The following is a 72089-nucleotide window of genomic DNA, read 5'->3' as shown; positions in this document are numbered from 1 at the left end:
GAGGAGGATGAGGACGCAGTGTCTCAGGCACGTAATCTCTTAGGACCAGAGGATAAGGGGAATGGCTGTGAAGACCGCGTTATCCATTGGATTATAACAGTCGTTTATGGAATGATGTTTCCCGGACCATTAGGAGGGAAACACATGGCATTATCCGATGCTGTGTTTCTCCTCTTAGGGAAAAGGTTTTTCTGCTGAGGTTGTTGCTAAGGTAAATATAGCAGGGGATTGGTGGTTTGGTCCGGCAATTCAGAGGTCTGTTGTAGGGCAGGTAGATTTTTCTGTCTTGGTGACGGCCCCCTGATTGGAGTGGACACTAGTTGAGGGGGTTGATAAAAGTGGGTGCAGATAGGGTCTGTCCTCCGGCGTTGTAATGCCTGGATGCTGCGGATCATCAGTGATGGAGAGCCTTCTGGAAGAAAAGTGGTCCAAGATGGGAGAAGAGGGAGCAGTGGCATAAATATGGCGATGTCTGGAGTCTGCTGGCCGAGATTCTGCACAGCTGGGAGATGGAGCACAAGTGAGCCAGGAGTTGGAAGCAGAGAGTGACATCACCGGCAGTGCGATGGCTGGAGCCGCGGGTGTGCGCACCGGAGCGCGCTTGAAGAAGAAGAGGACCATTTTCTCCCCATCACAGGGCCTGGGGGTGAAGCTGCAGAGCAGGAGGAGGAAGCAGAGGGCGACTGACAGAGCCACAGCGATCCTGCATGCCTGCCAGGGCTCGGTTGACTTCCGGCAGCATAACGCCGTTAATTGTCCCAGGTCAGGAGGTGTGCTGAAGGTGTTAGCGGGCAGGACTGCAGGACTGGTGACAGAGCTTTGGGTGGTAAGTACAATATCTCTCATCCCCAACTCCCGACTGCCTTGTCCCAGCTAGTGAATATATTGGGGTCATTAAAGGGTATGTTCTCCTGTCAGTAAGACATGTCAGCCTCAGTGAGTCAAGCTTCCTAGCAGCATGATGCTGCGGAAGTTTGGAGGCATCTGGATGAGGGTATTGATGGGCTGATAGGGGGACATGACTCGGTGGTGTCCCCCATAGCGTCAGGGGCTAAAGGAGTGGGGGAGGCATGTTATAAAGAAGTATTAACCTGTTAGGTATAGCCATTAGGGTATCCCTTGCCGATGGCAATTAAGGAAGAGATATGGCGTGGCGAATTTATATATTTACTGTCACTATTGCCAGCGTCTAAAGATGTCTTAGCAAAGTTAGAGAAGAAGGATGAGGAAGATAGAAGGAGACCTATACCTAGGTCATTTAATAATTGGTTACAGGCATTTTGTATATATGCTAGTATAATGGGGGAAAAGTTCCCTAGTAAATGCTCAGGATTGTTCCAACATGTAGACATTGTACTGGAAGCTTATAAGAATTTTAGTGGATTAAGTTGGTATTTTTTATGATGAGAATTTCAGGCACAAATTGGCAATTTACCCTTCATTAAAATGGGCTCAATTTAATGATACCTACTAGTAGAGTGTCTAGTTTTCAAAAGTTGCAAGCAACCCAAGGGACGTTTAGAAAAGGAAATGCTTTGCTTACAATGAAAATCAATGTAAATGGCCTAACTAATGCGGTATAGGCATGAGTGCTCCTTTTGTGGAGGGGCGCACCCCTTGGCATGATGTTTTTGATGTTTTAAAAAAGCCAATTTACCAGGGTAGCCCTCCACAAGGGAGTACCTTAACAAGAGCAGTGACGCCGATAAAGGTGGAGAATATGCGGGTTTGGTTAAATCAGTATCCAAACCGCAAGATGGCCAGGCTGCTAATTGATGGGTTTTTCAGATGATTTTATTATACCGTCTTTTAGCGGGTCTGGCTGTGTTTGGGTAGATAATCTAAAATCTGTAGAGTTACATCCTCAAGTGGTGGAAATAAAAATTTATAAAGAGATTGCAGCAGGCAGAGTGGTAGGACCATTTCAGGTGCCTCCATTTGCTGATTTTCATCTGTCACCACTTGCGGTTGTACCCAAGAAGGAGCCTAATACATTTAGGCTCATACATCATTTATCTTATCCTTACGACACCTCACTGAATGATAGTATTGATGAGAAATTGAAATCAGTATGTTATACGCCATTTGACGAGGCTACAGAAATAGTTAAGAGGTTTGGGCTAGGGGCATTGCTAGCCAAGGCAGATGTGGAGGCGGCGTTCAGGTTGCTGCCCATTCACCGTGAAGGGTTTAATTCATTAGGTTTTCAGTTCAATGGGTTTGTTTTATGTAGATAAATGTCTACCTATGGGTTGTGCATTGTCATGTTCTTATTTTGAAGCATTTTCTAGTTTTTTGGAATGGGTTGTTGCCATGCAATGCAGGAGAGGTGGTGTAGCTCATTATCTTGATTATTTATCTTGATTTTTATTTGTAGGTCCTAGTGATAGTGAGGTTTGTAGTGAGTTATTAAATACATTTATGAATATCTGTCATGATTTTGGGGTTCCGTTAGCATTTGAAAAAACTGTGTTGCCTACTTGTATTGAGTATCTGGGTATTGTCATCGATACTAGAAAGGGTGAGTTTAGGTTGCCAGTGGATAAAGTGGAGAAATGTAAGGCAGAGGTTTTGGAGTTATGGAGAAAAAAAGAAGACGAAGGTGAAGGAGGTAGAATCAGTTCTTGGAATGTTAGCGTTTGCTGCTGGGGTTATTCCTATGGGAAGGACATTCTGTAGAAGGTTGTCATTGCATATCATTGGTTATAGAAACCAGTCGTTGCATGTTCGTATTACAAAGGAAATTAAAGAGGATCTGGACATATGGTTAGAGTTTTTAAATTAATTTAATGGTAGGGTGGTTTGGCAAGAGCCTTTTATTTCTAGTGAGGAGATGAACTTTTGTACAGATGCTGCGGGATCTGTTGGATTTGGAGCGTATTGGGATTGGAACTGGTGTGCAGATAGCTGGCAGCAGTCATAGCTAACGGTGTGACAAAGAATATTGTGTTTTTGGAACTTTTTCCGGTAGTAGTTGCCCTGGTATTATTGGGGGCGTTGTTTTGCCAATAGATGTATTTTATTGCAGACTGATAACAAAGGGGTTGTATTTGCTAAAAGAAAATTATCTTCTAAGTGTGTGATGGTAGTGAAGTTGCTGCGGCATTTAGTGCTGTTATGTCTTAAATATAATATTTGGTTATAGGCGGTTCATGTGGAAGGGAAGTCTAATGTAATTGCAGATTCACTTTCTCGATTACAGTTCTGCAAGTTCTGCAAGTTCTTCAATCTTGTGCCGGAGGCCAACGCAACAGGAGTGAAGTGTCCGGATGATTTAGGGGGCTTAATTTGGTCCTAGTTATGCAACTGTTGAAATGTTCTGTTGCTGCGTCTACATGGAAAGGGTATTCTGCTGCATGGGATTTATGGGTTTCGTTTTGTAATGATAGGAGATGAGATATTTTTAACAGTTCGGAGAAGATGGCTTTATCTTTTTGCATGTCACTTTTTGAAAAGTGGTTAGATTATAGCACTGCGATTAGAAATTTAGCGGGAGTTTCATTTTTTCTTAGAATTGCTGGGAGGCGGCCGCTAAACAGTTATTTTATAGTTAAACAAGTATTGAAAGGATACAGAAAAGACCACTGTTTGAGAGATGGTAGGTGTCCTATTACTCCAGATATTTTATATAATTTGTGTATTGTAGCTAAGTCTTGTTGTTATAATGCTTTTGTAGTTTTACTTTTTTCTACAGCAGCCATTTTATTATTCTTTGGAGCCCTTAGAGTGGGAGAGTTGCTGTCTAGAGGGAAACAGGGAGTTGAGGTGTTGACGATAGGGCATATATCAGTGGGACCGGGTTATTTGTTAATTAATATAGTTAGATCTAAAACTGATCAGTTAGGGAAAGGTAGTTGCATTAAGCTGATGTGTTTCCCGAAGGAAGACATTTGTCCAATATGTTTAACCAGGAAATATCTGAATATGCGCCCGGCTAAGGGTGAGCTATTGTTGTTACATCAGTCTGGCATGCCTGTGACGCAGTTTCAGTTTAGGAGTGTTTTGAATAAATAATTAGCTGAGTTGGGTTTGAGTTATAAATATTTCTCGACACATTCATTTCGTATTGGGGCTGCGACAGAGGCTGCTAGACTGGGTTTATGTGTCCGTCATTAAAAAATTGGGAAGATGGAGTTCGAGCTGTTATAAATCATATATTAGGAAGTGTTTAATGTGAAATTTTGTAGTTTTTACAGGTTTTACAGTGTGGGTCCTGGGGCACTCGTTCATACATTGGGCAGAATATAGAGCACAGGAGCGCTGTTATGGACCCAATTTGTCTTTACCTATGCGGGTAAGAGTGTGCTGGATGGGTGTTTGAGGCCAAAACTGGGAGGGGTTATATGATCAGGTATTATTGTGAAGGTTTCACCAATTTAAAATACACTAGGTAACTGCTCTCCTCCAAATGAAAGATGTCCGAGTGCATGTGTGGCACCCAAGGGGTCCGGTTGCCACAGTGGCATTGCCTCCCTCACAAGAGGTGATACCATGCCTGGAAGCAAGCAGGGGTCCCCTAATTAAGTTTTGCTAAGCATGCAACACTGTCCTGGCTCCAGACCAGCAAGGGGAGCTCCTCCCCTTGGCAACTGGGATCTGGGGGCGGGGTTAGTTAGACTTAGTGTGAGGAGTTGAAGTCAGGACGTCGACGAGAGAGGAGCTGGGGAGTGGAGCTGCGCGGCAGTTCACCCCAGAAGGAACCAACACAGAGGAACCGGACACGGGAGTCCGAGGCTGTGGGGCACTGAAGGCCCAGCAGCAGAAACCGGAGGGTAGGAGACTGCAGGTCTCCTGGTCCCAGCAGACGCCCGGAGGCTCAGCAGCACCACAGGGCCCAGCACCGCCACGTGGGAGCGATGCATCAGCAAGGTCCGAGCTGCCTGCCATACGGATGAGCACAAGGATGTTGCACTCAGGGACGAGGGCCACCGCACAGTTACAAGCAGCAGGGCCAAAGAGATTAGTGGAAAGGGAAGGCCTCCAACTTCACCTGGTGAGGTGGATTCCTTACTTGCTTCCAGGCTGCCCGGACTTCCACTTCTAGCCAGTACCCTAGTCCCGGTTTGCCTAATCACCACCAGTAAAGATAAGAGGAAACCGCCATTAAGTTGTGGACTGATTATTGCTGCGTCATCAAACCCTGCACTACAACGCCCAGCATCACCTATAACATCTACACTGCCCTGGAGCTAAGCTCTACCTGTGGAGAGCCACACCAGCTTTGCTGCACTAACATCAGCTCCAGAGGACCTGCTCCGCAGCGGCGGCTCCCTTTAGCCGCATACCACAGGTATGTACATAAAAACTATAAAATCCCCTTTTTTCTGACCGCCCTGGGTCACGGACTGGGTTACCGCCACTGTGACATCTCCCCTATCAACGACCGGCCCGGCACCTAGTACCCCACGGCCCAGGGGGCGCGTCACATGCAGAGAAGCTAATTAACCAAATCTGCTAATCTGGTTGAAAAACTTCACTCAGAGACTGAACCACGCAAATGGCATACTTTATTACGTAGACATGGGGTTAAATAGCATTCTCCTTCTAGGTGGGATTAGTAAAATTGATTGCTCTTTTCTGATAACTGGGCACGCTGTAATTTGTTCGTCCATGTATCTTTTGACCTCAGTAACGCCTTAGGAATTCTGATGGGAGGGGTGAGTTTGTCTCTCGGCGCCATCTTTGCCAACTCAACATGAATCTCTCTGTTATCAGCTGTGCACATGCATACGTCATTCCCAGGAAATCATTTAGTTGTTCGTATCTACAATAAGAATAGAAGCTATTAGTTATATATTCATTAACTATTAACATAATCCATGTGCATATATACATTTCCATACATACATACACATAGATTATTCCATCGTCTCTATATTGATTCACACTGATTAGGTAATCTATTAAAAGAAACGAATTGATTTTCTATAATATATATCTTTTACCTTGACAGACCCCCCTAAAATCAATTATTTGCTTTTAATATCCATATGCTAAAAATCAGAGGGGGGCAAGAATTGACCCCATGTTAAGGCTATTCTGGAACCCTACGATGTGAGGGGCGCCCCGTCCCTTTTAGACGGACCCACCGACGTTCCTAAATCTAACTCATACGAAGACCTACAGGAAAGGGATGGAGACCCTAAAAGATCTAGTGACTGGGTAATAGAGGGCCACCCCTAACACAGAAATATGGATATTAACTTTACAAACTCATTTACTTCCGGTAATCTCTTTGGTACTACACTTTTGTTCTAAGGAGAACTGTTTGTTCATAGATTTTGAGAACCTTAGTAACTTTCCCTGTGGGGCCGGTATTTTCTGGGATATACGTACAACAATGCTCACCTACCATTTTGCATACCCCTCCTTCTCTGCAAGTAACATATCCAGAGCTATTCTGTTTTGAAAGGCCATGGTAGATGTGGGTGCTAGTTGGTCAGCTATCCCTTGTAAGGCATCTTTGGTGTAATTGACAAATCTTTGTTGGTTATAATATATGTAATTTATCCAATCTACGTTCTTGTTAACGGTTATTATGGGTATTATGGACTCAAATCCCGCCTTCACTTGGTCTCAGGCCTTGAATTCGTCTGACACCCCCCTAAGCACTCCGAGGACATCAATATATATATGTGGGTCAAAACTGCCTTTGGGGTTAACTTCTCTCTTGGCCCTGTATGTGCCTGAAAACGCAGCCTTTATTTCCTTTTTGGATTCCTGGGACTCAGATATAAGGTAAACAGACATTATTGCTTTAGTTAAGGCACATCCCCCAGTCCATTTGCCGTCCAATGTAATCCTAATCTTTATGTCACCACATTCAAGGAAGTGTTGTACCAGAAAACTGGAATATCATTCTCTTTAGTAATAATTGCTTGGAATGCACGTGTTACCGTAACAAAGGCTTCCCCCCCAGCTACTGTCATCAGACAAAGGAACATCAAGGTTGTGGGTCTGAGACCACCTTCTTGCAACGGGATGTGTGGACCCATGATGTTCGGCCTTCGACCTTCACAGCCGTAGGTGATGTAAGCAACACTTGGTAGGGGCCTTCAAATCTGGCATCCAGTGTGCCTTGCACGTGATTCTCCAGACAAAATCTCCAGGCTGGATGCTGTGAGTACCTGGTTCAAGATCTGAGTCTGGAATAGAAGAGTACACTGAAGCATGTGTTAGTTTTAACTCTTTAGCAAGTCCGACAACAAAATTCACAAGTTTATCATTCCCTGAACTAAGCTGCTCTGGGTAATATCGACCCATTCTAGGTGGCCCCCCAAACAAGATCTCATATGGTGTGAGCCCTGTGGGTTGTCTCAAGGTATTTCGGACTGGGTATAGGGAAATAGGCAGCACCTCCAGCCATGGAAGTGACAATTCTTTACTGGCTTTAAGAATTTTTTTTTTTAAAGTGCCAGTCATCCTTTCAACTTTGCCGTCACTTTGAGGATGATAAGGAGTATGCAGGCCCACATCCGCCCCAATAATCTCCCAGATTGATTTGGTAACTTCTGCAGTGAAGGCGGGTCCTTGATCACTTTCAATTACTTCTGGAATCCCGAATCTGAAGATAAGTTCTGCCAGAAGCCTTTTCACTGTAGTTCTAGCTGTCATGTTGGCTACTAGGTATGCTTCTGTCCAGCCGGATGACATATCCACCACCACCAGAACATATTCATATCTTCCACTCTTGGGTAATTGCATATGATCAATTTGGATTCTCTGGAAAGGATACTGTGACTTTGCCAGTTTCTTCTTTGGCACATGTTCTGTTCTTCCGGGACTACAAGTGTTACAAATCTCACAGCTCCTAGTATAGTTTGTAGCAAGAACTGAGATCTTGGGTGCAATATAGAGTTTATTGATAGCTGAAATCATCTGATTCTTCCCTCTAAGTACCTTTTCATGAGCCCACTGAACGACTGCAGGATACAGTGCTCTTGGCAGACATATTCTTCTTCCCACTCTCCAGATTCCGTCATTACAAAACGTTCCTCCCCATCCGATCCATCCTTGTTTTCCTCCTGTTACCGCATTCTGCCGGTCCACTTAAGTCCTGAGTCAGATTCTCTTCCAGTCTTTGCTCCTCTTCATCTTCCTCCTCTTCTTCTTCCAACCCCAAATTTCTCATTCCCGTTTCTTCCTCATCCCCTCGTTGTCTCTGACTTCTGGTAAGCACAAACACCTCCGTACCCCCCGACCCCTCTGCTTCCTCTGGAAATATTGATTCCATAGCTGCTGCTTTTGCTGTAATGTCAGCCAGATGATTCCCCTTGGCTTCCTCTGAATTCAGTTTCCCATGAGCCTTAATTTTGATCACAGCCCGTTGCCTAGGTAACTTCAGAGCTTCTAGCAGACTTCTCACTGCCGCTGCATTCTGGATTGGAGCTCCACTGGCTGTCTTGTAGCCCCTCAGGGCCCATATCAGGCCAAAGTCGTGGGCAATCCCGAATCCGTACCTCGAGTCCATGTAGATATTGGCCACTCGACTCTCTGCGCACTTGCAGGCTTCGGTCAGAGCATACAGTTCGGCCTCTTGAGCTGACATATAAGATGGCAGTGGTCCAGCAAAAACAACCGTTGGTGGGGACACCACCACATATCCAGTATGGTAAGTTCTATATTCATCTGCGTATCTGGACCTGTCAATATACAGTATCAGATCCGCTTCAGGCAGTTGCTGCTCAGAGACAGTAGGTAGGTGAGAGGTTTCTGCCTTCATGACCTCAAGGCAATCATGGTCACTCGAATCAGGGTATTCATGGTCTTCTGAGGACCCCTAAGTCTTCAGTGCAGTCCCCACTTGACAGAGGATGCAGAGTGGAGGGGTTCAAGACAGTACATAACCGAAGAGCTATATTTTCTGGTAAAAGGAGCTCACATTGGATTCTGACACGACGTTGCATGGATAGATGGTTGTGCTGGGTTTGTGCAAGGATAGCTTTCAAATCATGAGGGGCTAATATAGTTGTAGGATGACCAAGTACAACTTCTGCTGTTCTGTGGAGGAGTTATGTAGCTGCCAGCACTGCTTTGAGATATATTGGAGCTGTTTTCGCCACTGGATCCAATTTACTGGAATAATATCCGACGGGTCTCATGTGGCCACCATGTTTTTGTGCCAGAGCTCCTGAGGCATGGCCACACGCTTCAGAGACAAATATAAAGAATGGAAATTCATAGTTGGGAATCCCCAGTTCAGGGGCTGAAATGATGAGTTCTTTCAACTGGTCCATTGCATCTTCAGCTTCTTGGTCAAAATGCAGGTCAAGCTCAGAAGTGTGGACCCAATCATATAGAGGTTGCATGAGAGCTGACGCATTAGGGATCTGTGGCACCCCAGGGGTCTGGTTTTCCACAGTAATGTAATGTTATGTCTGAGAGCAGGTGGGAGGTCCTTTGGTCAGGGATCCTGTGCATGCCACACCTCCTGCCCAGTCTTGGGAGGGGAAGAACTTCCCCTGTATAAACCCGGGGCTGAGGCAGGGTGAGTCAGACAAGGAGAGTGGAGACAAGAAGCAGCATAGGAAACAGCAGAGTTACAAGGAGTCAGGGGCTGGCAGCTGCAGAGCTCGCCCTGACTAAGAAGATTCTTTACCGGACCCGGAGTCCGAGGCTGTGGGGACTAACTCCTACCCAGCAGCAGAATCCGTCAGGCAGGGGATTTCAGGTCCTCTGGCCCAGAAGCCCGAAGGCACGGTCACACGCGTGGGACCAGCACCGCCATCGTGGAGCGGAAGCCATTAGAAGGCCCCGAGTCACCGGCCATACGGGTGAGCACCACACGGTACACTCAGGGACGTGGGCTACTTACATCAGCTTCTAGCAAGGTAGCCAGAAGAGTACAGTCAGTTTGGGAGGCCTACAACTACGCCTGGCCAGGGGAGATCCCATCTGCTCAAAGACTGACCAGGCCCCGTTTGCTAGCAAGTACTCCGGGAGGGTCTGTCGTTGTTACCAGTAAAGACCCTGAACTACACCGTACCGTCTCTGAGTGGTTCCTGCTACCCCCATCATCCACGTCGGCTGCCCTGAGGCCATACCCCTCCCGTTGGGGGTTATACTATCACGCTGCACAATCCTACCACCGGCCTCAGCGGTCTGCCCTGCAGCAGCAGCTTCCTGGCTGCACTCAACGGGTGGCGTAGTCATCAACTATTTACTACTAATAGACTGCCGTCTAGTTTGACTCCCTGGGCACGGACCGGGTCACCGCCACGAGACTACAACCCTCCACTGATCCGGCTCCGGGTAGGCTCCCGCGTGCGCAACGCAGCGCGACACAGGCCCAGGGGCGCGTCAGATCCACTGCCTGCAGTATGTGACCATTCCCAGGAAAGCTTGGAGTTGTTTGACAGTTCTCGGGTGCCGGATGTCACGGATGGCAGTCTTCCGCTCTTTGGTGAGATGCTTGGTACCTTGGGATATGCAATGACCCAAAAACACAACTTTGGTACAACACCATTGTAGCTTTCGCAGAGTAACTTTGCATCCGATGGTGGCCAGAAATTGGAGCAAAGAATAGCTGAACCTGTGGCAAGTTTGGTCGTCTGGACAACAGAGGAGTAGATCATCGACATATTGTATCAATGTGACTTCAGGGTTCTCACTCTTCCAGGGTTGGAGACAGGTAGTTAAGGCCAGTGTGAAGTGATGAGGGGAGTTCTGGGCTCCTTGAGGCATAACGGTCCAGGTGTACTGTACTGTGTGTAAAAGCAAAAAGATACTGACATTCTGGATGCAGAGGCACACTGAAGAAGGCGTTTGCCAAGTCGATTACTGTAAAATACGTTGCCTCAGGGGGAATTTCACTGAGTAATGTATGTGGATTTGGCACCACTGGGGTCTCCAGGATTGTAACTGCATTCACAGCTCTTAGATCTTGCACCATCCTGAATTTATCCGGTTCTCCTCTTGCAGTTTTCTTCTTCACTGGAAACAATGGAGTATGAGCAGGAGAAACACAGGGAATTAATGCTCCTTTCTTGAGTAATTCTTGGATCTGGGCATCTAATGACGCTTCTTGGGCTGCTTTCAGTGGGTACTGTGGGAGTCTGGGAATCCGTGCACCTTCTTTCAGGAAAACTTGGACTGGCGGGACAGGCAGCCGGCCTATATCATCAGGACCTTGAGACCAGAGTTCAGGTGGTATGCCGTCAAGATAATGCTGTGGTATGGCGGCAAATTGGATGACACACAATGGGAGGGCATGTACCTTTGCTTGTTCCTCTAATGATAATGGAGTAGAGACATCTAGATGCATTCCATTCTCATCATATGATATCAGAGCATTTAACTTCTGGAGTAGATCTGCTCCCAACAAATTAAGCGGGCAGGTGTCTGAAACAAGCAACCTGACCAGCAGCATCTGTTCTTTCCCAATAGGCAATGGAAATGTTGGTCGGAATGAGTGTGGTTTTCCATCCGCTCCCACACATGAAAGGAAATCATCAGATATAAGTGATTCATAGGGAAAATCTCTTGACTGTATTACTGATCTGGCTGCACCCGTGTCTACTAGGAAAGGTAAAGTTCTATCCTTTAAATAAATTTTGACAGTAGAAATCAGTCCAGATTTAGTGGGGGAGTTTTCAACTAAGGTCAAGGTGAGCACGGGTTTGCCACTGTCCTATGCGAGGTAATTCTGGTCTTCCCCCGCAAACTGGCGTGGTACATTTTGGTACATCTGTTGCGGTGGCCGGTCTCTGTAACTCTGCACAGGTTCTCTCATACTCTCTCTGTGGTGGCTGCCGTGATGGCTGTCTATACTCTTGGCAGGAGTACAGTGGATTTCCTTGGTAGCGTGGAGAATCTCTTCTTTCAAATTGCAGGTTGTAGGAGAGTCGCATTGAGCAATAGAAAGGATCCCCTCTATTCTCCGGACATCCTCTTCTGAAATGCCCTGGTTGATTACAACGGTAACAGATTGGTTCCCTTAGTCTTAAACTCGGTCCTGTACATTTGTTGAGGACCCATCCATCGTGGGGTTGAGGGGTATAGTTGTTGTGGGTATCCTGGGGGATATGGCAACTATTCTTGTTGATTATCTGCAGGTTGATAGAATGCTAGAGCAGCTGGAGCAGGAGCAGGAACAGGAGTCGGTGTAGGTGCTGGAGTAGGCTCTGGAGCAGGCCTTGGTACAGCATTCAATTGTTTCTCTATAGCTTTAGCAATGAGGAGTGCCTTTCGCGGGGACATGTCCACGTATTCTGGCCTGGAGTCCATAAGTTTCGCTGAGATTTCCTCTCTGAGCCCCCTAACAAATGAAGTGACAAGTAGAGATGAGCGGTGTTCGACTAGAACTGTTCGCCAATCTCAAATTCGAGCTGTTTTGGGCGGTGTTCGAGTTGTTCGACGAACCCGAACGATTTGCAAAAAATTCGGCTGTTCGAGGTTATGTTCGATAACTGTTCGTGCACCAAAAGCGTGTCCTGCATGTCTGGCGCTATTTAGAGCACCAATCATGCAGGGATTGTCTGCCACTCACTGTAATGCCACAGCCATGGTGGTTGTGGCATTACAGTGATTGCCCAAATCGATGGGAACAGTGCTCACAGTGAAACATGAAAAGCCGGCAATTCAGCAGCGGCATACACCGGTACCCGACAATTTAGAACAGAAAGAATAGAGAATCACACATAGATTAGATAGATAGAAACATGTCAGTCACATATATAATAAGTACAGTGACAGTTTTGCTTACTGTACTTGTCATTTAGTGTAAAGGATTTATCAAAAAAAATAATAGTGTTTTCATGCACCGTCTCTTTAAAAAAGCCGGCCGGCAATTCAGCATCTGTACCCGACAATTTAGAATAGAAGGAATAGAGAATCACACATAGATTAGATAGATAGAAACATGTCAGCCACATATATACGAAGTACAGTGACAGTGTTGCTTACTGTACTTGTCATTTAGTGTAAAGGATTTATTAAAAAATATAATAGTGTTTTCGTGCACCGTCTCTTTAAAAAAGCCGGCCGGCAATTCAGCAGCGGTACCCGACAATTTATAACAGACAGAATAGAGCTTCACACATAGATTAGATAGATAGAAACATGTCAGTCACATATATATGAAGTACTGTGACAGTGTTGCTTACTGTACTTGTCATTTACTGCAAAGGATTTATTAAAAAAAATAATAGTGTTTTCATGCACCGTCTCTTTAAAAAAGCCGGCCGGCAATTCAGCATCTGTACCCGACAATTTAGAACAGAAGGAATAGAGAATCTCTATTATCAGGATTCTGCTGACTGCAATTTGTACAGGTCCACCACCACCACCCCCCCCCCCGTCGGCCATTATCGGGCGGTGGCTGGAGAGCAGTATCTTTGTAATACACATAACATAGCGTCTTTCCCTTATTGTCTGTATTTTCTTCCTCCACCCACCCTTCTTTTGACAAATTCTCTGCTGTTCTATACTAAGCCAAGGCTGTTTGTAACAATCCGTTATCTTCTAGCTTGCCCTTTTTCTTTTTCATAATTTGTTGCCATTCTAGCAGCTGTAACCGGCCCTTATCTGGTAGCTCGCATATTTTAGTTAACTGTTTAAGTTTCTGCACGTACTTTTTCCCTTCTTTCGATAAACTCTGCGCAGCCTTTTTCCACATGTATTCACTTTGCAACGACCCATTATCCAGTTTTCCCCTGTTTTCACAAATTGCTGCATTCAACATCTCGTACTGTAATCTACCCCCCATATACAACCCACACAATGACATTACTTTTTCAGTTTTCTCTACATATTTCCTTCCTTCTCTTCTAGCAACTATATCTTTGGGGTCCTGTCGCTCCTGATCGAGCGACCCCTGCAACGCAAACAATGTCTTTAGTTTTTCCATGATTTTGGCTCCAGGTGTTCCGTCCCCTTAGACCTATGATCAGACCAGGCAGCTGATACACAAGTAGAATTGTAACAAGTCCCTACACTCCCTAACAAGCAGTGAATTGATTATTTTACGACTTAATGAAGCACTGAACACCCCGCGCACCCGCGTCCTAGTGACGTCTTAATATGTGACTTAACGATGCAGTTGGCTCCCCACGTATTCCACGTCTTAATAGAAGATTGGTTAACCCCGCGTGCTCCGCATCCTAATGACGTCTTAATACACGACTTATCAGTAACTTCACTCCCCGCGTGTCCCATGACTTAATACACGACTTAATAGAGGATTGGTCTGCCCCGCGTGCCCGCGTCCTAATGACGACTTAATACACGACTTATCAGCAACAACGTCACTCCCCGCGTGACCGCGTTATAAACAAAGAAATTTTCCTAAATTCTCAAGTGTATACGTGTACGCCCCTGCGTACAAAGATCGTTCTAATGGGACGGGACCCCTGATATACCACAGAGCAGCAGTTAGCCAGGAGCGACTACAAACCAGAGTTCTTGGAATCACACAGCGGGGACCCGCCCAGTCACACGGGGCTGTCCCTAAGGGCCAATCTAGACACCACAAACTCACCAGAGACCGCTCAAAATATGAGTAAGTACTACGGATTCATTAAATCTGCAGACTTACCATATTCAGTGATGAGAGTTGATCAGGCTCTCGCTTTGAGCAGTCCCGGCTCGTCCGTAGGTGGTCCGGTGATGGGCACCCCGAGACCTAGAGTTCCCCTCGAGTGTGATCCGAGTCACGGCACCATTTGTGAAGGTTTCACCAATTTAAGATACACTAGGTAACTGCTCTCCTCCAAATTAAAGATGTTCGAGCGCATGCAGAGAAGCTAATTAACCAAATCTGCTAATCTGGTTGAAAAACTACACTCAGAGACTGAACCACGCAAATGGCATACTTTATTACGTAGACATGGGGTTAAATAGCATTCTCCTTCTAGGTGGGATTAATAAAATTTATTGCTCTTTTCTGATAACTGGGCACGCTGTAATTTGTTCGTCCATGTATCTTTTGACCTCAGTAACGGCTTAGGAATTCTGATGGGAGGGGTGAGTTTGTCTCTCGGCGCCATCTTTGCCAACTCGACATGAATCTCTCTGTTATCAGCCGTGCACATGCATACGTCATTCCCAGGAAATCATTTAGTTGTTCGTATCTACAATAAGAATAGAAGCTATTAGTTATATATTCATTAACTATTAACATAATCCATGTGCATATACACATTTGAATACATGCATACACATAGATTATTCCATCATCTCTATATTGATTCACACTGATTAGGTAATCTATTAAAAGAAACTAATTGATTTTCTATAATATATATATTTTACCTTGACATTATTAGTGTGTGAATCTTGTCCGGCCCCAGATGTTATAATAGTGCATCTGGGGGGGAATGATATTTGGAAACTGTGTACGGTGGACCTCCTGTTTCTTATGAAAAGAACCCTACAGAAGATCAGCGCTTTATTTCCTGAAGTCAAGATTATTTTTTCAGAAATCATACCAAGGATTTTGTGGTTGGAGTCTAATGATTTACGTTTTTGTAACAAAATTAGAAAAAGACTGGACAGATCTATGTGTAAGTTTTTGCCGTCCCTTGGTGGTTTTTCGTTCCGGCACATTGACTTGGAGGGAGGAGTCCACAGTCTGTTTAGAAAAGATTTGGTTCATTTGTTGGACATTGGAAATTACATCTTCAAATTAAATCTACAGGCGATGGTGGAAATAGCTCTTGGTGGAGTGGGGCCATGCTTGCCTGGTTAGACAAGATGGCCTGGTGCTGTTAGTCGTCCAAGGATCTGGATGGCCTGGTGGGGTTAGTCTGGATGGACAGGTATGTTTTTTGGTTAACGGGCTTGAGCAGGACAGAATTATATGAAAAATATATTCTTGTATGAAAAAGTATTAGCCCCCATAATGTCCCCTATTATTGCATATCTCTGGTCCATATTGATATTGGATAACATTGCATTGTATGTATAATATTTCTTTATCTAATATTGGATTTTGTTAAAGTGAAAATTGATCTTCTGAAATGGAGAAAATTATTATTTTTCTACTTAGCATTTTGCAGTTGAGGACATAGATAATTCTGTGACAGAACAAATAACATGTGTTCATTCATAAAGCACAGACAGCTTTTATGGTAACATAAAATCCTCCTTCACCTGAAATGGAGATCTGAGGTGCAGCAGTTTATTATGATAGTTATGTTTTATGTGTTACTATGGCACACGAGCAGATTGAGCGCCTTCTAAAGTGCCTTTGATAATAATCCTCTTTTCATTTCCCCCCTCTGTGAAGAGGCCATGTGTGTTGACATGTAAATGGACTGTACATCTCACTTGAACTTGGAGATTGCATCTTCAATTTACTGAATACTCTAAAAGCGACAAATCCTCTTCAGATCTTTGACTCAAATGCCTCATGAGCTGCAGTACCGGCCTGTTTGATGCCCAGCCAATAGATATAGTAAGGATCTATGGATCTGAGGAAGCCAAAAGAGTGTCCATCCACATTTTCATCATGAAGGTAGAAAGAGCTTCAATGTTCTGTTGAAATGTATGGACCAACTATTACCTTTAGCCAAAAATAAAAACTTAGCTATACCCTTGATTTCTTATGTGGAGCAAGAATGTGTAATCTTTCCACAATAAAATGTTAAGACAGATGTGTAATTTAAAGCTAAGGGACCTGAGTGGAAAAATTCTAATAACCTCCATTCTCCCATGGTCCATGTTTTTTTCTGGCCCAGGAAACCCGCAAACCTTGCCCTAGAGTAACCCTCCCTGAATTCTGAATTTACCAGTTTGGTTCTGAAAAGTCGGAGCTGTCAAAGAAAATTCAGAACTGTTGAGATCTATAGTAACACCACCATACCCTAAAAGCCCTTGGTAAAGAGAGCTTTTTTGGGGACATTGTGTACTCGTGTATCATACTTTTGTGGAGAGAGCACAAGTTACAACTAACTATTAAAATAAGGTAAACAGTCAACACCCATCTGAGCCTCTACTTTCCAGGAGGGAGCCATGGCAAGTGTATGGTCTTCCTCTATGGTACATAGACCGTTAAGTCTTTCTCAGGTAAATGGATCTGTTTGTGATCTAGTCTTCTCTTACATTTCTGGCACAGGAAGTAGCTGACAGGTTATTATAGTCAGCCATATTATTTGTCACAAAGCTGCTTTTTCTGTAACATGGCCATCTAATCGTCCTCCCATTCCCTTTTTCAGCATTATCTGGCAGTCCTACACAGTGAGAAACATTTCTTCTCCCTCCCATGCCTCTTACTGGGAAAGAATTTGCCTCACTGATTCTAAGAATTAAAGATGTTCAACATAACTAAATTTTTTTTATCCCTTTGTGACATGTCCCACAGATCAAAGCCGTCATCCTAATTTATAACCTATAAGCATGTACAATTTGGTTGAAAAGGAACAGATTTTGGAGTTCATTGGTAACATTTGTGAGGGAGGAAGTAGCTAACTCCTCTTCTTACTTGTTTTTCATGATGAATTATCTATCTGATATCTGGGAAACCCTTCATTCTGAGATCCATGCTTTGTCATCAAAGCCATGGCATGGTAGGCCGTAAATGTTGACTGAACCCACTATACATGGGCCACTTGTTCCTGCAGATGTCAGAGAAAAAAAGATCAGGCATGTTCCTGCAGATGTCAGAGAAGAAAAGATCAGGCATGAGGAAATACAACCTGCTCATTCCATAGCCCCTGTAAGAGATAAGCTCCTCTCAGAGGGGTCCGTTAGCCAGTTGTCTCTATTTATTGATTGAAAGCAATAATTGTGTTACAAAAATACTTCAATAACTGGTCTTCTAAGAAACAGACTTCTCAAAGAAAATGGCCAGTAGCATGGAAGTGAAAACCTGTGACATGAGTTCTGGCCTGGATAAGGATGTGGTCTTTAATTATAGAGGTTTGACTGCAGTTTACATAGATGGTTTCCATAAGAATATGTTGTATCCTATAGTTTGTGTCCAATAGTTTGATGGAACCTCACAGATAACCTGCACCACAATAAAGTCCATATACAATAGAAAGCCAACTTTGCATGGTCATTGGGAGGAATAATTGTTGGCTGAATGAATGTTCTGGCCACTTTCACAATTCAGTAATCACGATTCCATCCAATTGGAAAAACAGTGTTTCTTCTGCTTGGACAGAAATGTGAAGAATGCAGTCATTGATTGGCTGTATTGGTAACATCACATTGTTTATTTCAGGAGACCGGATGGGGGCACAGGGCTTATAGCAGTGGAGAAGCACCAGTCCAAAACGTAAATACAGATTTTTTTTTAATTTAGGCAGCATCCCAAGGCTATTAAAGAAGTTGTCCACTACTTTATATGAACCCCCCAATGTATCCCCCCGGGGCCCAGAAGTGTTTTTGTAAATACATTGCGGTGCCTTTTTTGCCTCTGATCGGCGCTATCGCTGGCCACTCAGAGGCATCACGTGACCCGCCACTGATGTCACGTCAAGTGAGGTGTGACATCAGTGGCACGCTCCCTGCGGTGGATGCTGGGCTGTGGGTGGGGTTACTCCGTGCGTCACACCCAGCATCCACCGCACGTTTTCCCAGAGAATGAAGAGAGGGAGAGCACGAGGTGGATGCCGGGTGTGACGTGCTGGGTAACCCCACCCACAGCGCAGCGTCCACCGTGGAACGCAGAAGTGAGTACCCACAGCTGCAGCTGGAACTTGACGTGACATCAGCAGATGTCAGAGCCGGCTGCAGCCGGGGGTCACATGATGCCGCTGAGCTGCCAGTAATAGCACCGTTCACAGGCAGAAAAGGCACCACAAGGTATTTAGAGAAACACTTATGGGCCCTGGGGGATTACATTGGGGGATCATATAAAGTAGTGGACAACCCTTTTAATAAGGGGTTGTCCAGTTGGTAAACCCTTAAAATGTCAGTAAACTTTCCTTCATAGTAAATGTTTCAAGTCATTACAAATACTAAATAAAAATTATATAATGTAGCAATGTCCCAAGAACACCGCAAGGCAGATTCAAGTACGGAACAGCAGACGATAAGACTGAAACAAAACTCCGGCTTTATTATGTACAAAGGAATTATATGCCGGGAGATGAAAATAACAATATTTACAATAACGATATTATCAACATGAACATAAGAAGATATAGTTGGAGCGAGTCACAAACTATGCTCCAGCTATGGCAAAGAAAGCTCAGAACAGACAGTACATAACAAGTTTCACAAACTACTCTGAGCTAATCCCCTATCTGGCTTTCCGCTATTAGGGCCACGCTGCTACAGCGTCCTAACTACAGCAAACTACGCCAAACCCTAACACAGTTCACGCTGATGAGTCACTCACGGTTGCGCAGATCAGGCGCAGATGGCGGCCACTGCTTGTTCCTAGTGTGAAAGAGCCGGATGAATTCACTTGAGTCCTTTCCTTGTATACGGGATCTCTTTCTTGCAGACAGCAGGCAAGCCTTGTTTCTGTTATGATCTGCTACAAGCACTAAGGAAAGACAGGAGATCTGTCCCTACAATAGAACTAAGCTAGATTCCTACGATGTAACGGGGAACCTGATCCTGCGATCAGACCCGCTAAAGTCCTCAGCTGGTCTGAACGAAGACCTATAGATGTGAGGGAGGGATCCCTACAAGAACTAGGGACTGGGAGAAAGATGGACACCTCCTAGCAGAAATTGTAGCAGTAAAAAGACAAACAAACAACATAGAACATAGAGGTCAAAAGACCTAGCTAAACTGACTGAGAAAGGTAACAAAGCACCTGGCTAGCTTAAGAGTAGAAATTACAATGAAGTCCAGCAAGGCCAGAAGGGCGGAGCAGGATTAAATAGGCAAAAACGGTCATGTGACCAGCACACTAGAAAAAACCTAACAGGAGAGTTCTAACAGTTTCACTCTCACAGAAATGGCTGACACGCCATGTTGTGTGTTATTATTTCAAGTCCTCAATCTCCAGGGAAAAACGTTCTGGAAAAGGATAAATTTCACTTCTACTTGACACAGTCCCCAACAACAAAACTTGCTATAGTCTGTAATCTTTTCTTTCCATAGAGTAACAGTGCCTTCTTTATAGTATCTGTGATCAGAATCCTGCAGGAGTCTCTTCCTGTTACCCTCAAGGTAAACGCTAGAATGTATGGGCTCCTTCCAGGTATGACGTCATTTCCGGGGGCGTGTCCTGACTGTGCAATATGGGCGTGTTCTAGTTTAGCACCAGACACCATAGTCTCATGCAGCGAGTGACACAGCTGCAGGTGAAGCTGCAGGAGGAGGTCAGTGCTGTGGGCTCTGGGGGGATGCTGCGAGCTCTGTGGGGGCTCTGGGGGGATGCTGCGGGCTTGTGGGGGCTCTGAGTGCTCTGTGGGGGATGCAGCGAGGTTTGTGGGGGCACGGGGGGCATGCTGCGGGTTTGTAAGGGCTCTGGGGGCATGCTGCGGGTTTGTGGGGGCTCTGGGGGGGATGCACGCTTGGGGCTCTGTGGGGGCATGCTACTGGCTCTGGCTGCGGGCTTATGGTCGCTCTGGGAGCATTCTGCGGGCTTGTGGAGGCTCTGGGGGCATGCTGCAGGCTTGTGGAGGCTCTGGGGGCATGCTGCGGGCTTGTGGAGTCTGTGGAGACATGCTGCGGGCTTGTGTTGGCTCTGGGGGCATGCTGCGGGCTGGTTGTGGCTCTGGAGGGATGCTGTGGGCTTGTGGAGGCTCTGGGTGCATGCTGTGGGCTGGTTGTGGCTGTGGAGGGATGCTGTGGGCTTGTGGGGGCTCTGGGGGGATGCTGGGGGCATGCTCTGGGGGATGCTGGGGGCATGCTGTGGTCTCTGGGGGGACGCTGTGGGCTTTGGAGGGATGCTGCGGGCTTGTGGTGGCTCTTGGAGGATGCTGGGGGCTCTGTGGGGGCATGCTGTGGGCCGGTGGGGGCTCTGGGGGGATACTGCGGGTTTGTGGGGGCCCTGGGGGGGCAGACGATGGACGCTTGGGGGGCGGATGATGCACGCTTGTGGGGGCGTGGATGATGCACGCTTGTGGGAGGGGCGGAAGATGCACCCTTGTGGGGGCGGCGGATGATGCACGCTTGTGGGGGAGTGGATGATGCACGCTTGTGGGGGGGTGGACGATGCACTCTTGTGGGAGGGGCGGATGATGCACGCTTGCAGGGGGGCGGACGATGCACACTTGTGGGGGGGGGCGGATGATGCACGCTTGTGGGGGGGTGGAAAATGCACGCTTGTGGGGGGGCGGACGATGCACGCTTGTGGGGGGGCGGACGATGCACACTTGTGGTTGGGCTGGATGATGCACGCTTGTGGGGGGGGGGCGGATGATGCACGCTTGTGGAGGGGGCGGATGATGCACGCTTGTGGGGGGGCGGATGATGCATGCTTTTGGGGGGGCATCCCAGCAGACGGCCCCCTACAAACATTATCCCCCCCCCTTCCCAGAGGCCCCATAAGGAGAGTGTGCCCCCCGCAGCTGCCTATTCAACCCTGGCAGCCGGCAACATCACCATCCACATGGCCTCATAGCTGAAATCATGGAACGTGGATTCAGCTTCCAAAAAGTCCACCAGCCTCACCTTCCAGGGCTCACGCCTTTTCGAAGAGCTAGATAAGATGATCTCTAATGCCATGGGGGGTAAGAGTATTTTGCTTCTGCAACAGAGGGCCAAATGCCCTCCTCCCAAGAGACGCACAGTCCAGTTTTGGTCCTTTCGGAAATGTTCAGTGTAGAACAGCAACCAAAAGGACAACTCTCCGACCTGCCAGGAAAAGAAGAGACCTTCCTTCAGGCTAGCCCCCTCCTGGCATCAACGAACCCACCAGCGCTGGTCTGCCAGGCCCGGATCTAGCAGATTCTTTTCAGTATGACGTGGTGTTCCCTCCTGGGATGTTTCTCAGGGTGGGTGGCTGTCTCCTTTGGTTCCGGGATGAGTGGCTGTCAGTAGTCAACAACGCTTGGGTCTGAGACGTTGTCGACTACAGCCACAAAATAGATTTTTCCCTTATTCCCGGGTTTTTTAAGGCTATTGATTTGCTATCCAAAGCAGGCTTCATGATCTCAGTTCCAGGACGCTGAAACATCAGACACCGGAGTCAGGCTGAGAGGTCAGGGCAAAGCCAAAGACTTTACCCACAATCCTCCCATAAATGCACTTTTATAAAATTAGAATTATTTCTATACATAATGTTAAAATGTTATTTATATAATATTTCTACAATTAAACGTTTGAGATTTCTGTGGTAATGGTTATTTGTTTCTTTTAAACCTGTTCTGAATGTAAATAAAACATTTCTCTGATTAAGTTTCCACATTGTATTTTAGCCTTTCAATAGGGCAGGAAAAGCCCATGATGCATCTGTGTAAACCATGTAAAAGGTACTATAATAACATGGCTTAGACAGGTAAACCACTTTTGAAACAATGAAGTTCACTTGTACAAGCTGCATAGATGAAAACCTGCTTTAAGGGAACCTGTCACCTGGTTTTCCCCATATAAAGTACGACCACCACCTGTATGCCCTAGAATGCTGTATAGAAGTCCCCAAGTCGATCTGGATAACGTAAAAAAATACACCTTACATTAGACTCACCTACAGGTCGGTCCCGTCCAATGGGTTTCTCTTGTGTTAATCCGGCACCTCCTCTTCCTGAGATTGCTGTCCTTTCTTCAAGTGGATGACGTGTCCTACATCTTCCAGATAGTGTCTTCTATCGCGCTCTTGCGCAGGCGCACTTCTCTCTGCCCTTTCCCCGCACAGAGCAGAGAAGTGTGCCTGCGCAGGAGCGTGATGGCAGAGGCTGTGTGGCTGACGTTGGACTTGTAATCCACATGAAGCAGAGAAGTGTCGGATGAAGACCAGCGACATCCATAGGACTGGACGTTACTAGATAGTGCCTCCCGTGCCCCAGACCACACGGGAGGACGGTACTAGATAGTGCCTGCCATGCCCCAGACCACACGGGAGGACGGTGCTAGATTGTGCCTGCCGCTCCTCAGACCACACGGGAGGACGGTACTAGATTGTGCCTGCCGCTCCTCAGACCACATGGGAGGACGGTGCTAGATAGTGCCTCAGACCACACGGGAGGATGGTACTAGATTGTGCCTGCCGTGCCCCAGACCCCACGGGAGGACAGTACTAGATTGTGCCTGCCGCTCCTCAGACCACACAGGAGGACGGGACTAAATTGTGCCTGCCGTGCCCCAGACCACACGGGAGGACGGTACTAGGACGGTACTAGATAGTGCCTGCTGTGCCCCAGACCACACGGGAGGACGGTGCTAGATTGTTCCTGCCGCTCCTCAGACCACACGGGAGGACTGTACTAGATAGTGCCTGCCGTGCCCCAGACCACACGGGAGGATGGTACTAGATTGTGCCTGCCGCTCCTCAGACCACATGCTGCAGATAAAAAAAAAAAAATCAAAATATGACTGAAAGAGCACCACAGAAACAAAATATAGTACATTGATAAACAGTGTTATAATTATATATATATACAGTTATATGAAAATGTTTGGGCACCCCTATTAATCATAAGCTTAATGTTTTATAAAAATTGGTGTTTTTGCAACAGCTATTTCAGTTTGATATATGTAATAACTGTTGGACACAGTAATGTTTCTGCCTTGAAATGAGGTTTATTGTACTAACAGTGCAATCTGCATTCAAACAAAATTTGACAGGTGCATAAGTATGGGCACCCTTATCATTTTCTTGTTTTAAATACTCCTACCTACTTTTTTCTCACTTACTAAAGCACTTTTTTTGGTTTTGTAACCTCATTGAGCTTTGAACTTCATAGCCAGGTGTATGCAATCATGAGAAAAGCTACTTAAAGTGGCCACTTGCAAGTTGTTCTCCTGTTTGAATCTCCTCTGAAGAGTGGCATCACGGGCTTCTCAAAACAACTGTCAAATGATCTGAAAACAAAGATTATTCAACATAGTTGTTCAGGGGAAGGATACAAAAAGCTGTCTCAGAGATTTAACCTGTCAGTTTCCACTGTGAGGAGCATAGTAAGGAAATGGAAGAAAACAGGGACAGTTCTTGTTAAGGCCAGAAGTGGCAGGCCAAGAAAAACATCAGAAAGGCAGAGAAGAAGAATGGTGAGATCAGTCAAGGACAATCCTCAGACCACCTCCAGAGAGCTGCAGCATCAACTTGCTGCAGATGGTGTCACTGTGCATCGGTCAACAATACAACGCACTTTGCACAAGGAGAAGCTGTATGGGAGAGCGATGCGAAAGAAGCCGTTTCTGCAAGCACGCCACAAACAGAGTCGGCTGAGGTATGCAAAAGCACATTTGGAGAAGCCAATTTCTTTTTGGAAGAAGGTCCTGTGGACTGATGAAACCAAGATTGAGTTGTTTGGTCATACAAAAAGGCGTTATGTATGGCGGCAAAAAAACACAGCATTCCAAGAAAAACACTTGCTACCCACAGTAAAATTTGGTGGAGGTTCCATCATGCTTTGGGGCTGTGTGGCCAATGCCGGCACCGGGAATCTTGCTAAAGTTGAGGGACGCATGGATTCCACTCAGTATCAGCAGATTCTTGACAATAATGTTCAAGAATCAGTGATAAAGTCGAAGCTACGCAGAGGATGGAGCTTTTAGCAAGACAATGATCCAAAACACCGCTCCAAATCTACTCAGGCATTCATGCAGAGGAACAATTACAATGTTCTGGAATGGCCATCCCAGTCCCCAGACCTGAATATCATTGAACATCTGTGGGATCATTTGAAGAGGGCTGTCCATGCTCGGCGACCATCAAACTTAACTGAACTGGAATTGTTTTGTAAAGAGGAATGGTCAAAAATACCTTCATCCAGGATCCAGGAACTCATTAAAAGCTACAGGAAGCGACTAGAGGCTGTTATTTTTGCAAAAGGAGGATCTACTAAATATTAATGTCACTTTTCTGGTGAGGTGCCCATACTTATGCACCTGTCAAATTTTGTTTGAATGCAGATTGCACATTTTCTGTTAGTACAATAAACCTCATTTCAAGGCAGAAACATTACTGTGTCCAACAGTTATTACATATATCAAACTGAAATAGCTGTTGCAAAAACACAAATTTTAAGAAAACATTAAGCTTAAGATTAATAGGGGTGCCCAAACTTTTTCATATAACTCTATATATATATATATATATATATATATACATATATATATATATATATATATGTTGCTGCTCAAAAGAGAGGACTGATAATACACTAGTCGTCATGCATATTATATGGGGGGGAGTGGCCTAAGCCAAAATTGACGACAAAAATGGTGATGTTGTCACTTTAAAAATGCTTTATTAAACATGCATCATATAAACAGGACATGATACAAAAATAGGATACATACTATAAAAACAATCTCAACAGCCATCAAGAGTGGTGGCACATCTACTATATAATTGTCTTATCCCGTCTGTCTGTCTGTCTTTCTGTCTGTCTGTCTGTCTGTCCTGGAAATCCCGGGTCGCTGATTGGTCCGGCCGTGGCCAGTCAGCGATGCGGCATTTCTGACAAACATGGCGGCCGTTAGCGGCTCATGTGCGGCACGGAGGTCAGCGGCGAATCAGCCGGGAAATGCAGCCGGCTACTCGCAGCATAAGTCCCCCGACCGCAGGCGCCGCTGACCTACATGCGGCTATCGTTGGGAGATCAGCGACTACGGCCGCTTATCTCCCGAGGACAAGTGTGACGCCCCTCCCCTCCCCTCCTCTCCCCTCCTCTCCTCTCCTCTCCCCTCCCCTCCCCTCTCCTCCCGTCCCTCCCCCCCACTCGATCAGGACCCCCGCACCCGGCGTCATACTTACCCCTCCCCTCCTCTACCCTCCTCTCCTCTCCCCTCCCCTCTCCTCCCGTCCCTCCCCCGGCTCAATCAGGAGCCTGGCACCCAGCGTCATACTTACCCCTCCCCTCCCCTCCTCTCCCCTTCCCTCTCCTCTCCTCCCGTCCCTCCCCCCGCTCAATCAGGACCCCGGCTCCGGCATCATACTTACCCCTCCCCGTGCCTCCGCAGCAGCTCCTGTGTCTTCCGCTGATGCTTTGTGACGTCTCAGGTCAGAGGGCGCGGTGACGTCTTTACACCGCGCTCTCTCCTGACCGGTCACAGCGCACAGCGTCAACATGCCGGCTACGCTGGAGTCCAGAGAAGCAGCTGAAAAGGGAGGTGAGTATTGGATTTTTTTTTTTCTATTGGGCCATAGGGGACCTGCATGGGGCACTATGGGGGATGGATATACAGGGGATATGACTTTCTGCATGGGGCATTATATGGGGGGGAAAGGTGACATCCTACATGGGGCATTATATGGGGGGAGAGATGACATCCTACATGGGGCATTATATGGGGGAGAGGTGACATCCTGCATGGGGCATTATATGGGGGGAGAAGTGACATCCTGCATGGGGCATTATATGGGGGGGAGAGGTGACATCCTACATGGGGCATTATATGGGGGGGAGAGGTGACATCCTACATGGGGCATTATATGGGGGAGAGGTGACATCCTGCATGGGGCATTATATGGGGGGAGAGGTCACATCCTGCATGGGGCATTATATGGGGGGAGAGGTCACATCCTACATGGGGCATTATATGGGGGAGAGGTGACATCCTGCATGGGGCATTATATACGGGGGATGTGACTTCCTGCATGGGGTATTATATACGGGGGATGTGACTTCCTGCATGGGGGATTATATGTGGGGGATGTGACATCCTGCATGGGGTATTATATACGGGGGATGTGACTTCCTGTATGGGGCATTATAAAGGAGGGTCGGGAGACATATGCTAGAATACCCGATGCGTTAGAATCAGACCACCATGTAGTCTATATATATAATTGTCTTATCCCGTCTGTCTGTCTGTCTGTCTGTCCAGGAAATCCCGCGTCGCTCATTGGTCCGGCCGTGGCCATTCAGCGACGCGGGATTTGAGAAAAAGATGGCGGCCGTTAGCGGCTCATCTGCAGGACGGAGGTCATCTCCCGGCCGCTAGCTGAACGGAGGACCGGGGAGCGGCTCCGCCGGTTGGGATGCTTCTGCTGCGAGCAGCCGCGCATCTCCCGGCTTCTCGCAGCGGAAGTAGCCGCACAAGCAGCGCCGCTCCCCGGTCCTCACTAATACGACGTTGATTGGTCGCGGTCGACGCCCGCGACCAATCAGCAATATGGAGGGAAAATTTAAACGCCTCTCTGCTGATTGGTCGTGGTGACCGGCCGCGACCAATCAGCGATATGGGCGGCAAATTTAAACACCGCTCTGCTGATTGGTTGCGGTCGCCGGCCGCGACCAATCAGCATTATTGGCGCCAAATTTAAACCCCGCTCTACTGATTGGTCGTGGTGGCCAGCCGCGACCAATCAGCGATTTTGGCGCCAAATTTAAACGCCGCTCTGCTGATTCGCCGCGGTCGCCGGCCGCGACCAATCAGCATTATTGGCGCCACATTTAAACCCCGCTCTGCTGATTGGTCGCGGCCGGCCACCGCGAACAATCAGCGAGATTGGCGCCAAATTTAAACACCGCTCTGCTGATTGGTCGCAGCCGCCAGCTGCGAACAATCAGCGAGATTGGTGCCAAATTTAAACACCGCTCTGCTGATTGGTCGCGGCCGCCAACCGCGGCCAATCAGCGAGATTGGCGCCAAATTTAAACACCACTCTGCTGATTGGTCGCGGCCGCCAGCTGTGACCAATCAGCGAGATTGGCGTCAAATTTCAACAACGCTCTGCTGATTGGTCGAGGCCGCCGGCCACGACCAATCATCGATTTTTGCGCAAAATTTAAACACCGCTCTGCTGATTGGTCGCGGTCGCCGGCCGCAACCAATCAGCGATTTTGGCGCCAAATGTAAACGCCGCTCTGCTGATTGGCCACGGTCGCCGGCCGCGACCAATCAGCATTATTGGCGCCACATTTAAACCCCGCTCTACTGATTGGTCGCGGTGGCCGGCCGCGACCAATCAGCGATATGGGCGGCAAATTTACACGCCGCTCTGCTGATTGGTCGCGGTCGCCGGCCGCAACCAATCAGCATTATTGGCACCAAATTTAAACCCTGCTCTGCTGATTGGTCACGGCCGCCAGCCGCGAACAATCAGCGAGATTTGCGCCAAATTTAAACACCGCTCTGCTGATTGGTCGCGGCCGCCAGCCACGACCAATCAGCGAGATTGGCGACAAATTTCAACAACGCTCTGCTGATTGGTCGAGGCCGCCGGCCGCGACCAATTAGCGATTTTGGCGCAAAATTTAAACACCGCTCTGCTGATTGGTCGCGGCCGCCAACCGCCAACAATCAGCGAGATTGGCGCCAAATTTAAACCCCGCTCTGCTGATTGGTCGCGGCCGCTGGCCGACCGCGACCAATCAGCGAGATTGGCGCCAAATTTAAACACCGCTCTGCAGATTGGTCGCGGCCGCCAGCCATGACCAATCAGCGAGATTGGCGTCAAATTTCAACAACGCTCTGCTGATAGGTTGAGGCCGCCGGCCACGACCAATCAGCGATTTTTGCGCAAAATTTAAACACCGCTCTGCTGATTGGTCGCGGTCGCCGGCCGCAACCAATCAGCGATTTTGGCGCCAAATGTAAATGCCGCTCTGCTGATTGGCCACGGTCGCCGGCCGCGACCAATCAGCATTATTGGCGCCACATTTAAACCCCGCTCTACTGATTGGTCGCGGTGGCCGGCCGCGACCAATCAGCGATATGGGCGGCAAATTTAAACGCCGCTCTGCTGATTGGACGCGGTCGCCGGCCGCAACCAATCAGCATTTTTGGCACCAAATTTAAACCCTGCTCTGCTGATTGGTCACGGCCGCCAGCCGCGAACAATCAGCGAGATTTGCGCCAAATTTAAACACCGCTCTGCTGATTGGTCGCGGCCGCCAGCCACGACCAATCAGCGAGATTGGCGACAAATTTCAACAACGCTCTGCTGATTGGTCGAGGCCGCCGGCCGCGACCAATTAGCGATTTTGGCGCAAAATTTAAACACCGCTCTGCTGATTGGTCGCGGCCGCCAACAATCAGCGAGATTGGCGCCAAATTTAAACCCCGCTCTGCTGATTGGTCGCGGCCGCTGGCCGACCGCGACCAATCAGCGAGATTGGCGCCAAATTTAAACACCGCTCTGCAGATTGGTCGCGGCCGCCAGCCATGACCAATCAGCGAGATTGGCGTCAAATTTCAACAACGCTCTGCTGATAGGTCGAGGCCGCCGGCCACGACCAATCAGCGATTTTTGCGCAAAATTTAAACACCGCTCTGCTGATTGGTCGCGGTCGCCGGCCGCAACCAATCAGCATTATTGGCGCCAAATTTAAACCCTGCTCTGCTGATTGGTCACGGCCGCCAGCCGCGAACAATCAGTGAGATTGGCGACAAATTTCAGCAACGATCTGCTGATTGGTCAAGGCCGCCGGCCGCGACCAATTAGTGATTTTGGCGCAAAATTTAAACACCGCTCTGCTGATTTGTCGCGGCCGCCAACTGCGAACAATCAGCGAGATTGGCGCCAAATTTAAACCCCGCTCTGCTGATTGGTCGCGGCAGCCGGCCGACCGCGACCAATCAGCGAGATTGGCGCCAAATTTAAACACCGCTCTGCTGATTGGTCGCGGCCGCCAGCTGTGACCAATCAGCGAGATTGGCGCCAAATTTCAACAACGCTCTGCTGATTGGTCGAGGCCGCCGGCCGCGACCAATCAGCGATTTTGGCGCAAAATTTAAACACCGCTCGGCTGATTGGTCGCGGCCGCCAACCGCGAACAATCAGCGAGATTGGCGCCAAATTTAAACACCGCTCTGCTGATTGGTCGCGGCCGCTGGCCGACCGCGACCAATCAGCGAGATTGGCGCCAAATTTAAACACCGCTCTGCAGATTGGTCGCGGCCGCCAGCCATGACCAATCAGCGAGATTGGCGTCAAATTTCAACAACGCTCTGCTGATAGGTCGAGGCCGCCGGCCACGACCAATCAGCGATTTTTGCGCAAAATTTAAACACCGCTCTGCTGATTGGTCGCGGTCGCCGGCCGCAACCAATCAGCATTATTGGCGCCAAATTTAAACCCTGCTCTGCTGATTGGTCACGGCCGCCAGCCGCGAACAATCAGTGAGATTGGCGACAAATTTCAGCAACGATCTGCTGATTGGTCAAGGCCGCCGGCCGCGACCAATTAGTGATTTTGGCGCAAAATTTAAACACCGCTCTGCTGATTTGTCGCGGCCGCCAACTGCGAACAATCAGCGAGATTGGCGCCAAATTTAAACCCCGCTCTGCTGATTGGTCGCGGCAGCCGGCCGACCGCGACCAATCAGCGAGATTGGCGCCAAATTTAAACACCGCTCTGCTGATTGGTCGCGGCCGCCAGCTGTGACCAATCAGCGAGATTGGCGCCAAATTTCAACAACGCTCTGCTGATTGGTCGAGGCCGCCGGCCGCGACCAATCAGCGATTTTGGCGCAAAATTTAAACACCGCTCGGCTGATTGGTCGCGGCCGCCAACCGCGAACAATCAGCGAGATTGGCGCCAAATTTAAACACCGCTCTGCTGATTGGTCGCGGCCGTCAGCCGCGACCAATCAGCGAGATTGGCGCCAAATTTAAACACCGCTCTGCTGATTGGTCGCTGCCGCCAGCTGTGACCAATCAGCGAGATTGGCGTCAAATTTCAACAACGCTCTGCTGATTGGTCGAGGCCGCCGGCCGCGACCAGTTAGCGATTTTTGCGCCAAATTTAAACACCGCTCTGCTGATTGGTCGCGGCCGCCAGCCGCGACCAATTAGTGAGATTGGCGCCAAATTTATACACCGCTCTGCTGATTGGTCGCGGCCGCCGGCCCGCCGCGACCAATCTGCGAGATTGGTGCCAAATTTAAACACCGCTCTGCTGATTGGTCGCGGCCGTCAGCCGCGACCAATCAGCGAGATTAGCGCCAGATTTAAACAACGCTCTTCTGATTGGTCACGGTCGCCGGCCGCGACCAATCAGCATTATGGCGCCAAATTTAAACCCCGCTCTGCTGATTGGTCGCGATCGCCGGCCGCGATCGATCAGCGATTTTGGCGCCAAATTTAAACACCCCTCTGCTGATTGGTCGCTTTTGCAGGCCGCGTCCAATCAGCATTATTGGCGCCAAATTTAAACACCGCTTTGCTGATTGGTCGCGGTTGCCGGCCGCAACCAATCAGCGATTTTGGCGCCAAATTTAAACACCGCTCTGCTAATTGCGCCCGGTCGGCCGCATACATATTCTAGAATACCCCATGCGTTAGAATCGGGCCACCATCTAGTAGTATTATAGTTATTATGCTTTACATAAATATTGGGAATAGGTACCAAAGATTGAGTCTAAGTAAAACTCCCAACGGGACGGCCTCAGCACAGTGGTCTGGTATATAACGCTCTGGGAGGTATGTAATGGGTTCATTAGATGTATGGTGATATACTGTATGTTGGTATATGAGTTTTACTTAGACTCAATCTTTGGTACCTATTCCCAATATTTATGTAAAGCATTATAACTATAATACTATGTGCCACCGCCCTTGATGGCTTTTGGGATTGTTTTTATAGTATGTATCCTATTTTTGTATCATGTCCTGTTTATATGATGCATGTTTAATAAAGCATTTTTAAAGAGACATCACCATTTTTGTCATCCATCTTGGCTTCGGCCACTCCCCCCCATATCACATGCTGCAGATAGAAAAGCAGAAAGGAAGTTATCTATAATATAACCGGCCAAGCGTCCCTCTGTCTGAAGCCTTTATAGACTACGCATGCACGACGCGCAGTCTGGCTCCGGACAGAAGAACGCATGGAGCCGTTACAGGAAGAGGAGTGTATGGCGCCGGAGATCACGGTATGCGCAGATACTGAACGCATACCGCGATCTCCGGCGCCATACTTACATACTTACCTGACCGGGAGGAGCATTGCCGCAGCGCCTCTCTTCTGGCTGGAGACCGGGGCGGAGTGAAGGCATCAGAATCGTGGCATAGCGCTATCCGGCGCCATTTTACTGAAGACACATTTGCAGTGCGTCTTCAGCAAAATGGTGCCAGACAGCGCGGTGCTCCGGTGCCACACTCCTCCCCCGATCTCCGGCAGAACAGGACACAGCAGCGCTGGAGCACAGGGAAGAAAGGTGAGTATAAGTGTTTATTTTTTTTGTATGTGTGCAGAGGAGTACCATGCATACCAGGATTGGGGGGTAAGGGGGACCATGCATACTAGGATTGGGGGATGAGGGGCACCATGCATACCAGGATTAGGGGATGAGGGGTACCATGCATACCAGGATTGGGGGATGAGGGGTACCATGCATACCAGGATAGGGATCTGGGGGGCCATGCATACCAGGATTCAGATGAGGGGCCATGCATATGTGACATCCCTGCGGGGGATTACCACAGGATCCATAGGTGCAGGGAGAGATGTACACTTGGGCACACACAACACCTTCCACCCCAGGTCTGAGGGGAGGAGTCAGTTTCCAGGGAGACAGCAAAGCGGCAGTTAGTCTTGAGACGGGTGAAGGAGGAGAGACAGGGAGAGCTGTTGACTGAGGACCAGTTAAGCCCTGAACTAGAGTAGCAAAGGCGAGCGAGCTTGTAAGGGAACTCCTACATGATGTTTCACAGATGGAGAGAGGCTGCCATCTGCTGGCCAGACACAGTCAAGCGGAACCAAGATATGCAAGGGAAGTTGAAGGGAGAGCAGATTTAGACGCTGGACCCGATCAGGTGACTTCCAGGAAGGAGTTCCGGGAGATGAGAGGCCAGCGCGCCAAACCTGAGGGGTCTTTGGCACCAAGCAGCAGAAAGGAGCAGACGTGTTCCCTGCGTGCTGGGAAGCCCCGCGTGACAGGCCTAAGCCAGAGGCCTGTGAGGTGCCACAGCCGGGCACCGGTAGAAGAGCTCCGGATCTCTCACAGATGTGACCCGAGTGCTATGACTGCTGAGGAGACTCGGAACCTGCCTGCGGTGCTGAGTGAGCTTGCGGAACCCGACGTCGCCCGCCGACAGACGAGGTCTGGACCCACCTACCCAAGGCTCGAGAGATTGCCTCCAACGGCCAAGCAGAGAGGACTTGAGAGACGGCTGCCCCAGGAAAGCCACGCCAGCGAAAGCAGAGGAGCTGCATACGTGAACAGGGCCGTCACTAGTGTTGAGCCACCCCCGTAGTGTTCGAGTTCGGTTCGGTTCGTCGAACACCCGTGTGTTCGCCGAACTGTTCGTCGAACTGTTCGTCGAACACCTTCGAACACCGTTAAAACCAATGGCAGGCAAACAAAAACACATAGAAACACATAGAAAACACCTTCAAAGGTGTCCAAAAGCTGACAAACTGCTCAGAAGACACAACTAACACATGGAAAAGTGACAAGTACATATAGTCATGCGAAAAGAAAAGAGGTGGAGGAGTAAAAGGAGGGGGAGACACAGATATAGGCATGTCATGCCCTTCTAAAATCCAAAAAGTGAGAAGCAGACACGGCCAGTCCGTTCCTGCCTGTGCCACCTCTGTGTCGCCGGGTTTGTGCCAGAGCCGCGGTGGACCCTGACGGCCAGCCCCCCTATCCCAATACTGGTGCCTGTCCGCCGGTGGGTCGAGGCCTCCCACGGTGGGGGGGGGAGTAACATCTGCAGAAGAAAGACCATCTTCCAGCCAAACTAAGATGTCGACTTCTTTTCGTGGACAATGTGATACGATCCCATTCTTACGGACACGCCCATCGCTACAAATTCTAGATGAGGCACAAAAACAGCAGGTGCTTCAACGGATATCAAGTGCTCCTTCAAGTGGGCTCTCCATCACCTCAATTTCAACATCACAAATACTCCAGTCCTCAGAGGTGTCACCCCAATCGCACTTGCTTCCTCAGAGCTCCCAAGTCTCCAGCTGCCCGTATGAGTATGGGGTAACACAGATGGCTGAGTCTGCCCAGCTGTTTACTCATACTATAGCCTGGGAAACGGAGGTCTGCTCCAGAGCTTCTGTTAATCCAGATGAGGAAATGATCTGATCCGATGCCCAGAATCTTTATAAGTTGGATCCAGGACCAGATGAAGAAGGTTCTGAGCATAATGTAGACCCTTGTTCCCAAACTGTAACTCCTGTTGGTGGAGACAATGATGAAGACGATGATGAGACTCAAATACCTGATTGGAGCGACAACTTGACTTTTCGGTCAGGGCAGGAAGAGGTTGGCTCTGAGGGCGACGGGTGTGATAACACACAGGGTGATGATGACGAGGTTGGAGATCCCACTTACTGTCAACCCACAGTCAGACAGTCGATGAGGTCAGCAGAGGAGTTGGAGGAGGATGTGACTAGCCCTGGGGATGGGGATGACTCGGTACCCGGGCATTTGCCTGGCCTTGGGGATGTCGCGGTGGTCGGCTCCCTGGCCCGTACCCTGGGGTCTCTCTTTAAAAGGGTGGATAATTGTTAATTTTATAAGAGTTCATGACGCCACCTGTGGTATCTGGTGACAAGCACCAGCGCTGCAGCAGTCCACTGAGGCCGGTGATAAGGCAGCTCGATGGTATAGCTCCCCACAGGTGGAGCTAGGTCTCAGGGCAGCGTATGCAGGGGGAATGCAGGACAGGCGAGACCCAGCTGGGTCAGAGCAAGAACGGGAACGGACACGGTAGTCACTTCAGTACCTTTAACTGGTGGAAATTCAGGCACATCCCGGAGCACTGTAGGGTGAAGGGTGCATATCAGGATCCTCCCCAATGAGCGGGTGTAGGGCCTCCTGTTTCTTGCCTCTGCTTAGTAAGTTTCTGACCTGCCTGGAGCTAGGCCTAACTTTGTCTCTGTCCTGCGCTGGCTGACCTTGTGGTAGGGCCTTCTCTTGGAGTTCACGCTCCCAGTATGCGGGGCCTAAGCGTCTCCTGGCTCTGTTACATATCAGCACCTTAGCGATCCTGGGACTTGTAGTTCTCCAGGGATTCCGGTTATGCCTTACTGGGTCATAGAGATACCGGTAAGCTCGGATCCTGTGTCCGGTAAATGCTTCGGGGTGAGCTGGTTAAGCTCCTCTGCCCCTTATGTACTAACTCGCCACTCGCCTTCGGCCTACTCGGGCCCTCACTAGGCTATACACACTAACGGCAGCTTGCCGCGCTTCACTGATCTTACGGCACCGGCACACCTTAAGCTCTATCTGGGCTCCCTGAATCTAGCAAGCAGGAGCCTCGAGCTCCACTGCTGAACTATTAACTGCGTTCTCTAGACTAGACTGAGCTCCACTGCAGACTGACCTCTCTTAGGCTTCTCTACTGCAGGAACTCTTCAGAGGAACTGAACTGCCTAGCTCCACCTTCCCTATTTATATCCCTAACGGGCTCCCTCTGCTGGTCTGAGGTGGAAGGTGGAGATGTGTGAATGTTTATGGGGGCCTCTTGTGGAGGATTCCATCAATGCACTCTTGTAGGATCTGTGATACCAAGCGCAGCGGGGCATCACAGATGCTATTGACGACGAGGTTAGGTTGCGCCTTCCTGAACAGAGACGGAGTACTGGAAGCACGTCAACAACTGCATCCTCAACCACATCTCTGCCTCTGACCACAAGTCGTAGTGGCTCTTCAGGTCACATGGGCTCTAAGCCTTGCATAGCCTGGGCATTTATTCAGATCGATAAGGATGACCCAACTCGTGTTATCTGTAATATTTGTCAGCAAAAGCTAAGTAGAGGCCAAAAAATACATAGTTTGAGTACTTCATGCATGTACCGTCACATGGATATGAAGCATAAGTTGCAGTGGGAAGCTCACTGTGCTACAATGCGGCCTAGCCGGCTGGGCCAACCACCGTCTGCCCCATCTTGTGCATCCGCAGCCTCTTCATCCTCTGTGACTGGGGGGACAGCAGTCACACATGTTTTTGGACGCAGACCTGCCACCTCTTTACCCGCAACAGCCAGTGTGATTGGCAGGTCGTCAGTTCATTGGGAAGTGGAAACACCTGCTAGTGTTGAGCGCTCTCCGACATCGAGAGCACCACCTTTGGATCAAGGCAACCTAACATGTCCGCCTGCATCTTCCTCACAGACCGGCAGTTGCCGGGGACACCCTACTCAACACCGTCTAAGCACAACAGCCAGCCCTCGGTCCCTCAGATGTGGAAAAGTAAAAGACCATTTCCTCCTAGCCATGAGAAAGCTAAGAGGTTGAATTTCACCATCTGCAAGCTGTTGGCTACAGAAATGCTGCCTTTCCACCTGGAGGACACAGAGGATTTTCAAGACCTTATGTCCGTCACAGTGCCCCAGTACCAGATGCCCAGTCGGCACTACTTCTCAAAGAAAGGTGTGCCTGCGCTCCACTAGCATGTCGCACACAACATCACCGCTTCTTTGAGAAACTCTGTGTGTGACAGGGTGCACTTCACCACAGACACTCGGACGAGAAGGCATGGACAGGGGCGTTACATGTCGCTGACTGGGCACTGGGTAACTATGGTGACAGCAGGACAAGGGGCTGCTGTCCAAGTCTTACCGTCCCCACGAGTTGTGTGTTAATCCTCTTTATCTCGAACTTCCTCCACTGCTTCTGCCTCCTCAACCTCCTCTCGGTCCTCCACCTGCACCCAAAGCCTGTCTGGTAATGCCACCTGCTTTCTAACTGCGCAGAAGGAATCCTGCACACCTCCTTACTATGCTGGCAGCAGGGCTCAACGCATCAGTGTTTACTTTGAAATGTCTGGGAAATGTGAGTCACACAGCTGAGGAGTTTTGGTCAGCTCTGGAGACCCAGTTTCATGAAAGGTTGTCTCCACTGGACCTGCAACCAGGGAAGGCCATGTGCGACAATGCTGCAAACCTGGGTGCGGCACTTCGCCGGGGCAATGTCACACACGTGCCTTGTATGGCTCACGTGTTGAACCTGGTTGTCCAGCAATTTTTAGCCCACTATCCCGGACTAGATGGCCTTCTGCAGAGTGCACGGTCGCTGTGTGCTCACTTCCGCCGTTCGCATCCCGCAGTTCAACGACTTACATCTCTACAGAAGTCGTTGGGCCTGCCAGTTCACCGGCTGAAATGCGATGTGCCGACACGGTGGAATTCAACTCTGCACATGTTGCAGCGACTGTGGCAGCACCGACAAGCCCTGGTGCAATACGTTCTGACGTATAGCCTGGGCCAACGAGATCCAGAGGTGGGGCAAATCACGCTGGAGGAGTGGTCTCAGATCAGGGACCTATGCACCCTTCTGCACAGTCTTGAAATGGCGACGAAGATGTTTAGTGCTGACGATGCCATTATCAGCATGACTATTACGGTGATTTACATGCTGGAGCACATGTTAAACAGAATTCGGAGTCAGGTGGTGGGACAAGAGGAGGTGGAGGAAGTAGAGGAGGAGTCGTATGCGGAAGGGATAACATCTCCAAGGTCCAGACGGTTGGCAGCACCAAGGCGGCAGGCATGGGAGGGTGGGGGAGAGGGATTAACCAGGGCGCATGGTAGCAGCCAAACTGTTGAGGAAGGTGCAGGAGCCGAGGAAGAAGTGGAGGACGAACTGGCAATTGGCATGGAAGACTCATCAGATGAGGGAGACCTTGATCACATTTCTGTTGTGCGAGGTTGGAGGGAGAGGGCAGAGGAAGGAAGCATGATTCTTACCTCGCTACCAACACAACAAGGACTTGGTCCTTCTGGATGCGCAAGACACATGAGTGCCTTCTTGCTGCACTACCTGCAACATGACCCCCGGATTGTCAGAATTCGAAGTAATCCCGACTACTGGGTTGCCACACTCTTAGATCCCCGGTACAAAAGTATATTTGCCGAAATAATTCTTGCCAATAAAAGGTATTGACGAATGCAGGAGTATCTGTTGCAGAATCTTACATGTGCTTTTCCACAAAACACCAGTGGTGCACGTAGTGAATCTCACAGTTCTAACTTGCCAACGGTGGGACTGTCGAGTCTTCATCACTCAAACAGTAACAGTAACACAGTATCTGCTGGTAACAGCAATTTTGTGGAATCGTTTCACCACTTTTTTAGACCATCCTTTGCTAGGCCACAGGAGACAAGAAGTCTGACACATAGTCAATGCCTAGAGAGGATGGTACAGGAGAATCTCCAAGTGAACATCGAAGCCATGACTGTGTCACTGGACCCTTGCTCATTTTGGTATTCCAATCTTGAAAAATCGCCGGAGCTCGCCACTCACGCCTTGGAGATCTTGTCATGCCATGCAGCCAGCGTTCTCTCTGAACGTGTGTTCAGCGCTGCTGGTGGTGTGCTGACAGATAAGCGCACGCGGCTGTCCACTGAGAATGTAGACAGACTCACGTTCATAAAGATGATCAAATCATGGATTCGCAAGGACATTTCTACCCCTGTGTCATCCTTGGGAGACTAAAAGCTTGGGGATTTGGTAAAATCACCTCACCAACCGTTTTAAGCAACAGTGGGGCAATTGATGCCACTTAACCCTAGAACGCATGACCATAAAAATCTACACTTTCACATACCTGGGGCCCTTTAGGCCCGTGTGCAAATAACATGGAATAACTCAAACTCAAATGACAAACAACTATATACATGAAGAATACCTAGAGTTTCAAAATTCTAACTAAAGCAATCTTGCAGAAAATAGAAAACAATTAACTGGGCGGGCCTGCAAGGCCACAGGTATGCGTTCTAGGGTTAAGTGGTGTCTGTGCCACAATTTTGGGAGTCCCCTTGCTGTGTCTTACGTGACGTTGGCATCGTCAATTCCAGGTGGGTTGGGTCGCACCCCCCCCTTTTAACTGTAAGAAACTACATACACTATGGCTTGGGGTAACACAGATGGTTGAGTCTGAAGAGCTGTTTACTCAGAGGTCTGCTCCAAATCTTCAGTGTCTGCTAGTCAGCGTAGAATTTTTAACTGCATCTAGCCTAGGCAATACTTTGGGCGTAGTAGCCCAGCTGCGAAGCAAGCTTCACCGCCTGTGTATCTAATAAGAATTTTTAAATTAATCTAGCCTAGGCAGACTGTGGGGACCCCCAACCAAACCCAGATGCTCAGCCCCCCTACCGCCCCCCTTTCATGGACAACCCAATAATGTAACTCTTACAACTGGATGGGTGAGGATCGGTCACAGCTTTATTAACTCTTTATACTCATTCCATTAGAAAGGCATTTTATTTCTAAAATAATTCAGCTTGTTGCAGCATGCCCTGGGTCCCCACTCCGGCAAGTTGGCCAACAAGTGTAACTCTCCAACATGTCCTTTCTATTTCCAGGCCACGGAGGATCCAGCGTACTCGTATGCAGGACTCTGACCCCCACCCATCACTCTTAACGCTTGTTCCACTCCGTCCTGGAGTCCTGACAGGAATATGTCCAGTCCAATATCTATTAAGTGAACACCGTCGGGCCGTATGAGGCCTGCTTTATCTCCTTCCAGTTGTCGGTGTCGTATCACTACACCGCCTCTGTCTCTTCTAAATTTTGCCATCCGAATATTTATTACCCGCCTTGTCCATTCGATGGCCGTGATGTCTCGCGCACCTTGCCATACCGCTATCGGCACAATCTCTGACCATACTATAGCTAATTTTGTGAAAAATTCTCTGAAGCGCTCAGTGTCTAGTTTCATTATTGCCATTAGTTATGCGCTCTTGTGATGACCTAGGTTGTTTCCCCCGGCCTGTATAACTAAGATGACCGGACCTCTTGCCTCTCTCCCTACCTTGATTACCTCCATTATTACCTGTGGCCATAGCAGGCCTCTAATACCTCTCCAGTTGAAATATGTGTTATGAAACTCTAATTTCCTCCCGCCTGGGCGGACTTTCGCCCTTTTTTGTGCCCAATATATATATGAGTGGCCTATCACTCACACTGTTGGCTTAGCGTCACCTGTAAAAGAAACAAACCACGTTAGGATAACAAGTCCGGTCTTATGTATCTCGCCAAACACGTGGATCGCCATCTCCCTATCCTCTGAACTTCCGTTTCTGACAGTCCTGCTCTTGCTGCTTCCGTGGCCGCACCTATGCGGAATGAGTGTGTCCCGTAATCTTTGGGGTGGTTCCCTGCCGATGTTATGCATTTATTAAATATAGCTTGGAACAGGTATCTTGATAATGGCGTTCCATCAATGTGTGATACGAAGAAATTACTTTGTGATCTGATGGTTAGATATGTTTTTACTATTGTTACCCGACTCAGTGTACCGTTTGTGGGTTGTAGAAGTACCCAAGTACCCCTGCCCGCTGGAACCGTTTTCGATTGGTGTATGCGTACACGTATTGCATTATTGGCTATGACTACTTCCTGGTGTAATAAGCGTCCACTGGTGGTAATTTTGGATTGAGGGACTAATTCGCTTATACATAGCGCCCCGAAGAAGGCGATCACAAATGCAGTAGACATTAGTGTTGCTTCAAATTGTGAGTGTCATGTTAATGGTGTTAGGGATAAGATGTGAGAAATCAGTTTTAGTGACACGGGACGGGACGTCTACATTCCTGACTTGGCTGACCCCTTTTCCACCCTTTTATGGATTGTCTGATGATGAATCTTTGTCACATCTCCCCAATTCAGTAGTTGGAAGTGAAATGCTACTCCGGTCAGACACCGCTGCGCTGATGCCCCTGATATGCCCCTCATCATTAGCTGGTGGAGAAATTCTATGGTGACTTGTGATCTGGCTTGTTCACATTGGTCAACCCGTCTGCCTGCTACTAGTCATGTCCACTCTTCCCATGCCTTACCGTATGCTTGCCACGTTGACGGGGCAACTGACGCTCTGATTAATGGCATCAACTATTCGCCACTAGATCCCATAGGGAGGGTGGGCAACTGTTGCCCGATGGGTGGGCGTTGTGGAAGAGCTCTGTGAAAATCTGCCAATTGAATTGTTATAAAGCGTTAGCAGCAGCTTTATACCCCTCAGCATAGTGGCTAGCGCGGACCCATACATTGTGTTTTAGGCACAGGAATACTAGCCTGCGTAGTAGGCCTAGCACTGGGAGAGACGATGATGCCATCTTATTAATGCAGTGCGCTAGGCTGGTGTTTTGTGTTATGAAGCGTATATTTTTGTTAGCCAGGTGCGCGCCCCATATTTCTATTGCTACCACTATTGAGAAAAATTATTTTCAGGGCTAGATGCAGCTAAAAATTATTATTAATTTCAAAGCTGGTGGAGCTTGGTATAGATGGCCTAATACAATGAGTCCCACACACTGCTAGAAGGCCACATATTTTTTCAGAGGTAGATGCAGATAAAAATTATTTTTAATTTGCAACCTGATGGAGGTCAGTATAGATGGACTAATAGAGAAAGTCCCACACACTGCTAGAAGGCCAAATATTTTTTCAGAGCTAGATGCAGATAAAAATTATATTCAATTTGCAACCTGATGGAGGTCAGTATAGATGGACTAATAGAGAAAGTCCCACACACTGCTAGAAGGCCAAATATTTTTTCAGAGCTAGATGCAGATAAAAATTATATTCAATTTGCAACCTGATGGAGGTCAGTATAGATGGACTAATAGAACAAGTCCCACACACAGCTAGAAGCCCAAATATTTTTTCAGAGGTAGATGCAGATAAAAATTATATTCAATTTGCAACCTGATGGAGGTCAGTATAGATGGACTAATACAACAAGTCCCACACACAGCTAGAAGCCCAATATTTTTTCAGAGCTAGATGCAGACAAAAAATTATTTTGAATTTGCAACCTGATGGAGGTCAGTATAGATGGACTAATAGAGAAAGTCCCACACACTGCTAGAAGGCCAAATGTTTTTTCAGAGCTAGATGCAGATAAAAATTATATTCAGTTTGCAACCTGATGGAGGTCAGTATAGATGGACTAATAGAGAAAGTCCCACACACTGCTAGAAGGCCACATATTTTTTCAGAGGTAGATGCAGAAAAAAATATATTCAGTTTGCAACCTGATGGAGGTCTGTATAGATGGATTAATAGAACAAGTCCCACACACAGCTAGAAGCCCAATATTTTTTCAGAGGTAGATGCAGAAAAAAATATATTCAGTTTGCAACCTGATGGAGGTCAGTATAGATGGACTAATACAACAAGTCCCACACACAGCTAGAAGCCCAATATTTTTTCAGAGGTAGATGCAGAAAAAAATATATTCAGTTTGCAACCTGATGGAGGTCTGTATAGATGGATTAATAGAACAAGTCCCACACACAGCTAGAAGCCCAAATATTTTTTCAGAGGTAGATGCAGATAAAAATTATTTTTAATTTGCAACCTGATGGAGGTCAGTATAGATGGACTAATAGAGAAAGTCCCACACACTGCTAGAAGGCCAAATATTTTTTCAGAGCTAGATGCAGATAAAAATTATATTCAATTTGCAACCTGATGGAGGTCAGTATAGATGGACTAATAGAACAAGTCCCACACACAGCTAGAAGCCCAAATATTTTTTCAGAGGTACTGTAGATGCAGATAAAAATTATTTTTAATTTGCAACCTGATGGAGGTCAGTATAGATGGACTAATACAACAAGTCCCACACACAGCTAGAAGCCCAATATTTTTTCAGAGGTAGATGCAGAAAAAAATATATTCAGTTTGCAACCTGATGGAGGTCTGTATAGATGGATTAATAGAACAAGTCCCACACACAGCTAGAAGCCCAATATTTTTTCAGAGGTAGATGCAGAAAAAAATATATTCAGTTTGCAACCTGATGGAGGTCAGTATAGATGGACTAATACAACAAGTCCCACACACAGCTAGAAGCCCAATATTTTTTCAGAGCTAGATGCAGACAAAAAATTATTTTGAATTTGCAACCTGATGGAGGTCAGTATAGATGGACTAATAGAGAAAGTCCCACACACTGCTAGAAGGCCAAATGTTTTTTCAGAGCTAGATGCAGATAAAAATTATATTCAGTTTGCAACCTGATGGAGGTCAGTATAGATGGACTAATAGAGAAAGTCCCACACACTGCTAGAAGGCCACATATTTTTTCAGAGGTAGATGCAGAAAAAAATATATTCAGTTTGCAACCTGATGGAGGTCTGTATAGATGGATTAATAGAACAAGTCCCACACACAGCTAGAAGCCCAATATTTTTTCAGAGGTAGATGCAGAAAAAAATATATTCAGTTTGCAACCTGATGGAGGTCAGTATAGATGGACTAATACAACAAGTCCCACACACAGCTAGAAGCCCAATATTTTTTCAGAGGTAGATGCAGAAAAAAATATATTCAGTTTGCAACCTGATGGAGGTCTGTATAGATGGATTAATAGAACAAGTCCCACACACAGCTAGAAGCCCAAATATTTTTTCAGAGGTAGATGCAGATAAAAATTATTTTTAATTTGCAACCTGATGGAGGTCAGTATAGATGGACTAATAGAGAAAGTCCCACACACTGCTAGAAGGCCAAATATTTTTTCAGAGCTAGATGCAGATAAAAATTATATTCAATTTGCAACCTGATGGAGGTCAGTATAGATGGACTAATAGAACAAGTCCCACACACAGCTAGAAGCCCAAATATTTTTTCAGAGGTACTGTAGATGCAGATAAAAATTATTTTTAATTTGCAACCTGATGGAGGTCAGTATAGATGGACTAATACAACAAGTCCCACACACAGCTAGAAGCCCAATATTTTTTCAGAGGTAGATGCAGAAAAAAATATATTCAGTTTGCAACCTGATGGAGGTCTGTATAGATGGATTAATAGAACAAGTCCCACACACAGCTAGAAGCCCAATATTTTTTCAGAGGTAGATGCAGAAAAAAATATATTCAGTTTGCAACCTGATGGAGGTCAGTATAGATGGGCTAATACAACAAGTCCCACACACAGCTAGAAGCCCAATATTTTTTCAGAGGTAGATGCAGAAAAAAATATATTCAGTTTGCAACCTGATGGAGGTCTGTATAGATGGATTAATAGAACAAGTCCCACACACAGCTAGAAGCCCAAATATTTTTTCAGAGGTAAATGCAGATAAAAATTATTTTTAATTTGCAACCTGATGGAGGTCAGTATAGATGGACTAGTAGAGAAAGTCCCACACACTGCTAGAAGGCCAAATATTTTTTCAGAGCTAGATGCAGATAAAAATTATATTCAATTTGCAACCTGATGGAGGTCAGTATAGATGGACTAATAGAACAAGTCCCACACACAGCTAGAAGCCCAAATATTTTTTCAGAGGTACTGTAGATGCAGATAAAAATTATTTTTAATTTGCAACCTGATGGAGGTCAGTATAGATGGACTAATACAACAAGTCCCACACACAGCTAGAAGCCCAATATTTTTTCAGAGGTAGATGCAGAAAAAAATATATTCAGTTTGCAACCTGATGGAGGTCTGTATAGATGGATTAATAGAACAAGTCCCACACACAGCTAGAAGCCCAATATTTTTTCAGAGGTAGATACAGAAAAAAATATATTCAGTTTGCAACCTGATGGAGGTCAGTATAGATGGACTAATACAACAAGTCCCACACACAGCTAGAAGCCCAATATTTTTTCAGAGCTAGATGCAGAAAAAAATTATATTCAATTTGCAACCTGATGGAGGTCAGTATAGATGGACTTATAGAATGATGCTATGCCCAAAAGATTTTACTTCACTAGGTGCAGTAAAAAAATTGGTATTCTATACACAGGTGGTATATCTTGCAACACAGATAGGCTACTCCACTGACTAACACACTCTGCAATAGGCCAAAAAGGATTAGCTTTGCTAGATTCAGCCAAATGCTGTGAAAAAAACTTGCACAGCACTGGCACAGACCTGCCTGGCAAAAACTGATAGGAACTGATGTAACCTAGTCCTGAAAAGGACTCCAATTACAATTAGTCTTTACTCCCACAACCTATCTATTTAAGAGCACAGACCTGCCTGATAAAAGTCATAGGAAATGCTGTAACCTAGTCCTTAAAAGGACTGCAATCACAACTATTCCCTACTCCCAAGCTATCTGTAGATTTGTGCGAAAATTGGCTTGAAATTAACAAGGCATAGCGCACACAGCAACAGCGGTGCCGTCTAACACGCAGCTGCAGCAGTGAGAAAATGGTGGCGACGGGGAAAATGGCTTGGTCTTATAGGGCAAGGACATGTGACATACACTGCCAATGACACATGCCCTTGCTTGTGTGAAAAAAAGCACTTCGCTCCGTGTGTGCGCTGCTGATAGGCTGACAGATTGTACCTCCCCACTGTAAATGCGGGAAAGAGAAAAAAAAATGGAGATCTTCATTGTTCCTGCAGAGATCCATCCCCTGCCTCTCCCCCCACCCCACTGTACACTCAAACTGCGTATTAACATTAATTTTCATCATTACTGAGAAAAAATCCAGTTATGATTTTGGTGCACGAACAGTTATCGAACATAACCTCGAACAGCCGAATTTTTCTCAAATTGTTCGTGTTCGCCGAACGGCTCGAACACCGCCCAAAACAGCTCGAATTTGAGATTGGCGAACAGTTCGAGTAGAACAACGCTCATCTCTAGCCGTCACTTCTACTGTTCACCCACGGTACCGGGGACAATTGGGTTTAGGTACTCAGGTTGGGAGGGGAACGGTTGGGGCTAAAGAAGCTCAACGTGATCTAATTGAATTTATCCGGAAAAAGACTCACGGCCTAGCGGGAATAACCGGTGACCTCCGCTAGAGCCATATGCACAGTTAAGGAACTCACGTGGTGTCTCCCATGATCGAGGGCACCACATTACCTTGAGAGACTTCGCATTTTGCTAATACTTCAAATTACTGTTTATTACCCTTGTTGCAATCCCTTGTTCAGCGTACCTGTTATATATATATATAAAAACTGTTTATATTCAACTCTTACTGTTCTCGCCTTGTGTCTCTGTGCATTGCATCCCGGCACCTGCATTACACTAGGAAACAGATCTGTGTTGTGAAAGCGCCCTAGAGAGAGGAACGGAGGCTAGAAGGAGAAAGAAAGAGATAAAACTATTATCCCTTTAGCTCACCCGGACACCGGAGTCCGAGATTGCTATTAATTCAGGAATAGCATAGAAAACCCGGACAGATCAGGAGGATCTACTCCCCCTGAAGAAGAAGGGGAAAGAGTTGCCAAACTTGACCAAGTATAGGACCAGGGGCCCAGAAAGAGAATTGGTAGCCCCAAGGAAAGGTCCTCATTGTCAGTTGTGGAGAAGGACCCCAAAGAAAGTAAAAGGTGGCAGGTTCAGCTTAAGGCAGGACTGATCCCAAACAACGCACACATTGATAGAGGAGGCCTCACAAATCTCCAGAGTGAATATCTCTACCTGCACCGAAAACCTGGTTACCCTCCTGAACTGTACCTGTTACCGGATATCAGTAAAAGAAAGGTACTGAAACAAAGACTTAATATGTGTGTGTGCCTACTTTGACATTACTGCCTATAGCGTTCGTACAAGCCGTATGCCGATCACCTCAGCAACCATACACAGCGCTGGTAACAGATTTTACCAGTTACCACAGGAGGCGTCAGGAAACAATACTCCCATCATCCTCACCCCCATCCCTTTACTGACTATCCAAGGCATGGAACCAGGAACCGACCAACCGTGATCCCCACAGAACTAACCCATCCATCCCGGCATCCGAGTACCCCTACCCCTGTCGACCGACTCACATACCAGGATAGGGATGAGGGGTACCATGTATACCAGGATAGGGATGAGGGGTACCATGCATACCAGGATGAGGGTGCCATGCATACCAGGATTGGGGATGAGAGTACCATGCATACCGGGATTGGGGATGAGGGGTGCCATGCATACCAAAATTGGGGATGAGGGGTGCCATGCATACCAGGATTGGGGATGAGGGGTGCCATGCATACCAGGATTGGAGGTGAGGCGCCATGCATACCAGGATAGGGATGAGGCGTGCCATGCATACCAGAATAGGGATGAGGGGTGTCATGCATACCAGGATTCGGGGTGAGGGGTGCCATGCGAACCAGGATTGATTGTGAGGGGTGCCATGGGTACCAGGATTGAGGGTGAGGGGTTCCATGTCTACCAGGATTGGGGGTGAGGGGTGCCATGCATACCAGGATAGGGATGAGGCGTGCCATGCATACCAGGATAGGGATGAGGGCAGCACATAACAGGATGGGGGAACAGGATTGGGGAGCACAAATACCAGGATGGGGGCAGCACATGCCAGCATGGGAGACCATATACCAATAAAAATGCTCGCCACCTGGGCATAGAACGGGCTCAATAGCTAGTCTATAATATAACCGGAGATGCGTGTCTCTGTCTGAAGCCTTTATAGACTGCGCAAGCGCGACACGCCTGCGCAGTCGGGCTCCAGACAGGAGAACGCATGGAGCCGTTACAGGTAAGAGGAGTGTGTATGGCGCCGGAGATCACGGTATGTGTAGGTACTGAACGCATACCGCGATCTCCGGCGCCATACTTACATACTTACCTGACCGGGAGGAGCATTGCCGAGGCGCCTCTCTTCGCCGGAGACCGGGGCAGGAGTGAGGCGTCGGAATTGGCACATGCGCATATTGCTATCCGGCGCCATTTTACTGAAGACACATTTGCAGTGTGTCTTCAGCAAAATGGCGCCGGACAGTGTGGTATGGGCACGCGCGTACTCTGGCGCCGCACTCCTCCCCTGGCCTCTGGCAGGACAGGACACAGCAGCGCTGGAGCACAGGGAAGAAAGGTGAGTATAAGTGTTTATTTTTTTGGATGTGTGTACAGAGTGAAATGGATGAGGGGTGCTATACATACCAGGATTGGGGGGTGAGGGGCCCCATGCATACCAGGATTGGGGGATGAGGGGCGCCATACATACCAGGATTAGGGGATGAGGGGCGCCATACATACCAGGATTGGGGGATGAGAGGTGCCATACATGCTAGAATAGGGATGAGGGGGGCCATGCATACCAGGATTGGTGGGTGAGGAGTGCCACGCATACCAGCAATGGGGATGAGGGGTGCCATGCATCCCAGTATAGGATGGTGGGGACAGGATGGGGGCAGCACAAATAGCAGGAGGGGGCAGCACATACCAGCATGGGAGACCATATACCAATAAAGATGCTCACCACCCGGGCGTATGGCTGTTCACCATATCCGGGACAGTTGGAACTAGAGCTGAGAGGATCAATTCCTGAGACGCTGGATAGGAGGCCACAAATCTCTTACCTATAGTGTTGCACGAGCGTGCTCGGTTTACCCTTTCGCCGAGCACGCTCGGGTGCTGCCCGAGTATTTTCAGTGTGCTCGGTATCTATGCTCGTGCCTCTGGGGCTGTTAGACAGCTGTGACACATGCGGGGATTGCCTAACAGACATGCAATCCCTGCATGTGTCATAGCTGTCTAACAGCAGCGACACATGCAGCCATGGCGGCTCGAGCATAGATGCATAGCGTGCTCTGTGAAAGGGTTAAGGGAACACGCTCATGCATCACTACCATAGGCGGATCATAATAAGGGCAATCCGGGCTACCGCCCGGGGCCCAGAGCCTGCAGGGGGCCCGTGGCTCCGGGCGGGGTGTCTAATGCCGGATTGCCTTCATTATATGTGCGGGCCGCCGCGGCACATACCGGTAGCAGTAGCGGGAGGGGGGGCCCCAGACCGCTCCCCCAGCAGCGGCCGCCGCTACTTCTTCATCGGCCGGGTCAGCACTGCAGCAGTTAACTTCCATGTGCTGGCCCGGCCGCGTCACTGCGCGCCGTGTCTCCTAGCTGTGACGTCATGCAGTGCGCGCCCGGCCTGCACTGCTGCAACGGAGAAGTCAGAGTGGGCAGGAGGAATGGAGCCGGGGGATGGTGAGTCTGTGTGTGTGTGTGTATGTGTATGTGTGTATGTATGCGTGTGTGTGTGTGTGTGTGTGTGCAGGCAGATATCATTGTGTGATGTCTGTTTATATGTATTTTTGTGTTTCAAATGTGTTTATGCGTGTATGTATATGTCTGTATATGTTTGTGTGTGTGCGTGACTGCGTGCGGCCTCCTGCTGAGTATAGTTGGCTCCGTGCGGCCTCCTGTTGTCTCTGGGGGGGGGCGCCGTGCGGCCTCCCACTATGTATAGATGGCGCCGTGCGGCCTCCCGCTGTGTATAGATGGCACCGTGTGGCCCCCTGCTGTGTATAGATGGCGCCGTGCGACCCTCTGCTGTGTATAGATGGCGTCGTGCAGCCCCCTGCTGTGTATAGATGGCGCCATGCGGCCTCCTGCTGCGTATAGATCGTGCCGTGCGGCCCCCTGCTGTGTATAGATGGCGCCGTGTGCGCCCCCCAGCTGTGTATAGATGGTGCCGTGCGGCCCCCTGCTGTGTATAGATGGTGCCGTGCGGCCCGCTGCTGTGTATAGTTGGCACAGTGCGACCCTCTGCTGTGTATAGATGGCATCGTGCAGCCCCCTGCGGTGTATAGATGGCGCCGTGCGGCCTCCCGCTGTGTATAGATGGCACCGTGTGGCCCCCTGCTGTGTATAGATGGCGCCGTGCGATCCTCTGCTGTGTATAGATGGCGTCGTGCAGCCCCCTGCTGTGTATAGATGGCGCCGTGCGGCCTCCTGCTGCGTATAGATCGTGCCGTGCGGCCCCCTGCTGTGTATAGATGGCGCCGTGCGGCCCCCTGCTGTGTATAGATGGCACCGTGCGGCCCCCTGCTGTGTATAGATGGCGCCGTGCGGCCCCCTGCTGTGTATAGATGGCGCCGTGCGGCCCCCTGCTGTGTATAGATGGCACCGTGCGGCCCCTTGCTGTGTATAGATGGCGCCGTGCAGCCCCCTGCTGTGTATAGATGGCGCCCTGCGGCCCCCTGCTGTGTATAGATGGCGCCGTGCGGCCCCCTGTTGTGTATAGATAGCGCCGTGCGGCCCCCTGCTGTGTATAGATGGCGCCGTGCGGCCTCCTACTGTGTATAGATGGCACCGTGCGGCCCCCTGCTGTGTATAGATGGCGCCGTGCGCCCCCAGCTGTGTATAGATGGTGCCGTGCGGCCCCCTGCTGTGTATAGATGGTGCCGTGCGGCCCCTGCTGTGTATAGATGGCGCAGTGCGGCCCCCTGCTGTGTATAGATGGCGCCATGCGGCACCCTGCTGTGTATAGATGGCGCCATGCGGCCCCCTGCTGTGTATAGATGGCGCCGTGCGGCTCCCTGCTCTGTATAGATGGCGCCGTGCGGCCCCCTGCTGTGTATAGATGGCGCCGTGCGGCCCCCCGCTGTGTATAGATGGCGCCGTGCGGCCCCCTGCTGTGTATAGATGGCGCAGTGCGGCCTCCTGCTGTGTATAGATGGTGCCGTGCGGCCCCCTGCTGTGTATAGATGGTGCAGTGCGGCCCCCTGCTGTGTATAGATGGTGCCGTGCGGCCCCCTGCTGTGTATAGATGGCGCCGTGCGGCCCCCTCCTGTGTATAGATGGCACCGAGCGGCCTCGTGCTGTGTATAGATGGTGCCGTGCGGCCTCCTGCTGTCTCTGGGGGGGGCGCCGTGCGGCCTCCCTCTGTGTATAGATGGCGCCGTGCGGCCTCCTGCTGTGTATAGATGGCTATGTGCGGCCTCCTGCTGAGTATAGATGGCGCCGTGCGGCCTCCTGCTGTCTCTGGGGGGGGCGTCGTGCGGCCTCCCACTGTGTATAGATGGCGCCGTGCGGCCTCCCGCTGTGTATAGATGGCTACATGTGGCCTCCCGTTGTGTATAGATGGCTACGTGCGGCCTCCCGCTGTGTATAGATGGCACCGTCCAGCCTCCCGCTGTGTATAGATGGCTACGTGTGCTCAATATTGAGTCATACAATTAATGTAAGGCTATGTGCCCACGATACAGAAATGTTCCGGATTTTTTTTGAGCGTTTCTGGATCTCCCTGGCAGAAAAAACGCATGCGGATTGTAATGCGGATTTTACATGCGGATTGTACATGCGTTTTTCTGCCAGGGACATGCGGATGTGAAGCGTTCTTCACTTGCATCTCCGCATGCGGGTTGACAAGCGCTTTCCAAGCGATTTTATCATCACTTGGAAAGTGCTTGACAACTTGGTTACACTATATAAATCCATGCAACCAGCATGGATTTATATAGTGTGACCATAAAAGAATGGTAAAAAATATATACTTACCTTCTGATGGCCTGCCGACGTCAGCTGTCGTGTGACCCGTCATATGACTAAATGACGTCACGGCAGGTCCTGTTCAGACCATCGCGAGCTGCCGGCAAGCCAGGACGCATCGGATAAAGACACCGGGGGCCATCAGAAGGTAAGTATAATATTTATTTTTTATTTTATTCTTTTTTTACAGGTTCTATGGTACCCGGGTCCGGAGGAGAGTCTCCTGTCCTCCACACCCGGGTACCATCCGCACATTGAAACGCATGGATTCCACATCTACAGATGCAGGGATGCGGATTCCATGCGTTCTAATGCAAGTCAATGGCGGCGAAAACGCCGCGCTTCCGCAAAATAATTGGTAATGCTGCGGATTTTTCCGCAATGATAATCCGCAGCGGAAATTTCCGCAGCATGTACACAGCACATGCGGATTATCATTGGGGAACATGGCAGACCTTCTACCAAGCGTTTTTTAAGCGTTTCTGCAGCGGAATTGCCGCTGCGGAAACGCTTAAAAAACGCATAGTGGGCACACAGCCTAAAAAAAAATATTATAATTAATATTGTGCCAAATTAATTTCACGTGAACTATCACATGATCTATCACAGGGGATCATGTGACATGTCACGTGATAAATCAGGTGTGTGTGTGTGGGGGCAGGCCCGTGCCTTCTAAACTACCCGGGGCCCTTGCTACTCTTAATCCACCCCTGATCACTACTAACGTTACCTCATCCGGCGTGACTTTTGATTAGCCAGGGCTGGCATGATGTCATCTGTGCGTCGTGCTTATTTCAGTTGGGATCTATGGATTTAATTTATGTCTCATCTTTATGTAGCTTCACTATTTGACATCTGGCTTTTTGTGTCTGCAAGGCCATGTTCACATGTTGAATAAATATTGTATTTTTTTTGTTGTGTTCTGCAGTTGTCCACACCAAACTACTCAATAACAATCTTCTCTGATTATTGCATATTTGCTGCATTTTGTTTATGCATTTTCCCCCTTATTTGATGTTTTTTGATGCAGATGTGAAGCCGCATTGTTATTTTTTTTATTTATAATACAGAATAGCTTTGATTCTGCACTTAAAGTAACTGCAGTCTTTTTACATGCGTTTTCTCTCTTTTTAGGCTCCACATAAAAGCCTCTAGACGTAAAAAAAAAAAACAGAACCGTACAGATCAGCAGCGTCTTTACACCACAGAGCGGTTTTCATGAAATCGCATCCACTTTTCTTGGCCATTTAAATGCTGCAAACTGACTGTTCCAAAAAAGCAGCTGAAAAAACACAGCATTTATGCTACATCTGAACACGGCCTAAATGTCCAAGTACAGTGGATGTGATTTAATGAAATCTATGCCTGCAGTGAGTCTAAAGATGCTGCTGAACTGTGCGGATTTCTTACATTTTTTTTATCTATATAAGCCTATGTGGAGCCTGTAAAAAAACGCAGGTAAAAAAAAAACATTTTTAAGCTCAAAAATCAAAGTTTTTCTGTGGTATTAAAAATGTAGATTCACAGCTACACCAAAACACATTTTAAGGGGGAAAACTCAAAAGAAACTCAGCAAACACACAATAATAATATTGTTATTTTGTTGTATGGTGCGGACACCTGCATAAAAAAACGCAGTCTTTATGTCGTGTGAACATGGCTTTAGTGTTACATTTTATTCAACTTTTTATTTAATTTTTATGGCTTTAATACTGACTAGCACACCTTTTCATTTTGTGGGATTGAAATTCAGCTGTTATACAGAGCTGAGTGCAGAGCCCAAAAATATATATTTTTAATTTGCTAATATGATAGCGCAAGCTATAGTAGGTCACCTTATCATTTTTTGGGGATGAAATTCAGTTGTATGCACAGTAAAAAAAATATATATTTTTTTCTGTTGCTAGTCCTTTTGTGGTGGTAAAATTCAGCTGTATGCAGAGTAAAAAAAAATCTATTTTTTTGTTGTGACTAATGTGATACAGCAGGCTAGATCTGAGTTTGAAATATCTTGGAGCATATATTCCATGTTATACAGGCCTCATCCACAGTAAAAAAATACTTTCTTCTGTTCCTAACGTTATACAGAAGAAGACATCTCAGTTTGAAATAGTTTAGAGCATATCTGCTATGTTATAGAGGCCTCATCCACACTAAAATACTTTCTTCTGCTACTAACTTCATACACTGGGGGACATCTCAGGGTGCCAAGGGAGGGTGGTTCAGTGCGATTGAGGGGGGTTGGTGATACCAGACAAATTGTTAGTGAAGGTGCAAGAGGCGAGGAACAAATGGAAGAGGAAGAGGTGATGGGGGCGAGCAACAGTCAGAACATGAAAAGGATAATCATCCCCTCTATGTTCGTGTTTGGTGGGAAGGAACAGAGGAAACAAGCTTCAGAATTACCCTGCCACCAACACAGCATGGGCTTGAACCTCATGGAAGAGCCCAACATATGAGTGCCTTCTTGCTGCACTAGATGGCAACATGATCCCCGTATAGTTATGATTCTAAATAGTGCTGACTACTGGCTTGCAATTCTGTTAGATCCATGTTATAAGAGTAAGTTTTTACACAACTTTAAGAGAGGTTTTTCCCAAGACAGCAATGAGGCACACAGAGTGCATTGCAACTCTACACTTCCAACCTCTGGCACGTCAATTTATCAATGCAAAAATATTAGTAGCAGCGGTAGTGTAAGTGGAAGAAGCAATTTCTGTGAGTCCTTTCACACATTTTTTAGACCAGCTCGTGCACCAGCACAACAGAGTACAAGTCTGACACATGAACGACTGGAGAGGATGGTGCACTCCTGATTGAGTCTCCATCTGCTGGGTTGGCTGTAGTGGAAGAGGTGTCTGTCCCCATTACACTACTTCTAATCTACTAAAATAGATGCCACTTCGGTGGTGTTAGGCCCTAATTTTTTTAATGTGAACACTCATGGTTGGGTCTCCATCTGCTGGGTTGCCTGTAGTGGAAGAGGTTTTGGTCTCTATAATAATAGTTATACTTTAGTGAAATTAATTTTTGGTGCAGATATTGATCTCCACACAGGGGTACACAAACATGTTAAACTCAAAATTGATTTTCAATAAACAACCATCAGCCACCCCATCAAATGCATCTGCTGCTTCTTCCTCCTTTTTTTTTACCGTGCCAAGTAATGTCAAATAGGTCTCTGACAGCAGAATCTCCGGTTCTTTACCCACTCCAGTCAGGATGAGTGACAGCCCATCACCTGTAATGGAAGCGGACATGCCTGCTGTTTTTCACCGATCTCAGAGAACGAGCACACCACAACCTTATCCATCGTAACATCTCCGTCTGCATCTCACTCACAGTCCAGCTGTTTGTCCGGTCCACCGTACTCCACCCTCTCTCAGCACTGCAGCCCGCAAAAGATTGTTTCTTCCTACACATGACCATGCTAAGAAATTGAACTCCACCATCTCCAATATGTTGGCCACGGAAATGGCGTGTCATGCCCTAATTTTTTGAAATGTGAACACTCCTGGTTGGGTCTTCATCTGCTGGATTGGCTGTAGTGTAAGATTTGTCGGTCCCCGTTATACTAGTTCTATATCTAGTGAAATTAATTCTTTGGTACAGATATTGTCACAGGAGTACACATGATATAATCGAAATTGGTTTTCTTAGTACTGTGGTATATAAAGTAGGCTACATTTAATCTTTTAATTCTCTGGTGATTATATTGTTCTCCAGACAGGGGTACCCATTAGTGATGAGTGAGCACTAAATATGCTCAACTTAGTGATTCAGCGGTTTCTCAAAAATTACCCAGATCTGCCACAGCTGCTCATGAAAACGCCACGTGTGTGCTCATTTTAGAAAGTCAGCTACAGCTTTCACCACCCTGGCAGTGCTTCAGCAGCGTTTGCAGCTTCCAGCTCACCGACTGGTGTGCGATGTGACCATGTGTTGGAAATCAACGTTGCAGATGTTGGTAAGGATTTGGGAGCAGCAGAGGGCAGTTGTTGAGTACCAGCCTCAACATGCTCGTTGGAATTCAGGTCAGCCTCCGCACATAACAGCTCATTAGTGGGGATGGATGTTTGACATCTCTGTTGTCTCCACCAAGATGGTGAGTGGCGATGACGCGTCACTATCCCGCTTCTCTGTCTACTGAAACGCTTGCAGCTCACAAAGACAAGGCCTTGCAGGCAGAGCAAGTAACTATACAGGGTGATGCTACACAGCCCAGCCTCATCTTATCTCAAGGTGGATTGGCTGATAATGAGGAGGAGGATAACATGGACAGTCGTCCTCTTAGTGAGGACAGGGAAGTCTTGGCTTTCTTGGAAGTCTTAATACCCCTCTTTCAGTCTGTGGGAAAGCTGTATGAGTTTCGCTTAATGATGACTTTCAGTAGCTTTGCTTATGCACATTATTTCTGAAAATGCATTGTAGATCAGCCCATTGCCCAACTCTGTAGTCATGAAATTCAAGGCACAAAGAAACATCTTTGTGTCTTGAAGCACCACCAAGAAGTGTGAGCTGATGTTGGACGGGCTGTCATTGCTTATGGAAGAAGCTGCATTAAAGGACTTTCCTGGGAGAAATGACAGCCGGCGTAGATACGGTTTCCCTCTATGCCAGTCCTTTCACCAAGCTAAAGAATATGGCTGTGGTGAAATACAACTGTCACCAAGAAGCAATATCAAACTGAAGAACATTGGGCCCACCAGAGGATTGGATTCTGAGGGCCCACCTTTCTCCCCTGCTCCAGAGCCCCATAGCAGCTGCAAGGTTTGCATTATGAACTCTCCTGAAGGAGAAGCCAGGGCCCACCAGGGGAGTCTCCGGTTCTCTGGGCCCGTGCAACCCTGTCGAGAAGCATCCCTGGCCAAGGGTCCCGGACACTCTATGGCTACTTTTTTACTGTGGCCTGGCTCCAGCAATCTATAAGACTGCAATCTATAAGATCGATTCACTGGCTCCCAATAGCCCAGCGTATCCAGTTCAAACTACTAACACTGACCTACAAAGCCATCCATAACCTTTCTCCTCTGTACATCTCTGAAATAATCTCCCGCTATATTCCCTTTCGTAATCTTCGGTCTAACATGCTGAAGAAACTTGCACCTACTGCCACTCAGTGTCTTCAGCTCCTATGTGAGAAACTAACGTTTGGGCAGCCATTCTACCAAATAAAATTCCTGAGATATGGAAATTGTGGATGGCTTCGTTTCTGGTACTGGGTGCTAATACCAAACCGTGACGTGCCATTCACTGGATATTTCTGACTGGTTGGAGACAAGCTCATTCCCACAGAAAAGTACCAGCAGCAAGCTAAGGAGATAGTGGCCTCTGTCATCATGAAGGAGTTTGCTCGTTGTCTAAGGCAGTGGTCCCCAACCTTTTTTGCACCAGGGACCGGCTTGAAGCAAGATCATTTTTCCATGGCCCAGCAAGGAGGGGGTGGGGTGGGCGGGGCTTTGGTCATATGGGGGCAGGGTAATGGAGGGATTTGGAGTTTAGTGCATACTTATCATATAGTGTAGACCAGGTCCCCGCCAGGAGCTATGCCAGGAGCCCCACATAATGTGCTGTGCCAGGAGCCGCATCACTGAGGCCCCATCACGCCCTGCAGCAGGACAGGGCAGCTGTCCTGACAGCTGCTGTTCAGCTGCATTTACTTCATCCCAGGGGCGGACACAGACTGTAGTGGGCCCCTGTGCAAGAAATAAGGCAACAAAGTTATGTAAACATAACCCCCCCATGTGCATCTCTCACCCCCCCATGTGCAGCTCACCCCCGTGCATCTCTCATCCCCCTCCGTGCATCTCTCATCCCCCTCCGTGCATCTCTCATCCACCCCCCGTGCATCTCTCATCCCCTCCGTGCATCTCTCATCCACCCCCCGTGCATCTCTCATCCCCTCCGTGCATCTCTCATCCCCCCCGTGCATCTCTCACCCCCCCGTGTATCTCTCATCCACCCCCCGTGTATCTCTCATCCCCCCGTGCATCTCTCACCCCCCGTGCATCTCTCATCCACCCCCCGTGCATCTCTCATCCCCCCGTGCATCTCTCACCCCCCCGTGCATCTCTCACCCCCCCGTGCATCTCTCATCTCTCCCCTCCCTCCCATGTGCATCTCTCATCTCTCCCCTCCCCCCATGTGCATCTCTCATCTCTCCCCTCCCCCCATGTGCATCTCTCATCTCTCCCCTCCCCCCATGTGGATCTCTCATCTCTCCCCTCCCCCATGTGCATCTCTCATCTCTCCCCTCCCCCCCATGTGGATCTCTCATCTCTCCCCTCCCCCATGTGCATCTCTCATCTCTCCCCTCCCCCCCATGTGGATCTCTCATCTCTCCCCTCCCCCATGTGCATCTCTCATCTCTCCCCTCCCCCCATGTGCATCTCCCATTCCCCCCACTCCTAGTTAATTGTATTTAAAAAAAAATAAAACTTGTTATACTTACCCCCATGCGATCCCTGCAGAATCCTGGCGCTCGTCCAAATCGCTGACACCAGGTTCTCCTGACTTCCGGCCATGTGACGGCGCCGTCACATGACCGGAAGTCAGGGGAATCATGAAGGTGCTGCCGCAGCAGCGCAGCGCTAAGATGTCCCGGACCCGGCGCTTAGCATGCGGCCGGGGGCCCCATGAGGAGAGAGACGCACAAGAGGGGGGCTCCGAGGAGGCTCCTACCGGCCGGGCCCCATACTGGAGTCAGGGCAGTCATGCCCTGATGGCGGCCCTGCTGGAGGCTGGAGGGGCCCCCTCTCCCCGCGGACCGGCTGAAAAACCCCAACGGCCCGGTCCTGGTCCGCGGACCGGCGGTTGGGGACCTCTGGTCTAAGGGACCGATCACTGCTGCTTTCTACCTTGTGAACATTATGTTGAAGCTTGCGAGGATTAAGAGGTTACATTGGCGAGTCTGGTTTTTATACTAAAGATCCTACTGTTTTTATATTTTTAAATGAGCACACACAAACCGTGATTTCTGCAGCAGCGCATCCAGGCCGGGATAGTGGCGGAGAAATTGCTGTACCATCAGGTAGAGGATGCAAGACATGCAAGGCACGTGTGTGAGGTTGCCCTGGTGTGTAAGGTTGCCCCATCATAGGGCCGCCACCTGGTTTGCACCGTTATTGCACACGTCCTTCCCTTGCTCCAGGTTCAGTGGAGATATGACTCGCCTCCAGGGCCGTGGGGTACTCGGCAGCCGGGCCTTATGGCTGCTTTTGGGGGAGATCACGGTGGCTGGCCTGGTCCGTGACCCAGGGCAGTCAGTGCAGAAAGGGGATATTTATAGGGGATTTGTCGTGACGCCACCTGTGGTCTCTGGTGAGGAACACCAGCGCTGCAGCAGTCCTCTGAGGCAGATGATAGGGCAGCTAGAGATGGAACGGCTCCCCACAGGTGGAGCAGGCCTCAGGGCAGTGTAGGTAAATGGTGGTGCGCTGGGCGTTGTAGTGCAGGGAGGGAAATGGCACCGGCGAAAGAAAGGGACAGAGGCAGTACAGTGCAGTCATCCAAGATTTACTCACAGTTCTTAGACAGTCCACAGGTGCACTGTACAGGTGCAAGCCTCCTGCGTCGCACTGCGTTCACCAGGCAGGGGTTCAGTCCTTCAGCAGGCAGCTCCTCCTCAGCCACAGCTACTTGCCAGTACCCACTAGTGAGGTCAAGGGTGGAAAAGTAATTTGCAGACTTTAAGGCAGCTAGGGACTCCTCTATGCGTGGTAAAGGGTATGCATCTTTATGTGTAATGCGATTTACTTGTCGGTAATCTACACACATTCTTATGCTCCCTTCCTTTTTCCTAACTAGCACTAGGGGAGCGGCCCAGAGACTACAACTATCCCTTACTACCCCCACCTTCCTCATGTCGTGCAACATTTCCTTAGTCTTCTGGTAGTGTGCTGGTGGTATAGGCCTGTAACGTTCTTTGATGGGTGGATGGTCACCTGTGGGGATATGGTGTGCAACCCCCTTAATCATCCCGAAGTCAAGTGGATGTTTACTGAACACCTGCGCGTATTCTTGAACCACCCGGTGTACACCTTGTTTCTGATGGGCAGGAGTGGTGTCTGTCCCAACATGGAGCTGTTGACACCAATCCTCCACCTGGGTTGCAGGGTCATTATCCTCTACTTCATCTGGTGAGGTTAAGGACTCCACCTTGTGAATGCAGTTGTTATTTACAGCATGTAATTTGGCAACAGTGGCATAACGTGGCAATCTGACCTCATCTTCCCCAGAGTTGAGAAGACAGACGGGCACCCTCCCATTGCGTACATCTACCACTCCTCTGCATATACCTGGTAGGAGCCCATAGATTCTGCTAACTTCAATAATATATACCTGTCAGGAGCCCATACATTCTCCTGCCTCCAATAATATATACCTGACAGGAGCCCATACATTCTGCTGTCTCCAATAATATATACCTGACAGGAGCCCATACATTCTCCAGCCTCCAGTAATATATACCTGACAGGAGCCCATAGATTCTCCTGACTCTAATAATATATACCTGACAGGAGCCCATACATTCTGCTGGCTCCAATAATATATACCTGACAGGAGCCCATAGATTCTGCTGCCTCCAATAATATATACCTGACAGGAGCCCATACATTCTCCTACCTCCAATAATATATACCTGGCAGGACCCCATAGATTCTATTGGCTCCAATAATATTTATCTGATAGGAGCCCATACATTCTCCTACCTCCAATAATATATACCTGGTAGGAGCCCATACATTCTGCAGCCTCCAATAATATATACCTGGTAGGAGCCCATAGATTCTGCTAACTCCAATAATATATACCTGACAGGAGCCCATACATTATCCTGCCTCCAATAATATATACCTGTCAGGAGCCCATACATTCTCCTGCCTCCAATAATATATACCGGTGAGGAGCCCATACATTCTCCTGCCTCCAATAATATATACCTGACAGGAGTCCATAGATTCTGCTGCCTTCAATAATATATACCTGACAGGAGCCCATAGATTCTCCTGCCTCCAATAATATATACCTATCAGGAGCCCATACATTCTCCTGCCTCCAATAATATATACCTGTCAGGAGCCCATAGATTCTGCTGCCTCCAATAGTATATACCTGTCAGGAGCCCATACATTCTCCTGTCTCCAATAATATATACCTGACAGGAGCCCATAGATTCTGCTGTCTCCAGTAACATATGCCTGACAGGAGCCCATAGATTCTGCTGCCTCCAATAATATATACCTGACAGGAGCCCATACATTCTACTGCCTCCAATAATATATACCTGACAGGAGCCCATACATTCTGCTGCCTCCAATAATGTATACCTGACAGGAGCCCATACATTCTGCTGCCTCCAGTAATATATACCTGACAGGAGCCCATACATTCTGCTGCCTCCAATAATATATACCTGACAGGAGCCCATAGATTCTGCTGCCTCCAATAATATATACCTGACAGGAGCCCATACATTCTCCTACCTCCAATAATATATACCTGTCAGGAGCCCATACATTCTGCTGCCTCCAATAATATATACCTGACAGGAGCCCATACATTCTGCTGCCTCCAGTAATATATACCTGACACGAGCCCATACATTCTGCTGCCTCCAATAATATATACCTGACAGGAGCCCATAGATTCTGCTGCTTCCAATAACATATACCTGACAGGAGCCCATAAATTCTCCTGCCTCCAATAATATATACCTGACAGGAGCCCATACATTCTGCTGTCTCCAATAATATATACCTGACAGGAGCCCATACATTCTCCTACCTCCAATAATATATACCTGGTAGGAGCCCATAAATTCTGCTGCCTCCAGTAATATATACCTGGTAGGAGCCCATAGACTCTGCTAACTCCAATAATATATACCTGACAGGAGCCCATACATTCTCCTGTCTCCAATAATATATACCTGACAGGAGCCCATACATTATCCTGCCTTCAATAATATATACCTGTCAGGAGCCCATACATTCTCCTGCCTCCAATAATATATACCGGTCAGGAGCCCATACATTCTCCTGCCTACAATAATATATACCTGACAGGAGTCCATAGATTCTCCTGCCTCCAATAATATATACCGGTAAGGAGCCCATACATTCTCCTGCCTCCAATAATATATACCTGTCAGGAGCCCATAGATTCTGCTGCCTCCAATAATATATACCTGTCAGGAGCCCATACATTCTCCTGCCTCCAATAATATATACCTGACAGGAGTCCATACATTCTGCTGTCTCCAGTAATATATACTTGAGAGGAGCCCATACATTCTCCTGCCTCCAATAATATATACCTAGCAGGAGCCCATACATTCTACTGCTTCCAATAATATATACCTGACAGGAGCCCATACATTCTCCTGACTCCAATAATATATACCTGACAGGAGCCCATACATTCTCCTGCCTTCAATAATATATACCTGACAGGAGCCCATAGATTCTGCTGCCTCCAATAATATATACCTGACAGGAGCCCATAGATTCTACTGCCTCCAATAATATATACCTGACAGGAGCCCATACATTCTGCTGTCTCCAATAATATATACCTGACAGGAGCCCATACATTCTCCTGCCTCCAATAATATATACCTGGTAGGAGCCCATAGATTCTGCTAACTCCAATAATATATACCTGACAGGAGCCCATACATTCTCCTGCCTCCAATAATATATACCTGGTAGGAGCCCATACATTCTCCTGCCTCCAATAATATATACCTGACAGGAGCCCATAGATTCTGCTGCCTTCAATAATATATACCTGACAGGAGCCCATAGATTCTGCTGCCTCCAATAATATATAATTGACAGGAGCCCATAGATTCTGCTGCCTCCAATAATATATACCTGACAGGAGCCCATACATTCTGCTGCCTCCAATAATAGATACCTGACAGAAGCCCATACATTCTCCTGCCTCCAATAATATATACCTGACAGGAGCCCATAGATTGTGCTGCTTCCAATAATATATACCTGACAGGAGCCCATACATTCTGCTGCCTGCAATAATATATACCTGACAGGAGCCCATAGATTGTGCTGCTTCCAATAATATATACCTGACAGGAGCCCATAGATTCTGCTGCCTCCAATAATATATACGTGACAGGAGCCCATACATTCTTCTGCCTCTAATAATATATACTTGACAGGAGCCCGTACATTCTGCTGCCTCCAATAATATATACCTGACAGGAGCCCATACATTCTCCTGCCTCCAATAATATATACCTGACAGAAGCCCATACATTCTCCTGCCTCCAATAATATATAACTGACAGGGGCCCATAGATTCTGCTGCCTCCCATAATATATACCTGACAGGAGACCATTGATTCTGCTGCCTCCAATAATATATAACTGAACCTGACAGGAGTCCATACATTCTCTTGCCTCCAATAATATATACCTGACAGGAGCCCATAGATTCTGCTGCCTCCAATAAATATACCTGACAGAAGCCCATAGATTCTGCTGGCTCCAATAATATATACCTGACAGGAGCCCATACATTCTCCTGCCTCCAATAATATATACCTGACAGGAGCCCATAGATTCTGCTGCCTCCAATAATATATACCTGACAGGAGCCCATAGATTCTGCTGCCTCCAATAATATATACCTGACAGGAGCCCATGCACTCTCCTACCTCCAATAATATATACCTGGCAGGAGCCCATAGATTCTATTGGCTCCAATAATATTTATCTGATAGGAGCCCATACATTCTCCTACCTCCAATAATATATACCTGGTAGAAGCCCATACATTCTGCAGCCTCCAATAATATATACCTGGTAGGAGCCCATAGATTCTGCTAACTCCAATAATATATACCTGACAGGAGCCCATACATTATCCTGCCTCCAATAATATATACCTGTCAGGAGCCCATACATTCTCCAGCCTCCAATAATATATACCGGTCAGGAGCCCATACATTCTCCTACCTCCAATAATATATACCTGACAGGAGTCCATACATTCTGCTGCCTCCAATAATATATACCTGACAGGAGCCCATACATTCTCCTGCCTCCAATAATATATACCTGACAGAAGCCCATACATTCTCCTGCCTCCAATAATAAATAACTGACAGGAGCCCATAGATTCTGCTGCCTCCAATAATATATACCTGACAGGAGCCCATAGATTCTGCTGCCTCCAATAATATATACCTGACAGGAGCCCATGCATTCTCCTACCTCCAATAATATATACCTGGCAGGAGCCCATAGATTCTATTGGCTCCAATAATATTTATCTGATAGGAGCCCATACATTCTCTTACCTCCAATAATATATACCTGGTAGGAGCCCATACATTCTGCAGCCTCCAATAATATATACCTGGTAGGTGCCCATAGATTCTGCTAACTCCAATAATATATACCTGACAGGAGCCCATACATTATCCTGCCTCCAATAATATATACCTGTCAGGAGCCCATACATTCTCCAGCCTCCAATAATATATACCGGTCAGGAGCCCATACATTCTCCTACCTCCAATAATATATACCTGACAGGAGCCCATAGATTCTGCTGCCTCCAATAATATATACCTGACAGGAGCCCATGCATTCTGCTGCCTCCAATAATATATACCTGTCAGGAGCCCATACATTCTCCAGCCTCCAATAATATATACCGGTCAGGAGCCCATACATTCTCCTACCTCCAATAATATATACCTGAAAACAACCCATATATTCTGCTGCCTCCAATAATATATACCTGACAGGAGCCCATAGATTCTGCTGCCTCCAATAATATATACCTGACAGGAGTCCATACATTCTCCTGCCTCCAATAATATATACCTGACAGGAGCCCATAGATTCTCCTGCCTCCAATAATATATACCTGACAGGAGCTCATGCATTCTGCTACCTCTAATATTATATACCTAACAGGAGCCCATAGATTCTGCTGCCTCCAATAATATATACCTGACAGGACCCATACATTCTCCTGCCTCCAATAATATATATCTGACAGGAGCCCATACATTCTCCTGCCTCCAATAATATATACCTGACAGGAGCTCATACATTCTGCTGCCTCCAATAATATATACCTGACAGGAGCCCATAGATTCTGCTGCCTCCAATAATATATACCTGACAGGACCCATACATTCTCCTGCCTCCAATAATATATATCTGACAGGAGGTCATACATTCTCCTGCCTCCAATAATATATACCTGACAGGAGCTCATACATTCTGCTGCCTCCAATAATATATACCTGACAGGAGCCCATAGATTCTGCTGCCTCCAATAATATATGCCTGACAGGAGCCCTAGATTCTGCTGGCTCCAATAATATATACCTGACAGAAGCCCATACATTCTGCTGCCTCCAATAATATATACCTGACAGGAGCCCATAGATTCTGCTGCCTCCAATAATATATGCCTGACAGGAGCCCATAGATTCTGCTGGCTCCAATAATATATACCCGATAGAAGCCCATACATTCTGCTGCCTCCAATAATATATACCTGACAGGAGCCCATAGATTCTGCTGGCTCCAATAATATATACCTGACAGGAGCCCATAGATTCTGCTGCCTCCAATAATTTATGCCTGACAGGAGCCCATACATTCTGCTGGCTCCAGTAATATATACCTGACAGGAGCCCATAGATTCTCCTGCCTCCAATAATATATACCTGACAGGAGCCCATACATTCTGCTGCCTCCAATAATATATACCTGACAGGAGCCCATACATTCAGCTGCCTCCAATAATATATACCTGACAGGAGCCCATACATTCTGCTCTCTTCCAGAATGTATGGGCTCCTTTCAAGTCCTGTCTACAGCCCATACATTCTAGCCGATCCCCCACAATAACACCATCTTAAAGAGGAATGGAGATTTTTATAATGTCAATCAGAAATGTTCTTGAAGGCTGATGGGTTGAGGTCTATAAAGTCGGATCTCCACTAATCTTGAGTGAACCAATGCCATTCTTTTTCTGCTGTGGACATGTAGTCATGCATGCTCAGTCAGACACCAGAAAATGACCAGGAGCTAGGGAAATTATTGAACAAGAGAATGTTCTAATTCCTGGGAATGTGGCCAATCAGACTCTGGAAAATGTTTTGACAACTCCTATGTGCATATTCTGACTCCATAACTAGGATGTGAGTATAGGGCACTTGAGACACCATTTCTATGGCTGTCTCTACAGTCATGGCCAAAAGTTTTGAGAATGACACAAAAATTATATTTTCACATGATCTGCTGGCCTCTGGGTTTTATTAGTGTTTGTCTGATGTTTATATCACATACAGAAATATAATTGCAATCATATTATGAGTACCAATAGGTTATATTGACAGGTAGAATGAGTTAATGCAGCAAGTCAATATTTGCAGTGTTGCCCCTTCTTCTTCAAGACCTCTGTAATTCTCCCTGGCATGCTCTCAATCAACTTTTGTACCAAATCCTGACTGATAGCAGTCCATTCTTGCATAATCAATGCTTGCATTTTGCCAGAATTTGTTGGTTTTTGTTTGTCCACCCGTCTCTTGATGATTGACCACAAGTTCTCAATGGGATTAAGATCTGGGGAGTTTCCAGGCCATGGACCCAAAATCTCTATGTTTTGTTCCATGAGCCATTTAGTTATCACCTTTGCTTTATGGCAAGGTGCTCCATCATGCTGGAAAAGGCATTGTTGGGCGCCAAACTGCTCTTGGACGGTTGGGAGAAGTTGCTCTTGGAGGACATTCTGGTACCATTCTTTATTCATGGCTGTGTTTTTAGGCAAGACTGTGAGTGAGCCGATTCCCTTGGCTGAGAAGCAACCCCACACATGAATAGTTTCAGGATGCTTTACAGTTGGCATGAGACAAGACTGGTGGTAGTGCTCACCTCTTCTTCTCCGAATAAGCTGTTTTCCAGATATCCCAAACAATCGAAAAGGGGATTCATAAGAGAAAATGACTTTGCCCCAGTCCTCAGCAGTCCACTCCCTGTACCTTTTGCAGAATATCAGTCGGTCCCTGATGTTTTTTCTGGAGAGAAGTGGCTTCTTTGCTGCCATCCTTGAAACCAGCCCTTGCTCAAAGAGTCTCCGCCTCACAGTGCGTGCAGAAGTACTCACACCAGCCTGCTGCCATTCCTGAGCAAGCTCGGCACTGCTGGTAGTCCGATCCCGCAGCTGAAACAGTTTTAAGATACGGTCCTGGCGCTTGCTGGTCTTTCTTGGGCGCCCTGGAGCCTTTTTGACAACAATGGAAGCTCTCTCCTTGAAGTTCTTGATGATGCGATAGATTGTTGACTGAGGTGCAATCTTTGTAGCTGCTATACTCTTCCCTGTTAGGCCATTTTTGTGCAGTGCAGTGATGGCTGCACGTGTTTCTTTAGAGATAACCATGGTTAACTGAAGAGAAACAATGATACCAAGAACCAGCCTCCTTTTAAAGTGTCCAGTGATGTCATTCTTACTTAATTATGACTGATTGATTGCCAGCCCTGTCCTCATCAACATCCACACCTGTGTTAATGGATCAATCACTAAAACGATGTTAGCTGCTCCTTTTAAGGCAGGACTGCAATGATGTTGAAATGTGTTTTGGGGGTTAAAGTTCATTTTCTGGGCAAATATTGACTTTGCAAGTACAGTAATTGCTGTTAAGCTGATCACTCTTTGACATTCAGGAGTATATGCAAATTGCCATTACAAAAAATGAAGCAGTAAACTTTGGAAAAATTGCTATTTGTCTCATTCTCAATACTTTTGGCCATGACTGTATGTTCCAGTACTCGCACAAAGAGATTTCATCAGATAGCTGGAACTCGACTTTGGAAGCACGTATGAAGACTACAGAAGAAGGTTTATTTTCAATGTGAATTCTTGTAGTTATGCTCAATTACAAGGCTGCAACAGCTGCATTAGGTAAAAAAGACTATTCTGTACCAGAGCTACAAGACATGTGGCTACTTAAGATGGCTGCCGTACTCACAATGAGGAAGAAGAAGGGAGGCTGCGGACATCAAAGCTAGGGAGAGAGGGAGGACAAACTTCTAAAAGGCAAACTTTATTGCATAGCAACATCACAACAACAAGTCAATACAACACTGCTTGATTCCCAAGTCATGGGACATGACAGGGCACAATATTTGTCTCCCAATTATCACTCATGTCAAAAATGACTGAAAAATGGCAAAAAAGCTAGGTAAACGTGTCCTACATCAGGACAACTTAGAGACTGACACCATTTTGACAGATTTATATGCTCTATTTCTAGAAACAATTAGCTTTAATGTGTGCAGTATCGTTATGTGGTATATTAGACTGATTGGAAGCTGCATGAATTTACTTTCCTTCCTCATTTAGGGGCTGTGAAAGTTCAAAGGTTCCTTCCTTTTCACAAGAAAATTAAAGGTTATAATTCAACATTTGCATAAGGCGAACGAGAATGATCAAAGATAGCCATTGATGGTAAGCGCTTCCATCATGCAGTGACCTTTTCCAAATAATGAGGGGCTAAGTTCCAAATCGGATTTTGATCAGTTTAGCATAATTTCAATGAACTGACAGATGATACATTTTATTTTTGCTCATGCGTTGCTTCTGTTGAGATGATTAATGAGGTATTCACAAAGAAGTACTGCCACCTGATACCTCCTACAATGTGCCATTGAAGTTCTGGTGCCAAGAGATGTCAATGCATGCAAAAGTAGTCATCAACATTGAGCTTTTCTAAAGAAATTAGGAATAGTCAATATTCTTGAGCACAATTTATGAAGATTTTATAAAGTTATCAAAGCCATGCAATAGGAAGTGACTTATCTATTCTTAGGCCCCCTTCACACATCTGTATAAAACCAGTAGCAGAAAATACAGTACCAGTGTCATCAGTGTTTAGGATCAGTGTGTCATCAGTGTGCCATCAGTGTTTTCCCGGTATGGCAGAAAAAAAAAAGAAATTTCAAAGCTTCTCCTATACTTTTTCATCTGTGTGCTGTAAGTGTTTTACAGAGACCCATAGACTTGTATTGGCCCTTGTCATCCGTGCTGACGGTAAAAAACGGGCATGTCTCTGTATGGTTTACACGGACATGTCCACAGCAGCATAGGTTACAATGGGCATGTGTGCCATTCGTGAAGTAAACGTATGTCACACGCAGGGCTGCCACCAGGAATTTCAGGGTCTCATACTGGCAAAATTTTCGGGCCCCCTTGAGACTCTGCCCAAGCTCCAACCCAGCTCCCCCTCCATCCCTCGAACCTTCTACAGTCCCACCGCCCACTCTTGGAAAAACTCCCACATTACCAGTTCCCATCGAACACCAGATCACACACATAGCCAGCAGCTTTTGTTTTGGCCAAAAGATTTTTAAAGCCGCCACCACGATAAGGTAGACTCTTCTGTACTCTAACCTATTAAACATTTATTATAATATCCAATACTCTTTTTAGGTATATTTTTATTTATTTTTCTTTAAGGGAATGTGTTTTTTAAAATGACCAATAATACCACATACAAGGATCAAATACCACCACACCATGACCAGACCACATATTACCACCACATAGTGAGCGAATAATACCACATACAAGGGACAAAAACCGCCACACCCTTATCAGACCACATATTACCACCACATTGTCACCGAATAACACCACATACAAGGGACAAATACTGCCACACCATGACTGGACCACATATTATCACCATATAGTGACCGAATACTACAATACTGATCATTAATAAAAATACACAATACTAATATTACCATAAGTGCCATTATACACGGGAGCTCTGTACATGGTATACAGTGTACACTGTAAGTGTACAGGTAATATAGTGATCACCGGTGACATTATGCACAGGAGCTCTGTATATAGTGTCAGTGTACAGGTAATACAGTGATCACCAGTGACATTATACACAGGAGTCCTGTATTTAGTATATAGTGTATAATGTCAGTGTACAGACAACACACTGATGTCTCTAGGCGAAGTCCTTCATCTTCGCTTTTCTCTTTCATCCAGCACAGACCGCCATCACTTCTTCCAGCCAGGACTCGTCTTTGCATAAAATAACACAGTTATCTAGAGCACATTTCCCAACTTTTACATTACACAGCTGAATACAGACGTGCACCCACCATTAATATATAATTAGTCATTATACAGCCCACCATTCCACATATAAATTGTAATCCACCACTGTGCCCCCACTAACTGTAAATAGCCACTTCCCCACCTAATAAATGTATAAATTAATTAGACCTTGTACTCTTTCCCCCAATTTACCAGTCACACTCCTGCATCAACACCCCCTACTCTGTACCTCCTGCTCCCCCGATTCATTATATTTACATGCACCCTCTGACCCAATTCATTATGTCATGTCCAAGCTCTCCCCACCCCCACCCCCATCATCATTTACTCTCCCACACTCCCAATTCATCAAGTTCTCTCCCCACCCCCCACTCCCAATTCATCATGTGCTCTCCCATCTCCCAATTCAAAACTTGCTCTCCCCACCCCCAATTCACCATTTGCTCTTCCCACCCCCCACTCCCAATTCCCCATATGCTCTTCCCACTCTCCATGTGCTCATCCCCTCTTCTCCCAATTCTCTATGTGCTCTTCCCACCCTCCACTCCCAATTCTCCATGTGCTCATCCCTCCACTCCCAATTCACCATGTGCTCTTCCCACCCCCCACTCCCAATTCCCCATGTGCTCTTCTCACTCTCCATGTGCTCATCCTCCCACTCCCATTTAATTAATTCTATTTAAAAAAATAAAGTTGTCATACTTATCTCTCATACGATCCCTTCAGCAGTCTGCAGCATTCTGGCGCTCCTAGGGTACCTGCACTGAGGAGAGGTATGCCGCCAGGTTTTCCTGACTTCTGGTCAGATGATGGCGCATACATGCTGTCGCCTGATCAGAAGTCAGGAGAAGTATGAGGGAGGTGCTACAGCTGCGTGGCTGCAGAGTTCCGGTAAGGAATTCAGCACCGAGGTGTGCGCCGCCTATGGCGGTGCACGCCCTGGCGCTCGGCACCTTGTTACAGCATTCGGCCCCGTAAGCAGAATCACAAGAGGGGGACCCGACTGGGCCCGGGCCCCCCTCTGTACTTCTGCTCATGTGGCCCCATACAGCAGTACGGGCAGTAATGCCCTGATGGCGGCCCTGGCCACACATACTGGAAACACAGACGTGTAAGAGGCCTTATAGAGGTCGATCCCCATGAAATAGGTTTTTTTTGAGTATTTATTATAGCACAATTATTGCTTCCAATCAATGGAAATTTTACACATTGGAAGGAAAAATGATTTAACCAAATATATCAATAAGTCTTCATAATGTGAAGAAATTTGATTTACTCAAAAAAGTTATTGAACCTTCCTTATATTAGACTAAAATAGTTTTTCCTTAAAATTGCCATAGATGTTTCTTTAATGCCTTAACATAGGGCAGCATATTTAGAGAACAGATCCACTTTAGGGAGCAGTAGAAGCTTACATGGGTTTCCCTTTGTCAAGAATGTACAATTAAAGGGAATCTGTCAGTAGGATCAACTCTCCTGAGCCATCTATATGGATATGTAAGTCACAGGAAGCTGAATAAAGTGATATCTTCACATCTGTGATCCGATGTCTTAATCATGAGCAATCCACATTTTTATTAAGATGCAAACAAACTGTTAAGATTTCTGGATCAGACATAGATCTCCCTGAGAATCTGCCTCCAGTGATTATTTTCAGTGAGAGGGGATGTTACCAGTGCCCACTTTTATTTAAAGTAACTTAGCTCTGCAATCAGATTCTCAGGGTGATCTTTGTCTGGCCCATAGATCTTAACATCTCTTTTTCATATTAAGAAAAATGTGGATTTCTCTGCAATAAGAGATAAGGTATTATTTTATTTAACTTTTTATGACCTGCATTCCCATATAGATGGTTTAGATTCCCTCTAGGCCACATTCACATGTTCAGTATTTGGTCAGTGTTTTACATTAGTATTTGTAAGCAAAAACCAGGAGTGGGTTATAAATACAGTGTGACATGCAGAAGTAGTGCTGTTGCTTTAAAAGCATCCAGCAGCTATAAGAGTTAACACAGTGACAAGAGACAGAGAGTGGTTAGCTGAGCCCCAGGGGATTGTGGGGAACTTGTCTACTATTCTGGCTGCAGCCAAAGGGAGAAGTGTTGTGTGTGATCTGTAGCTAACAGAAGTGCAGGAAAGAGAACAGGATTCAAGTCCAGGGTGAAGCTCAACACAGGTCAGATACCCTGCACTGTTAGTTCAGGAAGTCTATCATAAGGCAGGAAGATAAGGACTGGAAGGAATTTTGCCATAGAGATCATCTCCCTCATCAAACCCTCCCCCCTCCATCTCCATGCAGGATAAAGAATGCTGTGTACTATTTTGTCCTTGTGAAGGAAAAGGTGGCCAGTCGCTCAAGAAACTCAGACTTTACTGTAATGAAGATTGTTGCTGTCATATCCCTGAATTGAACTTGCCGTGCTTCAGATTAAATTCCACTGTTAAACTGTTGAAAAAGGCTCTTGTCAGATGTGTCTTGTCAGCAATTGAATCTATTGTGTGCCTGAGAGAAGCTGCAGCCTGTGGTCGCCCTGAGTAACAGTTCCCCCAGGATTCCAAAGAATTCATGAAACCTGTCTCGCCGTATCTGAACCTAGCGGCGTGCGTGTAACAACAGAAGTGGTTATGTGTTTCTATTATACTTTTCCGCTGATTGTCCCACTCCTGATTTTCGCTTACAAATACTGATATAAATTATTGACCAAATATTGAAGGTGTGAACATGGCCTTAATCTTATGGGCTAAGAATTGGCTACTCCTGGATCCAATAATAATAAAAATCATTGTAACATAATGCACTAAAGTATGTAAAGACCACAGAGCCTGATCCTATGTGCCACTGAGAACACTACAAGGATTGGTTTCAATATGGAAATGGAAAAAGTGGCACTC

The sequence above is a fragment of the Phyllobates terribilis genome, unplaced genomic scaffold, assembly GCF_046119375.1.
Source record: "Phyllobates terribilis strain yellow unplaced genomic scaffold, ASM4611937v1 Scaffold_5__5_contigs__length_657084704, whole genome shotgun sequence".
NCBI lineage: Eukaryota > Metazoa > Chordata > Amphibia > Anura > Dendrobatidae > Phyllobates > Phyllobates terribilis.
The sequence above is the reverse complement of the archived record's forward strand: the minus strand, read 5'-3'. Positions refer to the sequence as shown.